This window comes from Nicotiana sylvestris, chromosome 1, assembly GCF_000393655.2.
Source record: "Nicotiana sylvestris chromosome 1, ASM39365v2, whole genome shotgun sequence".
NCBI lineage: Eukaryota > Viridiplantae > Streptophyta > Magnoliopsida > Solanales > Solanaceae > Nicotiana > Nicotiana sylvestris.
This window is the reverse complement of record NC_091057.1, coordinates 136,290,554-136,362,642: the sequence shown is the minus strand read 5'-3', so window position 1 is coordinate 136,362,642 and position 72,089 is coordinate 136,290,554. Positions and strand designations below refer to the sequence as shown.

The 72,089-nt window shown below is 38.2% G+C and overlaps 3 protein-coding genes across 3 annotated transcripts; 2 read left to right on the top strand and 1 right to left on the bottom strand.

Moving 5' to 3' along the window:
* Positions 1-16,163: 16,163 nt before the first annotated feature.
* On the bottom strand, positions 16,164-20,722 carry LOC138874886 (uncharacterized). The gene is made up of 10 exons (XM_070153677.1): positions 20,363-20,722; positions 19,256-19,761; positions 18,962-19,112; positions 18,175-18,465; positions 17,902-18,025; positions 17,705-17,822; positions 17,260-17,378; positions 16,751-17,186; positions 16,539-16,554; positions 16,164-16,451 (listed from the first exon to the last, which is right to left on the bottom strand). Exons 1-10 carry the CDS (start codon positions 20,720-20,722, stop codon positions 16,164-16,166), a joined length of 2,409 nt encoding a protein of 802 aa, XP_070009778.1.
* A 21,152-nt stretch (positions 20,723-41,874) lies between these two features.
* On the top strand, positions 41,875-43,040 carry LOC138874882 (uncharacterized). The gene is made up of 2 exons (XM_070153671.1): positions 41,875-42,174; positions 42,774-43,040. Exons 1-2 carry the CDS (start codon positions 41,875-41,877, stop codon positions 43,038-43,040), a joined length of 567 nt encoding a protein of 188 aa, XP_070009772.1.
* A 15,105-nt stretch (positions 43,041-58,145) lies between these two features.
* LOC138874872 (14 kDa proline-rich protein DC2.15-like) lies at positions 58,146-58,505 on the top strand. Its single transcript, XM_070153663.1, has one exon. It carries the CDS (start codon positions 58,146-58,148, stop codon positions 58,503-58,505), a length of 360 nt encoding a protein of 119 aa, XP_070009764.1.
* Positions 58,506-72,089: the final 13,584 nt, after the last annotated feature.

Sequence of the window (72,089 nt, the reverse complement as noted above, 5' to 3'; positions counted from 1 at the left end):
GAAATAAAATGCATTTCTTGCACTAGACATATATTTGGTATGATGATTCTTTGCCAAATTACTTTTTGGAAATAATTTTATATGGCTACTTGTGTTTTCAATAAGAACCTGTTTATTTTCTATTTTAGTATATAAAGTGGGATGCATTTACATCTAGTTGCTGCAGGAAAAAAGATGCTAAAATATAAATGTGATACCCAAGTGGTATATTTGTATACCTTATTAGTATATATGTATATCATATTGGTATCAAAATATATGCAGAAATAGAAGTGGTGCCGCAAATGCAACATTTGTACATACATCGTTAACAAAATGGGTATGCTTTGCAGCTCATGTCTGTATTGAAGTATAACAAATTGGAAGTCATTTACATGCAGTTATTGTACATCATCAGGTACATAAATATAAGGTGATACCCAAATGGTATATTTGTATACCTCACTAGTATATAGTGGTATTGCACTAATATGGCTAAAACAAAATATGCGCAAAAATACAAATGGTGCACCAAATACAACGTGATACCCAAATGATGTATCAGTATACCTGATTAGTATATAGTTCTACTGCACTAATATACCTGAACCAAAATCTTTGCAGAATACAACTGATGCAGCAATGCTGTCAAGACCCAAAATCCACTAAGGGGCGTGATGGTGCCGGACACCGCTGTCAGGCAAGCCAACCATAAATACTCAATTAAGTTCCAATATTTGGCATTTGTTGAAATCATTTTCTTTATACATTAAATAATAATAATAAAATTTACCGAAATAACCATTAAGTCTGTAACAAACTTAATACTGAATAATCCAAAAACCATCCTAGAACCCGGTGTCACAAATGCATGAGCTATCTCTAGGAAACAATATAATGAAACAGCTGTCCAAAATACAAATTGGACAGAAAGTAAGTACAGTAATCTGAAAGAGACTCTGCTGGCTGCGGGTCGGCTCGAGAAGTGCAGCTCACCTAAGTCTCCATATTAACCATGCTGTTACGCCCACTAGGCCACTAGAGATGCATGTGTCTGTGCAATAAAAATGCACAACAAGTGTAGTATGAGTACGAAAATAACGTGTACCCAATGAGTATCCCATCTAATCTCGAAGAAGTAGAGACGAGAGGTCGACTTCGACACTTACTAGTGGTCCAATGATAATATATTATTGATGCGAGTAATCATGGATTTATCAAGAATGACAGAAATTTCAAATAAGTCACGAACAAGTAAAAGTTTCCTTTTTATACTAAAAATCTCTGGATTCATAATCTATTAATTTTCAATTATCTCAAGCCAGGGCAAATATCAATATCACCAAATCTCAAGGCACGCAATACAAGCATGCGCAAATCCTATCGAGGTCGTACGACCCGATCCAACAATATTTAAACTGTGCACTGCCGAGGGTCGAACGGCACGAACCATAGATGCATCTATTTAATCTGCCAAGGTGTTCGGCCCGTTCCACAATTTAAACATGCATAGACAATCAATCAAGAAGACATCAGGGAACAATTACCCAAAGGAAACCAATTCTCTTTTAATAATTTAGAAAAAAATGAAGTTTAATTCTTTTTAGAAATCCATTTGCCAATTCGATGGTATTTAAGCAATCAACTGTCAATAAGGTTATAGATATTCCAAGTATAGCATGCTTTTGGGTCCCAGACCCGAACAATAGCATAATAGTAGCTATGCACGGATTCTCGTCACCTCGTGCATATGTATCCTGACACAAATAGGAGCACATAACTAATTATTTCACCTATGGGAACAATTCCCTCTTACAAGGTTAGAAAGGAGACTCACCTCGCTTCGAAGCTCCAAACCGGCTTCCAAGCCCTTCCGCGACTCAAACTGATGCTCCAATGCTCCAAAACTAGCAAACAATTATGTAAACCCATTAATATATGCTAAGGTACTCATTATAATCCAATTTATAACAATTCCTAACCCCGACCGAAAAGTTAACAAAAATGCCCTCGGGCCCACGTTCCCGGATTCCGAAATTTCTCGAAGATAAAGTTTACCCATGAACTCACGAACTCAAATATATGATTTTCTCTTAATTCCATAACCAAAATCGTGGTCAAATTCCAAGAATATCAATTTTCTAGGTTTTCCCTCAAACCCCAAGTTTTCTACAAATTTACATGCCCAAAATCCGTAATTAATCATGTATTTAACTCAAGATAGGTAGGGAATAGCTTACCTTATCATTGATGATGAAAATCCTCTCTTGAAACCCTCTAAGAATCGCCCAAGACAAGAAAATATGAGAGGAAATGGCCAAAACCCGACTTTAAAACAACCCACTGCCTCTAACACTTTTCGCACCTGCGGTCTTTTGACCGCTTCTACGGTTCCACAGGTGCAGTTCGAATATCGCTTCTGCGGTCCCTCCCCAGGCTGCGTTTTTCCGCTTCTGCGTCTTCTTCACCGCAGGTGCGGTCCCGCATATGCGACAAAATGACCGCATCTGCGGTCCCAGCTCTCCTCCGCCAATACCGCATCTATGGCCCATTTCTCGCAAGTGCGGTTATGACAGCAACCAGCGACTTCAGCCTTCCAAAAATTTCATTTTTGATCCGTTAACCACCCGGAATCCACCCGAGGCCCCCGGGACCCCAACCAATCATACCAACCAGTCTCAAAACATATTATGGACTCGCATGAGGCCTAGAATCATATCAAACAATGCTAAAACCACGAATCAACCTCCAATCCAAGCTTTATGAACATTAGAACTTCAAACTTCTACTTTCGATGTTTCAACCTATCAAATCACGTCTGATTGACCCCAAATTTTGTACACAAGTCACATTTGGCATTACGGACCTACTCCAACTTACGGAATCGGATTCCGACCTCGATATCAAAAAGTCCACTTCCGATCAAACTTCTCAAAAAACCTTCAAATTCTATCTTTAGCCAAATGACTTCAAAATGACCTACGGACCTCCAAATTCACTTCCGATCGCGCTCCCAACTCCAGAATCACCATATGAAGCTACTCCCAGTCTCAAAATCCCAAACGGACATCGATAATGCTGAAATGCACTTCAAGCCAAACTTATGAAATTTCTTCCAAATTGCTAACTTCCACAATATGCGCCAAAACGCTCCCGGGTCATCCAAAACCCGATCCGGGCATACACCTAAGTCTGAAATCATCATACAAACCTGCTGGAACCTTCAGATCCCGATTCCAAGGTCGTTTACTCTGAAATCCAATCTTAGTTAATTCTTCCAACTTAAAGCTTCCGAAATGAGAATTCTCTTTCCAAATCAACTTCGGACTTCCCGAAATTTGATTCCGACCACGTGTACAAGTCATAATACCTGAAGTGAAGCTGCTTATGGCCTCAAACTGCTGAACGGCGCGCTAGAACTCAAAATAACCGGTCGGGTCGTTATATTCTCTCTCACTTAAACATATGTTTGTCCTCGAACGTGCTAAGAACTGTGCTGAGAACTACACTGAAGTAGTCTGAAATCACTGTTTAACATCTCATGCACCTTCGCGTGCTACCACAACTCAGTTGGGTACATTAGCTCGATCAGCTCTGAAGATATTCCCTTTTATTCAGGCAAATAAGCCTTAGAGCCCAATCCAACATCCGGAATTCTATGCCAGACATGTTCCAACATACGCTCACCAAATCGATAACCACATGCAGCACCAAGACATGGTTGCATACCTTAGCTGAATTCACACCTTACACCATTTTACTCATAAGACCACAATAGCATTCTCTGATCAATTTAGTCGAAATCCCATGACTCTGAAGCTCCCCTTGCACCTCATGACATACATAGGTCTAGCTCTAACTCTTACAATACCGACACGACGGATGAGATGTGAAGAAATTCATAACCACTGCCGAAACAATAATTCATTGGCCTATACTCCTGGCAAGAACTATCACCTCATTTTGAACCAAACAATGGCCTTAGCTCCTTAATATACTTCATATAATCAGATTGCACTGATCCCGAATTCAAGGATCCCGTCTCACCCAGTACGAACTGCTTAGGCAATAAGCCACCCCGACATGACCAAAAGTCTCATATGATGCTACAATGTGCCAATAGGCTACCATTCAGAACGCGATACAAAGGAAAGCAAACTTTGAAAAGGAAATTCAATTACCCCGCTCGCGAATCATACATGCGACACAGTTAACATAATTAAACAAACAGTCTGCTCGCGAATCATACATGCGACGTGGGCACACAACTAATATGAGTTTTCCTCAGAAAGATAGGAAACAAAACACATAAAAACAGATATAGGAACCTGTACTCGACATCACACTGTTGCGGCGCGCAACCCGATCCAAACAACATACCCATGGCGGCGTGCCACCCGATCCACACATAAAATTCACAAGGGAGTTACATACCAAGCCAGATTGCTCATTACAACAAAATACTGAATATCGGTTGTAAGCACGTGATTTTTGCTTCACGGACAATCGCTCCAAAAAGAAAACAAAAAATAGTGACAAATGACTCCACTCTACAATTTTTCGATTTTTCGTGGCATGTGCTGTTAGTCATTTGTGGTTCGGTCTATGTTGCAATCAAAAGAGAACTTATGTCTGTCATGGTAATCAAACCGTAATTCGGTCGTTGAAAGAAAATTCAAAAAATATATATGCATCGTTCGTTCTAGGTTGTGATTTAACTTACTTAAACATTTTAATTTGGTGTGATAATTGTGTTGAAGTGTTACATTGTTGTTTGTTAATTTCATTTGTTTTATTATTTATTTTGTTATTTCATTTTTGTTTTAAAATAAGAGAACAAAGAAAAGAGTGATTTGGGACCAAGAAATGAAACAAAAAATAGGCCCAAAACCGGCACACAAGGACCCAGTCCAAGTCAGGCCTGCCCAAACACTGATACAAACGACGCCGTATCATCGTCCTTATCAGAACCGTTGATCTGACTCAAACAAACGGTCCTGATCAGGTTGATCACTTCACTTCAACGACGTCGTTTCAGACAGATTAATCTAAGCCGTCCAACCCCTTGATACAACGGACCCAGGCCATTCCCCTAAACCCGTCAAACTTTGACCCGATCCAGCCTTACCCGGTCTCACCCACTATCAAACCCAAAACGACACCATCTTCCCTAAGTGAATAGATCCTGGCCATAGATCTCATTTGATCCAACGGCCAGGATCTAAACCCCTAGATCGTATATAAGCTTTCTATCGTACCCCACGCCCCTTATTCGAACCCCCCTCCACTCATCGTCTTCACCAAACACTAAAATCCCCCAAACCCTAGCAGCCGCCCTAGTTTCCCTTTCACCAGAACCCGGCGGCATGAACGCCGATGACCACCTCCTGAACACCCTAGGACCACCTCTCTCTCCTATGGATCTATTACCCCCTAGCCTCGAATCACCTCCCTTCATCTCGAATCTTCATTTGAAGATTCGAGTCGAACCCGGACCTATACCAAACCTCACCATCTTCGTACCAGACACTCCCCTGACCTCCCTCGTGACCAAACCAGGCTTGGTTTGGTCCGAATCTACCCACAACTCTTAGAATCTCAAATCTGAGAATCCAAAACCTAGAACATGAATAACCTTGGAAACCGGCCAGTCTTAACAGGGTTTGAGGTCTAATAGACCTTAATCAAGGTGTTCTCGTGTGAGAACACCCTGATTAAAGTTTGTTCGGCCTCAAGGGGTCAAAGTTGAGTCAGATTTGGGTCAATTTTGTTTGGACATTTTTCGGTAAGTTTTTCTTTTCCTTTTTGTTTTATTCAACTGCTAATTAAGTTGTCAGCATGTTTCGTTGTGTTTGTTTATTATTTTTATTATTTTTCATTCGGATTTCTTCCATCTCTGTCAAAGACCTTTTATTTGGCCGGTTGATTTTCTATGTGTATTCTGAATGTACTCTGTGATATACATGTTCGATTAGGATAGTCGTCGCATAAATAATTCGTATAGGTTCCCAGTGATTGATCAAAAGTTGTCCGAAGCCCTTTAGGTCCCTGTATGTATTTGTTTATATGAACGACTGATTGTTACCTGTTATAATTAGTATAGTCTACTTGATAAACGTCGTCGATTAACTTCCTACGACTGAATGTTCAAATATTCTAATTCGTACAACTTCACGTAAGTGAACGAACCTGTGGATTGTTAATTGGATGCTTGACATTATCTGTGAATACTAGCTTATAACTGCATTGTAAACAATTAAAAGAATCAGGCTAGGGCAGTCTCGAATTTGAACTTCCAGAAGTTCAAAAGGCCCTGATACTGCAATGATGCAGGACAGTAATAATCAAGGGCTAACAGGGGTAATTTGGGTTCGAAAAGAACAGGAAAAGCTTAGTTTAAGTGAGCTGACAAGTAGGGTACTAAATTAGGATTAAACTAATGCCAATGGGGAACAAGACACAAGAGTATGGGGTTTAAAATGAATACTTAAATGAACCCATAACTCTTGAACAAAAGGAATAAGCCAGGCGTGGGGAACAAATGGATGGCATCAAAAAGATGCTTAGGCATGGGATTTAATAGGTATGGGCAGTCTGCAATTGGCAGAATCCAGGCAGCTTGACTGCACTAGTTGTTTGGCTTATAAATAGGCTATTTCAGAACTTAAAAGGGGCTGGAAATTTTAGTCTTGAGAGGGGTCTGGTGAGTTAAAGAAAACTGAAAAAAACAGAAAGAAATTTCCAGAAATACTGTAACGGAACACTGTCCAAAACTGCACAAAGAAACCAAGTTGGTTATCCTAACTGGGGCTGTTATTGTTCCATTAAGAGAAGTCTGTGTATCTTCAGCTGTGATTGCTACTACATTGAGTTTCTGTGTGCTGTACACTGAGTTTTAGTCTCCCTGATTGTTTGAAACTGTGCTGGTTGTTTGCTGAGCGTTGGTGGTTATTGAATTTCTGTTGGCCATAACACAAAATATTCTGGTTCCTTTCTCGATTGGTCTTGTTTCCCATCCTGTTTCCTGGGATTATTTGTCTGTTGCTCGACCAACGTGTGAACTCCATCTTTGTGGCTGTTTGGTTGTTGCTGTGTTGGGCTGTATTATCTGCTGTTGTTGTGCTTGTTGCGTATCACTCAGCTGATCATTTTCTTCCTCCTTTTGTTCTCTATACCAGGTACACAAATATACTACCAGTGTAACTTGAAAACTTTGAGCATGAATGTAAAAGGGAAGATCTGCAGATGTTTATATATACATAGACTGTTACATTAAATATTATGTATTGTATAATAATTTTCATTCCTGCTTGGACAATAGAAGTAGCATGCATGCTTAGTATATGTCAATGTAGATTAGTTGAATGTTAGTTTATATATGTATGCTGTTAGGAGAAAATATGCCCACTGCAATAAGTTGTACCTTAGACTTAGTTTAATTGTGTAGTATATTCTTTAATGTAGGCCAAGCATGAAAACTATCCACTACTAGTTAAGTTCTTTCCCTTCTGATAAATGGTCTCATATAACTGATAAACCATACTTTAGAACAAAGAACACAAAGCTTGCAATCTCAACCTCATGAAGGTCGAGCCCGGGTCAAAACAGACCAAGCAGGCCCGCATCGAACAAACAATGGCCCAGGTCTGGCCCATCCCGCATGAGCTGGATTTGGGCCGTAATGTTCAATCAGTTGTCCGTGTGCGTAATCACGTTTACTTATTCTGTAAAAGCATTTTGAATCCTGCTATAAATAAGCCTACAAGCATGTAATCAACTAGGACTATCTCTGTCTTCAATTAGTAGAGACAAACGCGACAAGAAACATAGTTGCTATAGGAAATCCTTTTAAAATAAGGACGGGATGAGCCTCGACAAGATAAAGAACAAGCTGCGGGGCCCTCGTTAAATGTATATATCGAAGCATTTAGTTTCCAAGGTGGGTCATTTAGCAAATCTCACGAACCTCCCGGAATAATAACGTGATAGCCTCTTTAAGCGCGTATTTAATAATTTTACTTTCTTAAATTCGGGTGCACATTTATGTGACCCAAATCCAAATCTCGACGGATTCGACATGTGTTTCTAATCACGGGTACATTGATTATGACGTGGTTCGAGATGCATGTCCATGACGTCGCAAATTCCTTTTAAAAATAAGAACGATACGAGCCTCGACAAACAAAAATGTACAAAGCTGCAGGGTCCTCTGAATATATGTATATATTAAAGTATTTAGAATTCGGGATGTGCCGTTTAACGAATTTTTACGACCTTCCCCAAATAACAAGACGCTAGTTGCTTTAGGCGCGCCTTTAACAATTTATTTTCCTTAATTCGGGTGCACATTTATGTGACCCAAATCCAAATCTCAACCGAGTCGAGATATATCGATAACCACGGGTACATTGATGTAACGTGGTTCGAGATATGTTTTCACGACGTTGCAATTCTCGTAAAAATAATAATAATGACAAAAGCGGTTAAAAGATAAAATTTGCACATGGTTCATAATTGTATTTAAAATCAGATAAATAAGCCGAATATAACAGTTGAGCGACCGTGCTAGAACCACGGAACTCGGGAATGCCTAACACCTTCTCCCGGGTTAACAGAATTCCTTATCCGGATTTCTGGTACGCAGACTGTAATATAGAGTCATTCTTTTCCTCGATTCGGGATTAAAATTGGTGACTTGGGACACCCTAAATCTCCCAGGTGGCGACTCTGAAATAATTAAACCAATCCCGTTTCGATTGTCCTTTAATTGGAAAAACTCCCTTGTCCACTCTCGGGGGCGGAAAAAGGAGGTGTGACATCGGTCACAAGCACACTAAGTGCATAATACCATCCCTGGGGAGACATATGGCGCCATAGGCTACAAAACTCAAGCACAACTGAGGTGCGACATACGATCTGAATCTCGAGAGCCATCTTGCTCATATAACACCATCTCTACGCAGAACCTCAACACATAAGAAATTTACCAAGCTATCTTATGACTCACACGGCACAATACACCATTACATTAAATAGTTGATGATGAAATAGTACTCCGACTACTCTTCCATAAGGAGCGCATTGCTGAAATGAACACATATGGCCTGATATAGAGCCCATATTCACATTTAGATTCATCCACAGACCTCAAGCTGATTCTAATCACACTGAACTAGTCTATTAACCTTTCAAAGGTCCATGATAACTCCCATTTTTCTCATAAAACATAAGAACAACCATCATAACCGAAGTAATCCTCCACAGTACGCAACCCGATAGACCGCGTGCCCTCCAGGCATCAATTCTCAATTCAACGATATCACTACAATCTTCATACTTGGTTTAACTCTTCAATCAATCAAGTGACTACATGTCACACTTATACTACCTTCTCGTAGGGTATGCTCCCACAACTTTCTGTAACGGATAATAGGTCTGTTCACCGAAACCATAGGCCGCACTAACGTTGCAAAGCGATCAAGAATCCTTAACCAGGATGCAAAGCCTTTTTCACAAAACACCGATCTCAAGTGACGCTGAAGACAATACCAACTTACCTTAAACATCAAAACTCCTTTCCTGCTCATCCGAGCTCGTGACATCCTTGCCAACACCGAACTGCAACCTTGATCTTCACTTCGAATTCCATACTACTCACTGTACCTAACATGCCAATATACGATAGAACATGTTTTTCTTCATAACTCTGGGACCACTAATATATTAACACTTCGTCATGTAAAAACTTTTCAATCAACTCACTTCAGGAGAACCATCAACACACAGGTGAATTCCCATAACTGTAAAATATACAAATCTCTAAGTAGTGGACTAAGCCACCATAGCCCTTCCAGGATCCGCCTACACACAGCAGGCCATAATAGTAGAATACTTCTGAATAACATCAATTACGGCAGCCGACAAGCCTCACACATATCGCCACAAATCACTTGCATAACTTGATCACGCTGAAGGAACTGATCACTGCCAGCAATAGGCCAATTCAACTATGGCTAACCAATCTATCCTCTTTCAATTTACCCTGATTGCCTTAGAAATGATAATAACTTCATTCCACACATAACACACTCCATCTGCACTCTCTCCCCGAGTGACCTTGAATCACGAGATCATGTTGTCTCAAATCCCACGAACCATTTCATACCTCCCACATGCTACGTCGCAAGTCAAAACATCATAGAATATTCTAGGCCTCTTTTCATAGGCTGCTACATAAGCTTGATTCTTAACCGTACTTACATGCTCAAAATTATTAGGCACCACACTTTACCCTTTGAATCCTCTAGGACCGTTGTTGAGAGCCACCCGCTCTTACTTGGCCCCGAATATAATCAATCTCTATAAATCTCTAGCAAATGAATATCCTCTCGACGAAGCACCCGGCAGAATCACCTCCCTTGAAACCCGCATCTATACAAGGCATAAATCTTGAATCCTTCCCTAAGTCTGAACATGACCCAATAAGGCCAACTATAACACACCTTTAACAATTCCTTTTCTCAAATTACCATTTATGTCCTTTTCCCGTAGCTGAAATAACCCATCAATATGCTAATGACCAGAAACCTCGCAAGTAGTTAACGATGCAACCCAATCATAGGATGTGGGACTCTCCCACTTAGCTTGAAGCTACTATTACACAACTCCGGAATTCACCAGGATTCTTTATCTCTTATTGGCATAGCCTTGCGCAATCAACCGCAAAAATTCTCGGAATCTTCCTGTAAAACCCTTTTTTATACTCTGAATCACCAACCACATTCGCACGACCGATTTCTTTGTTGTACAACTAATAGGACTTTTCACAGAAGTGTCGCCAACCACGCGACCGCTCACCTGCTCACAGGGAACAAACCACCTATGGAAATCACTTCCCGACATCTTCCAACACTACTGCATGGGGTACAATCACTACGTCATTCATAACCCATCCTGCGTCCAAGCCCACTCTCCAGCTGCACAAGTTCATTCACCCCTCGTGGACATCAATTAAATGTGTGGCAATATTCTTCCAATTCAAAGTTATGATGTATCCTTCTTTATTTCAAGCAGCTCCTTCCTGCTATATCAAATCTACTGCCGCATAATGGCCCATACCTCAAATTAAATCCGTAGACCCCAATCACCAATCACTAAAATTCCCAAGTCATCCCAAGCTCTCCTTAGGGTGCATAGCCATCCTACCACAATACCCATATGCAACTCCACCACTCTCCCACTTTGGCGGAACTCATCCCTTTAATCGACTACTTGACCTTTGCTCCTTGTACCTGGCCTTCTAGAAATTTTAACCACCGCCTGACACTGCCCACATGTCCTTCCTCATCCTTTGCTGCTCAGTTGTTGCCTTAAATAAATCCATCTTGTAGCACTTGAACCCAAGAATCACTACTAACCTTAAACCTTTGCGAAGATCATCTTTCCCGAGCCGTCAACATTAGGAGCACCGATCCAGTCCTGCATCACCACACCCCGCGATATCTAAGAGTCGTTTCTTCAATACCGACCCGCAATATCCTTCTCTAGAGGCGAATTGTAGAAGATCATAATACCGGCGAACTTAGTACATTCAATAAGGACAACAACACCTCATCATAGAAGAAAACTCCACCACGCCCGCAATTACCAAGTCTTGTTACCCCATCAACCCAAATCTGAACATTCTTAGCCCGATCGTCTTTCCCCTGCTGGGAATAAAATACCGAATCTCTAGATCATGCACTGAGTAAACCTCCTTTCGAGTCATTCACTGCCCCGACAAGTAGGCAAACATCCTACCATCATATCAATACTGCGAAACAATCGTTCATAAGCATCATGGAAACTTGTGCCTAGCCTTAGAGCCCTCAGAAGTACCACTACTGGGCTGAAACAATAGAATATCCCTCCACAAGGCGATGATAATAATCCAATCAACTATACCGGGAGAAACATCCCGCACCACATCTGTAATACCGTTACGATTCTTCATTCTCGATTTATAACAAGCGCTTTGCGCCGTATAAGATTGAATAGGAAAGAAACAAAGCCATAAGCCTCAAAGGAATCAAATCGCACGATGAGGAATCAAGAAGGGAAGTACTCCTAACAGGCCCGTAGCCTCCCAAAGATAAGTACAGACGTCTCTGTACATATCCGCGAGACTCTACTAGACTCGCTCATGACTCGTGAGACCTAAGAGAACCTAGTGCTCTGATACCATGTTGTCAGGACCCAAAATTCACTAAGGGTCGTGATGGCGCCGGACACCGCTGTCAGGCAAGCCAACCATAAATACTCAATTAAGTTCCAATTTTTGGCATTTGTTGAAATCATTTTCTTAATACATTAAATAATAAATAATAAAATTTACCGAAATAACCATGAAGTCTTTAACAAACTTAATACTGAATAATCAAAAAACCATCACAGAACCCGGTGTTACAAGTGCATGAGCTATCTCTCGGAAATAATATAATACAACAGCTGTCCGAAATACAAATTGGACAGAAAGTAAGAACAATAATCTAAAAGAGACTCTGCTGGCTGCGGGTCGGCTCGAGAAGTGCAGCTCACCTAAGTCTCCGTATCACTCATGCTGCTACGCCCACTAGGCCACTAGAGATGCATGTGGCTATGCAATAAAAATGCACAGCAAGTGTAGTATGAGTACGAAAACAATGTGTACCCAATGAGTATCCCGTCTAATCTCGAAGAAGTAGAGACGAGAGGTCGACTTCGACACTTACTAGTGGTCCAATGATAATATATTATTGATGCGAGTAATCATGGATTTATCAAGAATGACAGAAATTTCAAATAAGTCACGAACAAGTAAAAGTTTCCTTTTTATACTAAAAATATCCGGATTCATAATCTATTAATTTTCAATTATCTCAAGCCAGGGAGGGCAAATATCAATATCACCAAATCTCAAGGCAAGCAATACAAGCATGCGAAAATCTTGCCGAGGTCGTACGACCCGATCCAATAATATTTAAAATGTGCACTGCTGCGGGTCGAACGACACGAACCATAGATGCATCTATTTAATCTACTGAGGCGTTTGGCCCGTTCCAGAATTTAAACACACACAGACAATCAATCAAAGTCATCAGGAAAAAATTACCCAAAGGAAACCAATTCTCTTTTAACAATTTAGAAAAAAATGAAGTTTAATTCTTTTTTAGAAATCCATTTACCAATTCGATGGGATTTAAGCAATCAACTGTCAATAAGGTTACAGATATTCCAAGTATAGCATGCTTTTGGGTCCTAGACTACCCGGACAATAGCATAATATTAGCTACGCACGAACTCTCTTCACCTCGTGCGTACGTAGCCCCCGACAAATAGGAGCACATAATCAATTGTTTCACCTATGGGGACAATTCCCTCTTACAAGGTTAGAAAGGAGACTCACCTCGCTCCGAAGCTCCAAACCGACTTCCAAGCCCTTCTGATGACTCAAACCGATGCTCCAATGCTCCAAAAGTAGCAAACAATTATATAAACCCATTAATATATGCTAAGGTATTCATTATAATCCAATTTATAACAATTCCTAACCCCGACCGAAAAGTTTACAAAAACACCCTCAGGCCCACGTGCCCGAATTCCAAAATTTCTCGAAGATAAAGTTTACCCATGAACTCACGAACTCAAATATATGATTTTCTCTTAATTTCATACCCAAAATCGTGATCAAATTCCAAGAATATCAATTTTTTAGGTTTTCCCTCAAACCCCAAGTTTTCTACAAATTTCCATGCCCAAATCCGTATATAATCATGTATTTAACTCAAAATAGATGGGGAATAGCTTACCTTATCATTGATGATGAAAATCCTCTCTTGAAACCTCCATGAATCGCCCAAGCCAATAAAATATTAGAGAAAATGGCCAAAACCCGACTTTAAAACAACCCACTGCCTCCAACATTTTCCGCACCTGCGGTCTCTTGACCGTTTCTGCGGTTCCGTAGGTGCAGTTCGAATACCGCTTCTGCGGTCCCTCCCCAGGCTGCCCTTTTCCGCTTCTGCGTCTTTTTCACTGCAGGTACGGTCCCACATCTGCGGAAAAATGACCGCATCTCGGTCCCAGCTCTCCTCCGCCAATACCGCATATGTGGCTCTTCTGGCCGCATCTACGGCTCCGCACCTGCAGCCCATTTCTCGCAGGTGCGGTTATGACAGCAACCAACAACTTCAGCCTTCCAATAATTCCATTTTTGATCCGTTAACCACCCGGAATCCACCCGAGGCCCCCGGGACCCCAACCAATCATACCAACCAGTCCCAAAATACATTACGGACTCGCTTGAGGCCTCAAATCATATCAAACAACGCTAAAACCACGAATCAACCTCCAATCCAAGCTTTATGAACTTTAGAACTTCAAACTTCTACTCTCGATGTTTAAACCTATCAAATCACGTCCGATTGACCCCAAATTTTGCACACAAGTTACATTTGGAATTACGGACATACTCCAACTTCCGAAATTGGATTTTGACCCTGATATCAAAAAGTCCACTTCCAATTAAACTTCTCAAAAACCTTCAAATTTCTATCTTTAGCCAAATGGCTTCAAAATGACCTACGGACCTCAAAATTCACTTCCGATTGCGCTCCCAACTCCAGAATCACCATATGGAGCCACTCCCAAACTCGGAATCCCAAATGGACATCGATAATGCTGAAATGCACTTCAAGCCAAACTTATGAAATTTCTTCCAAATTGCTAACTTCCACAATATGCGCCAAAATGCTTCCGGGTCATCCAAAATACGATCCGGGCATACGCCCAAGTCCGAAATCATCATACGAACTTGCTGGAACCTTCAGATCCCGATTCCAAGGTTGTTTACTCTGAAATCCAATCTTAGTTAATTCTTCCAACTTAAAGCTTCCGAAATGAGAATTCTCTTTCCAAATCAACTCCAAACTTCCCGAAATTCGATTCCGACCACGTGTACAAGTCATAATACCTAAAGTAAAGCTGCTCATGGACTCAAACTATTAAATGGGCGACCAATTGGGTCGTTACAAATGCAAATTATGCACAGATTTTCTTAGATTCAACTACAACTAATAACTACTCTCAATATAATTTCAAAACCAGTTCACTTTCTAAAAATATTTCTTCTCATTCAAATCAATGCTCGCCCTGTTTTTCAATAAAATAACAACATAGTTCCTCTTTTTGAACATCGTAACTCCCTTAAAAATACACCTCGAAAAACAACTTATGCTGGTGTTTACAGCGAACTAACAATGCTTCTTCTACTACAAATGAAAGTAGTAGTAGGAACTAACAGTGCTGCTGTAACAGCCATGTTCTACATTAATGGCTTGACTTCAAGTGCTGACAAAATTCTGTCTCCGAAAGGCACTCCTAATAAACCAATAACTTTATGGAAGAAGCCTAAGAAAAATTTAATAAAACAAACTGAAGATACATTCCAACATTAAAACAATTATAGCAACATATTGTACTATTACAATTGTATTCCTAGAAAACACTTTAAAAGCTAGCATTTTTACAATATAATAATGCAAAATACTATACTTCATCAAAAACTATTAAAATCCTGCAAAGTTTTCATGCTGTGATTAACTAAAACCAAAAGAGACCTATACTACTTCTTGCGTTTCTTTCCACGAGTCTTTTTAGGTGCTACTGGAGCCTCAGATTCACTTGATTCGCCATGCAACTGCTTGTTCCTCCCATAGTGCCACAACAGTACACCAAACCTAGCTCGAAGACCATCCACATCAAAATTGGCAACAGGGATTGGAAGATCTTCAATAATATACTCAGCAAAGCATGCAACATATACTCCACAATCTCTGAAATAAAATAAATGAATAGAATATAAAAATCAATTAGAAGTGAAAACGTTAATATGAATGAGGAAAACAAAGTAAAATAAAAAGTAACTATTCTTACGAATTTTGCTGTGTTGGCAGAATTGTAATCAGTTCAATTTCAAAAGGATCAGTCAACTCCTTTCCCATGTGCATACCATTTTGTACTACAATGTCACTTCTTTGGTTATAAAATTCAATGCTAACTAGAAATAGGGGGATCAACACAGCATATCTCTCTGCCATCTTTTGAATAGCTTTTTTGTGCTTTCGACTATGTAGCGAGTCATATATGTAAAAACATCTCTTGTGGAATTATACACACCCCAATATCCAATGCCACTTTTCTGCCAAATTAATTGGAAAAAGGACATGATCAACCTGGTGCCATGGAGTGTTGCAATACATCCTAAATCCTTTCATGTACTCCATGATATCATCTGATCTATCAATCAAATGATTTTGTTTCCCACCTTTTACAAATTCTGTGAAAACCCTTTGAATGAAATTATTAAATAGAGTATTTGTAGTTGTGACTTTGATTGGCATATTAATTCCATATTTTGCCTTCTTCCTAAGATAGTAGAATATAATATTCAAGTGCTGCAAAAAAGAGAGGAAGAAAACATGACTAACACTAAAAATATGATTGAACTACTACAACAACAAAAATAAAAACAGTACACATACCGAACTAGACAGCGGCCTGCCAGAATAGTTTAAGGTATGGAAAAACATCTTATCATCAATCTATTCAACTTCAAAGTCAAAACAAGGGTCTAGCTTTTGATCACCAGGTAAATACACTTCCCTATTTCATATAAAAGAAGATATGGATAAGAAATATAACAACAAAAATTAAGAAAACATGAAAATAAAAGTACATGAAAACGAATACGCACTCTCCCAATTGCATGTTTGCTTTGACAAAGTTTGAGAATGCAGTCGTAAGTTTATAATCAACAACCACTGAAATGTCATTTACAAATGGAAATCTTCCTTTGATAACCTTCGAGGATCCCCCAACTGCACTAACACCAGATTGCCAGTCATTCCTATGCGGCGACTGTTTTACAGCTACAGGGCGCCTTCTCCGTATAAAAACTGCAGGAGTAGTTTCAAAATTTGTTTGTATCTGGACAATACTTCTTGATACCGACTGATCAGGTTTAGACTTATTTACAGCACGAGTTGTCAGTTCATTTCCAGATTGATTTACATTACGTCTCCCTCCTTGTGTAATGGCAGCAACTAGATCAAGTTGAGAATCAGTATATTCAAAATCAGAATCCAAGTGAAGATCACCCGGTGTCGACATGAAGCTTAAATTAGAAAATTCTAGTGAATAAACAAATATACAAAGTTAAGAAATTTAAAAAAAGAATGAAAAGTTATATATATAAGACATTACCAGAATGCAAATTCACATTACTGCCACCAACATCCACTTGACCAACACCATCAACCCGAGATGATGAACACATAAAAGCATTATCAGCATCACTACTTAAATCAAAAACTATCAAGAACCTATCATTTACATACTAACTACAGAATTAGAAACATTAACATCGTACCATGTGGAGCAGTATTAGACTCAATAACAACATCTACTCGTGTCTGTGCAGGGATTCCTGATGGCAGCGGAGCAGGACCAACTTTTTAACATCAAGAGATGACTGCTTATATGTTTCTTATTGTGTAATGGAGGTGATTTGATCAATTGCAGATGCAGACAGTTCAAAGTTAGAATCCAAGCCAAAATCATGCTCATTTATGAAGGGGAGTGAAAAAAGTTTAAAAAAAAAGGTTAATAAACGCACAAATACATAGAGTTAAATAAATAAAAAAATTACATATACAACATTTTACCAGAACGCAAATCATCATTAACTACGCCATGACTTGCTGTGATGTTCTTCACATTGACACCAGTAGCACCTCCATCTCGACCAACCCCGCCAAAACCAGACACTAAACATATAAAAGTATAAGCAACAGTACTATTTTCAAAAAACAACAGCAAAAAAAATCAAATATGTGATTTACATACTAGAAGGCACTTTGAGCGTGCTATCTCCAATAGCTACAGGATCATTCCCAACGTGGCCCCTTTCAAACTGGTCATAATTATTATGCATCTCACTAAAGTCAGGATCATTATCCTGTTGCTTATGCTGAAAATGAGAAACTAACAATTTTATTATTATGCATATTACAAGAATACTATGTGTACTAAAAGTAAAGAATGGAATAGTATCCTATAAGCATATATTGCATCTTTGAACAATATACTATAGCATTATATTATATAAAAGATCAATACAGCTGAATTTTCCTCTAGTTTCATTGATTGCCTACCAATAGCTGCAAGCACCTCCTCAAACTTGGTCTCTACAAAAAGCTTTAAACCTTGTACCTCCTTCATTACCTCAGTATTGGTAGGTTGGGAATCACCTCTAGTACTTTCATGCATACTTTGTGTCTTTGGTAATTGTGTGCCAAAAACCTGAAAGCTATCGAGCTGACTATCAGTGTACTCAACTTCAATTTCAAAGTTTAGACCACGCACATCAAATAGTTGTTTCTCATCATCAGTTGGGGTGATGTTCTTTAGCTGCAATTATTAAGCACACTAGTTAGAAATAGAAATGATAATAAAGTAGAAAGATAAAAGATCTCTATTACCATATGATACCAATATAGTATACATGTATACCAACAGAGTATATATCACTGATCTGGGATATTGCTACAACTAACTGTGACTAAACTACTGTACCAAAAATATTAAAAGATGCACCGATACCAATATGTTATACATGTATACCAACAGAGAATATCATTAATTTAGGATATTGTTACAACTATCCATGACTAAAATACTGTACAAAAAACATTAAAAGATGCAATAAAAGAATGATAAAATTAAAAGTATAAGTAGCAATAAAGTTATAAGTTGCAGAAATGATCCCTATTACCATATGATACCAATATGGTATACATGTATATCAACAGAGAATATCATTGATCTAGGATATTGCTACAACTACTCGTGACTAAACTCCTGTACCAAAACATTAAGAGAGGCAATAAAACTATGAAACAATTACCTGCTCGTGTTGCAAGCTAGACATTCGCAAAGCAACTCGCTCATTCAGTATTTGACCCATGACTACCCAATTCAAAATTCGTGGAAGTTTATTTCCAATATGATCAGCAAAGTGACCATCCAAACTTGGGCAGCATTCATACAACCAAAATCTGCAAAGCCAACGGGAAGCCACCGAGTCTATAAAAAGAAGGCTTATCTTGAAACTTGTTGGAACATGAGTCGATTGTAACATTATAAACATCTATACCCTAGAGATAATTATTAAAATCACCGCACTCAACCAAGTCAAGACCGTGAAATAACCTTTGTTTTGAATTGAGAAAGTAAGAAGTTATTCACAAAATAAAGAACTGCTATCTTCAACGCATCATCATTTGTTTCCCATTTCTTCTTCTTAAAACAGTCTGCTAGTTGGGCCAATGTCACGGATGCAGTCCCAAAATATTTTGAAATCAACCTATTCTCTGCTATGCTCTCTATACTTGTATTACCCTTACATTTCAACCCAATAACAAGTGCAAATTCACTCAAACCAAAGCGCAACCTAGAATCATTCACTACAAACCGCATCTCATTTTTCACCTTACGATGTACTTCTCTAATAAGCAAATGGTGCATAACCCGACTCTGCACAATAACTGGTGGAAGATTAAAAAAATAGCCAAAGCATATTTTCTTAAACAGTCGAAGTTGCCTCTTTGATAAATTCTCTTTCAATTGAAAAATAATATGGTTGTTGGTATCCCAATCAACCTTTGGTTTATAATCTAAGTCCATAGGCATAAGAAAATCCCAACACTGCAAAACATGTTCATATAAAATAATTTCAGAAATAGAATTTACTTAAAAATGCAACAAAACCAACCAAAAATATTACAACTATCATACGATACCAACACGGCATATAACTATACCAGCAGGGTATACAATTCTACTGGCTAATTTCCAGCACCTGTAAATGACTATACTACTATTACATAACAGATAGGAATAAATAGAAAAAGCAAAAAGGCATGCAGCTATAAAGTATTTTCAAGATATTGTATGATACTACTATTATTAAAGGAAAAACAAATAGCGAAGACATCCAAAAAAGGATCCAAAAGCATATGATAGTATATAGCTATACTAACAGGGTAAATAGTTGTACGGGGTTGTTCCAACAACTGTCTATAACTATAAAAACTATCACATAACACACATACACTATGTCTATAGGCACAAGGGAATCACAACAATGCAAAACATAATTATATAAATTATTTAAGAAATAGAATTCACTTAAAATTAACACAACTGACTATAACTATAATATAATACAAAAGCATAACAGGAAATCAAAAAATAACAATGTACTATACATTCAAAATCTCATAGATCATAATTTTAAGAAAATTACCTTCTTGGGTGCGACACCAATTTTTTTCTTCTTTAACTGAGAATCATCGCTACAATCAACATCTTCTGGTTGAGTCTCTGTTTTAGGCATGAATTCACGTCGGTTTCCCCCTAACTCAGAATCCTCAACAACTTTACATTTTCCCTTATCAATCACAGGAACACCTCCTATGACTGGTTCGGAATTTGTGTCGGGTAATGACTGGTAGGGAGTTTCATCGACTGACGAAGCATTAATATTGTTGCCTTTTCCACCCTCTAATTCTACATTTTCAGTTGTGTTTTCAACATGACTACTGCTAGGGTTACGACTAAACAGAGAGTGAGAATCAGAAAATAAGGAAAAACTAGGACCAGACATGGCTGAGACAACGGATTCAGCAGCTATTTGTGTTGAAGAATGATGTTATCCACGGCGCCACCATCTATACGCACAATGCTTCCAACCCATAGAGAAAATAACAATCCATAGATATTGATTCACAAAAGTACAAAGAAAAACACAAAAATCCTATGATTTTGAAAACCCACTTTCACTAAAATGTACTTTCAGAAGCAAAACTTTCACTCAAAAATAGGTATTAGACGAAGAGATAGAACGGAATTTGAAGATAGAACGGAATTGGAAGAAGAAATTAAAAACTCGAATGTGGGTGAAATATGCGTTCTCATGGGTTGGCTATGGAGATTTGGAAAATGTTCTCTAGTATAGTGTTAACTGTTGAAGACAAGCGTGGGTAGCTTGGGCCGGGTGAAATAGGTGGGCTGGATTCTTTAGTCTAGTGTAAAGAATGAAGATAAGGCTTTAAAGACAAATGGGTAGCTTGGGCCGCGTGAAATATAGGGCCGGGTAAAAAAATTGGGCCGACTGGGTAGGAATAGTAAATAGTTTGGGCATGGGTATTAAAAAGTAAATAGTTTGGGGTTAATAGGTATAAAATGAGATTTTCTCAATATTAATGGCTATAAAACTTATTGGAACATTCAAAAGTTCTAAGTCCAATCTTGAAATAATACCTTAAAAGATAAAATTAGGAAAAAGTTTAAGAAATATTTATAAATTACATTACAATAAGTGTGTATGTGTGTGTGTGTGTGTATATATATATATATAAAATCTAAAATTTCTATATATGTAATGTCGGGTTGGTTTGGTTTCAGTTTGACTTTCTTTAGTTAAAACCAAACTAAACCACTTATGGTCGGGGTTTTTTTCCAACACCAAACCAAATCAAATAAAATCATAGTCGAGTTTTTTTTCCGGTTTGACTTGGATTATCAGGTTGGTGCAGTTTGTCGGTTTTCTTTGTACATCCCTAATTCTAGGAGGCATAATTCATGTTGATGGATGTGAATATGAGATTTTGAAATTAATTTGAAACTTTCGAGATCTTTTAAGACTATATGGTATTCAATATTTACTATTCAGCTATATAATTTATATTCACATCAAAATAGGTATATTAAGAAAGTAAAGTACACTTATAGCTTGTTTGGCTAAGCTTTTCAAGGTCGAAAATATTTTTTTTTTTAATAAAAAATGTATTTTTTTTAAATTGATGTGTTTGGCCAAACTTCTTGAAAGAAAGAAGTAAAAGTAGTTTTGAGAAGCAGAAAAAAGTAATTTCTCCTCAAAAGCACTTTTTGAAAAGATTTTTAAGATAAATACACTTAGAAGCGGTTCCTAAAAGTTTGGTCAAACACTAATTGCTACTCAAAAGTATTCTTCATATTGATTAGCCAACCACAAACTATCTTTCATCAAAATTACTTTTTTGAAAAATACTTTTCAAAATAAGTTGAATTTAGAAGTTTGGCTAAACATGTTTTTAATCAAAATATTCTTTATTAACCAAAAATCAGATTCGATTTTGCGATTAAAAGTAGAATAATTTCAACCGTTCCTGATTCCACAATGCTCAATCGTGATCTTAATTTGTGTAACGAATTGGATAACCTTTAGAGCTATAATTCAATTAAATGATGAATTCCTGTTCTTAGAACGTAGACGTGCAACTACTGTAATCGATTTTGTGACGTTTGATGACCTTTTTTGAAGGTGCTTCTGAATTCCTTAGTTGACTTGGTAACTAAATTGGCAGACAGAAAGTAACCTAAGATCAGAAAAGATGATATATTTTCGAACCTTCTCTAAAGTGAACTATATTCTTTCTGTCTATATCGTTTGAACATGATATTGCTACTTTGCATTGAGATTTATTTGCTACATCATCCAATTACGCCCATCCAACCCAAAAAATTGGACAGATGAATCATGTCTTGTACTAGCTTTTTATTTTCTAAAAGTATAATTATTTTTTTTTGTTTCAAACATGTCATATATTGTTGGGAGTGTACAGTTAAATATATTGCAGAGGACACGATGGCGAAATTGTCAAGAGGGGTAGAGAAATTTCAAAAGACATTTGGAGCTTCAATCTTTCAAAAAATTGTCAAGGAGCTAGATACTTATCGCTATGTTCACCCAACAGTAAAAATGAAGAGAACTGGCATGTATTCCACACTCCATACTCTTTATCCTTATTGCTTCTACTTAATTATAAGTAAAAACGAAGTTTGATTAGATAAGGAGTGCGAGCGAGGACACTTGGCGCACTGCTACTGGTCATTATACGTATGTATTTTAAAGAAGCAAATGACCAGGGTGATTATTAATAACTATTATACATAAATCTACTATCCTTAAAAATGGTGGCAAAACGGTTAAAAGAAAACAGTTAACTACTCATTATTCACTAAAAAATGAGTTGGATAATGAACTTTTTAAAAACGGGTTAAATTAAATATGGATAATAACCATATTATCTATTTAGCAAATGGATATGTTTACCTCGAAAATCCGAGTAACAATTAAACTTGATTAGTGGTTTTAAAGATATGTGATTTACTTCAATACCAATTAATAATCAAGAAATGTAAAGTAGAAATGAAAGATAGAAGTGAATCAAACCAATAATACTTGACAGTGGTGACCTCGAGATGGCTTAGGGTAGTAAGAACAGTTAAGTAATTAAAATAAAGTAAGAACAATGGAGCTAAAGGACAATGTTGATGACCAATAAAAAGGTAGAGAGTATATTCTTTACTCAGTGATGATCATAATGCTCATACAAATGATTGAGGTCCCCTTTATATAATAGAGGAGCCCAAAATAAGGAATATTTCCAATTACAGTAAGGAATATTCTTGGTACAACTGTCTAACCGCCTAGTACGGAATAGTACAATCATATTCCGGTATTTGTGTCATGACTTTAGGGACGTGGCAGGAATCTAACTCGTCCTGGAACAAATCCCCAACGGTACTATTTCGGGGTCGAACACACTCGACCTCGGTATGCATCGTGCTTCGCCTTCGAACTCAGGCCTGGTCCCACGAACTCGAACTTGATCTCGACCGGACTTCGGACTCAGGACGGTGCCCCGAGCCTATAAATCAGAGGGTCATGATCTCGACCGTATACAGATAGTCCCCACATTTATTAGAATAAGATGATAAGAAACGATTTGAACCTCGATTTTCTTGAACCTCTCACGATGATGTCATGCTTGTGACGTAGGCGCTTGAAGTGATCGGAAATGTCATGTCAGCACGCTTCCCCAAAACATTGAATGCATTCCGACATTGGTCAGCCACTTGCGCCGCCGATTCCGTCATCAGCGTTCCATAAATAGGAGGCTGCAAAAGACTGTACTTATCTCATCTTTATCTACTTTTGATCTTTTCCCTACTTTACTTCCTTCTCTAATCATCTATTTCCATGGTTCGAATCTGTGATCACAAGGTCACATGGAAGCAATTTTACCAGTTACACCGAGGCTCCCTTTTTCAAAGCTTCGACTCGAGACAACGAGAGAAGGGTGCTGAATCCTTCCCGTATCAGAAGATATGCGAACTTTACGTTGCTGCTCATCTCTCTTAACATCAACCTGGTGTGGCACTTCATTCCTTTTGCTTTCCATAGGATGAGGTGGCACTATCATCTATTAACTTTTGCATCCCACACCGAAATAATGTTCCAAGGATGAACATTCATGGATCGTTGCTGGTGCATCTTGCAACCCTTTTGGTTTTTCTTGTGATAGAAGGTGAAGCTACATCTTCTGGTCTTTTTCTTTTGCTGTTCTTTTTTGACGGATTATGGCCCAAAATTTCAATGGAATACTCAACCCCTGCCGCTGGAGACATAGTTGCATTTATCGAGGGCCTTCTGCCCTAAATCTCCTTGGGCACACAAGCGTTTCTAAAGATCAAAATGGGATCCCCGGGAAGGAGGTTCCCGAAAATGACGCTCTCGAGGACGTGGTCTTAAAAGTATATTAAGTTCTTGGCTTTTGTTTTTTGCTTCTTTGTTCCCGTGTAAGTAACCTTCGCCGATGTGGTAGTGATATTTTGTAACCATCTCTTGTAAATATAAAAGGACCCATTTGTCTCCCTGTTGGCTCGTGTTGAATTTCATTCCGCCTCTACTTGTGGGAAATCTGATTGTATAACTTTTAGCGACTAGTCTAAATACCGGACTCGGGACATAAATAACCCTTAGGTCTTCAATCTATAAATAAAATACCTCTTAAGTTCTTGCTAATCCTCGAGGTAAGCTTGAATCGATTTGTTGCGAGCTCGGGACATCGAAACTCCTGAGTCCGAGTTGAGTGAGAGCAAGGTCTCGTCTTTGAAATAAAGATTGCCTTTAGGCTTCATAGATAATCGCCGAGTGAGAATTTTCCCAAACTCGAGTAGCTCTTGGGCTTAGTAATCGAGTGAGCACTTACTCGAACTCGAAATAGAGTTAGCCTTTGGGCTTTTTTATAATCCCCGAGTGAGAATTTTCTCGAACTCGGGTAGCCCTAGGGCTTAGTAGCTGAGTGAACACTTTGCTTGAACTCGAAATAGATTTATGAAAAATGAATTAATCATCGACGCCTCGATCCTGATGCCAATCTCATGATGTCAGCGGCTGAAGTGGCTGAAAGGTTGCTTTTTGTGCGGTTCCCAAAGTTATTAATTGGAGGCGACTGACGATCGACTTTTCAGCTTCCTTAGCACACTTAAATGACCTCAATAAATAGATAAACTTCACACTCTTGCAAACTTTATTCTCATATAATCCCCAAAGTCTTATTAGATCTTTTGACTTCTCTGAATCCCACCTTCTCTTCACTATCAGCATTCTCCATTTTCTTGAATTTCCATATTATAATGGCCAAAACCTCTAAATCGGTTCCCCAAAAGGAAAATGCTTCTTCATCTTCTCAATCGACAAAGGGTAAACCATAGTACCCCCTCGTGTTGAGGAGTGAATTCCCCCACCATGTGAAATAATGTCTGATTTCAAAATCAAGAAACCTGTATCGACGCCAGGCCGATGCAAACCCATGTCTCGATATGTCTGTCTGATAACCAAGGACGATCTCGTGCAAGTAAAGAAGGATTGCAACTGGGGTGACAAAGGTGTAGTGATTCCTTCCTCGGAAGAGGACATCACTACATATAAAGCGGGGTACTTAAGCATGTATACCTACCCATTCACGCTGGGCCTGGCAAATCCAGCTCTGGGTCCCATAGACCCAGTTATTCTCGACTTCTGCCAACGATACCAAGTGATGCTTGGCCAGATCTATCTTTCATTCTGGCGGATTGTACATTTGATCAGATTTTTCTCGATCAAGGTCGAGAGGATGCCTTTCACCCTCGACCCCCTAATCAAGCTGTACAGACGTCGACTGTACCGATGTGGTTTGATAAAACTGCAATGGTGATCCTTGAAATCTCTTTTCATGGGCATTGATGAGGACAAACACCGAGGGTAGATGAGCCATTTTGTCCAAGTCAAGACCTTTGACCTGATCCCTGTTGAGAGGATGCCATTCCCCGAGGAATGGAATCTGAAACGTAAATAGCTTTATATCTTGCTTCCCTTTTTCCTTTCTTGATTTTGTCCTTTTACCGATATAATTCCTTTCCGATGATGCATCTGTTACTTGGTTTCCTGGAGCGGTCCAGGATCTCGAGGGTTGGTCTGCCAACTGGCCTCTACTTCTTCATATGCAGAGCGTTGCTAGCACGATTTAGCCAAGGGCCGATGGGAGGCGAAAAACCATGGTGAGCTTTCTTGTTTACTTACTCGCGTTTCTTGCAGCAATACTTACTTTATCTTTTATGCAAGTCTTGGGGAAGCTGTCAAAATGCAGCCACCCCCACCTAGTGAAGAAGATATCTCAAAGCCTCCTAAATAAAATAAGAGAAAGAGGGGGTCGTTTGTAAATACCCCGAGGCGAAAGAATAGCATAGCTCGAAAGCCCAAGGTCGACACTGTGGCTTTATCTCCGGAAACGGCTCAATGCCTTCGGGATCAGGAGGAAGAGGAAGAGGATGATGACTGCCTCCTGGTAGCTCGGGAAAGAGGGAACCCTAACGCTTCGAAGACTGATGAACCGATGGTGACGGAGGCGGTTCAATCCCGAACCGAAGAAATTTTATAGGGGAGCTCGAGCAAAGTCCTTGAGCCATCAGGCAGAAAAGGTGCTCCTTGTCCCGGGGGACGTTTGGTGAGTGTGCTCGAAGAACCTAACTCCAAGGCTTTTCAAATATAGGATAACACCCAAGTGAGTCACTTGGGGTAATCAACATAGATGACTCACCTCAAGGCCTGGTGTTTTCTGAAGGGAAACTTCGAGATGCCCAGGATATGGAGACTCCTGATGTGGCAGCGACTTATGAAGAAAACGATATTTTTCAGGAGTGTCTCGTGGGAATCGAAGAGGTTCCCGATCCTGATTCTTCATTTATTCTCGAGGAAGCTGAGAAGCTCCTGAAACAAGTAAGTTTTTCCTTTCATCATTTCGAGTTTAATCTTCATCTTTCTGATTCTGCCCTCCTTTCCTTGTAAAAAGGTCGCGTCGCTTCACCGATGAGCATTCGCCAAATATTGGATTGAGCTTGCCCGATGTGAAGCCGAGCTTAATAAAGTCTCGGAAGAGAGAGACATCCTTAAAATCCTCTATGCCAAGAAAGAGGGGGAGATCAGTGATCTACGAGTGGAATTGATGAAAGCTTGCCAAGAAGAGGCAAAGTTTATTGATGAGGCAATGTAGTCTTTGAGGGTTTGTTAGGTACTTGTTTGTTTTGACGACTAATACTTTAAATTTTGCAATTCCATAATAAGAGCGAATTGGTGTTGCAGCTTCAGGAGGAGCTTAAAATGAAGGAGGCCAAGACCTTGGGGTGGAGGCAAGGTATGGACAATCTTGCCTCTGAGAAGGAAACTCTTCGAGAGTAGCTGGCTTCACTTGAATGCCAGCTTTAAAGTGCAAAGGAGGAGAGCCTGGCTCGAGGTCACGAAATCGAGGGGCTTAAATCTAGATCCGCTGCTCAGCTGGCCAAGGCCAAATTTGACGCTGAGGCCATTGCGTCCTCGTACCGAGCTGATACTGAAGCAGCTAATGCTCGGGCAAAAGAAATCTTTGCTGCGACAGAAGTCAAGCTATCAAGTGCACTTGACCATTCTAGGCGAAAATCCCGGAGGGCAACTCTCGAGGAGGTACATGCTCGGGGCTTCGATCTCTCAGCCGATATTGAAAGGGCGAAGATTTTGGAAGAAGAGGCTACCGCTCTGTTTTTGGATGAGGATGATTCAGCCAGTGTCTCCGAGAGTAGAGGAGACGAAGATGAAATCCCCGAGAGTGAGGCCCAAAAGATGTGGCTCCCACAGCTGCCGAAGATATGACCCCGAAATAGTTTTAATTTTCCTTATTTTGCTTTTGTGCAAGTATCCCTTGTGTAAAGTACCTTTGTAATCATCTTTGGAAATACAAGTGGTACTTTTTCTCTTATCTTTGACTTGCGTTGGATTTCATATTGTCTTTATTTATGGAATATTTCGTTTCTGTAACTTGAATGATTGGTCCGAGAATCAGTTAGGGCTCGTTTGATGTAATAAACCCTTAGATTTTTATCGATAGATATAATAATCTTTGGGCTAAGTTTAAATCGATCCGATGAAGCTCGAGCTATTGTGAACCTTGAGTCCTGATTGAAATGAGAACGGAATCTCAAACTATAGGTTTTTAGCCATTAAACCTTTCGAGGTTGGCCCTTGGGCTCTTATATATCGGCCCTTAGCTTTTTTAATTGGCCCTTAGGCTCTTTTAAAATTGGCCCTTAGGCTCTTTAAGTTGGGCTGTTTAGGCCTCTAAAATGGCTATATAATTTTTCCCTCATTTTGGTGAAAAGACTTAGTGAAAATTTAGTTATGCTATAGCATGTGTTTTTTGTACCCGTTGAGTTTTTCCAAAGGTTTGACGTATCGGAACTTTATTAATAATTTGTTTGTGCAAACATAATTGAATACCTCTTGAGGTATTTCCGAAGGCCGATGTTATCGAAGTCTTTGGATTATTTAAGGGCTGGATTTATCAAGGCCCTCATATTTTTCGGGGGGCTGAATTTATCGAAGCCCTTTATATTTTGCTTTTGCCGAGGTTAGCCTAATTTAACAAGTTTTTCAATATTTGAAGGCCTTTGATTTAAAGCGGAAGTCGGACGTCTCCGATTCGCATTATTCTAACCGTAGCCTCTATATGACCGTAGTCTTTAATGTGGTCGTAGCCTTCAGGTATGTCACTTGGACTTATTTTCCGATAACTTTCCGATTTTGTTCAGAAGGTTAATCCCCGAGTATATTAGCTTTGGCCTTTGTTTCGAGGGGATGCCTCTATGAGGTCTTAAAAGTTCGAGTTCTCGATGGCTCGGATGTAGGATTGTCGGTGACAGCCCTCGAGTATTCAGAGTTGCTTTTATGCTTTGGCTCTTGAGTCGTTTCCTGTAGGATTATAGGTGTAGAGCTCGTGTAATAGTAGACTTCTTTGAGACACAAAGTGTTTTTGATATTAAGAGAATGTTTCTTCAAGTAATTGATACATGGGTACATGCTTTGCCATTGGGGCGTCAAGGGACTCACCTGTGCCAACTCCGAAGGCATACTTCTCTAGGCTAAGCTTCATGTTGTATTTCCTCAATATCGCAAATGTTTCGCTACAACAAAATGGGCTTTAGCGGCAATAAAAAAGACCATTGGCGGCAATAACAATTGTCGCTATAACATTTATCGGCCATTGATGTTTAGCCGCTGATATTGGAGTCGGCAAAGCCTTTAGCGGCGTTTCTCACAAAAGCTGGTAAAGATGTGACTTATTGTCGCTAAATATGATTTGCTTTAACGGCAATTGTTTGCGGCAATTATGATGGCTGCTAAATCCAATTTAAAAACGGCTGCTAATGCTCTTTTTATGTCCATTTTTATAGCCGCTAAATTCAAAATACTTGTCACTATAGGTCTATAGCTTTAGCAATAATTGTTTTGTGGCAATTAGAATAGCTATAATATTCCTTCTGAAAACGAATTAGTATGCCCTTTTAGCATCCATTTTAATGACTAGTAAATTCAATTAAATTACCGCTAAAAGTTATTTTTAACATCAATTATAATGGCTATAATATCCCCTGTGGAAACATCATAATTTGCCCTTTTAGCATCTATTTTTGCAGCCAGTATATTCTGTTAAATTGTCACTAAGTCACAAGCTATAACGACAATAGCTTAGCCACCATTAATAATAGCTACTAATTCATTCAAAAAATGATCCAAAAAATAAAACATAATAATATTGATTCATAAAAACATAATGTATCTCATTAAATTTTAACAAACAAAAGGAAGTACTAATCCAAAATAGTAATATTACAGTAACTTAAAAAATAAACTTATATTATTTGAAGCAAATAGCTATTGTCATTATATAACTAATCCTAACAAATAATAGTTTTCAAATAATTCCTACAATGCTTCATCATTTAGAAATCTTCCACCTGCTAAATTATCGATCAACAGACTGTATGACCTGAAATTACAAAATAACTATGTCAATAGATGAAATATAATAGTCTTCAACTGGGATGTTTATCGAGCAAACATTGCCCCAAGCTAAAGTTGTTTTACTGTAGAATGACAGTTCTATTTTTTCTATAGAATAAAACATAAAAAATCCGACCAAAACAAATCAAACTGCAATAGTGTAGATAAAAAGTAAATCAGAGAAATTTGCAAGATATCAAGCAAATCAGAAAAAGATTTAAGCTTTCAAAAGTGTGCACGATCTCCAAGGCAATAAGGGTGAAAACCACTCCAACTAGTTTTTCATGTATTATCCAGAAAGTTACGTCACAATAAAATGACTATGATTTTTGTGATAATTAGTCTTGTCCTAAATCAATTACTTATACCTGCACTACTAACAAGCATTACAAGGAAACTCTTGCTTTATCATGGACAAGGGAAGTACATATTATATTGCTCTAATACTATGTTTAAACAACAGAGAAACTGATTTTCATTCCTAGATTCTACTTCGTTTTGCTTTGGTATTTGATCAGTTCATAGGATGAACAGCAAATTATGGTCATATGGCAACCCAGACAGGACCACTATCACTACTTTCAGCCCATTCTAAACAACAAAAATTAATTTTGATAATCCACATGTTGTAACTAAAGAATCAAATGTTTGTAAGCTATTCCCATAATAGCTAGTTCTAATGCTTCTACAGGCCCTGTTGAAGCTATTGTAGTTAGGGGTTCTCAGGTTTTGAAGAATGCAACAGTACTTGTGGTTGATCGAAATTTAACTAGGACTTTTGTTGCTTAGCATAGGCAGTTGATCATGGACAAGGGAAGTGCATATTATATTGCACTAAGGGGAGTACCCTAACTCTTGCTACTGTAGTTAGGGGTTCTTAGCTAGACAGTTGATCACTAAGGAACATGAACAATATTAGATACAACTATCAACATATGGGAAAGATAAAAGATGGTACTATCAACATATGCAGTTGGACAGCAGGTACTTGATGCTCCGACTCCTAATGGGAATCGAGCTCAATCATCTACTTAACAAGCTGCTGATTTGAAGGATCCTAAGGCAACAAATGGTACATTTAGTGCATGTACATCATCAACCAGTTGTTGTACCTGCTGAATTGTTTGAAAAAATAGCAGGGTCTAAAACTACAGTTTTGAATAGGGTTTCTCAGGTTTGCAATGGAGAAAAGCAGGTCTCTAAAGACCCCACTGTTGATCATATTCCAGATCAAGGATGTACTCAAGTTTGTCGAGGTAATGAAGTTGTGCAACAACTTAAATATTGACAGGGGCAGATTAACATTGTGACTGATGCAACTGTTGCACGTGTTGAACTAGTTGAAAAACTAGCAGGCTTTAAATCTATTTTTGTGCATGATGAGAGGCAAGAACTTGAATGTGTTGATGTTTTGGATAGTGTAGCTACTACATGTGATAAGACAATGCTTGAACAAGCTGAGAACTGTCCAAATAGTCCATCTGATCAGGCTAATGCTGAGCTTAATCTAAGGTGTGATGTCTCTAGTGAAGTGCAAAATACACTATTTTTTAATAAAGCAGGTACACAAGAAAGTCATACCAAAAATTTGAGGAAGCGTGTTAAAATGTCAGAGTTAGTGTTTTATGTATTGAATTAGTACTTCATTGGTTAATATAATACGTGGACCTATAAATAGGTATGTGTTGTATTCCATTATAACTTTCCATTTAATTAGCTTTTCTTCTTTTATTATGAAGCTTCTGGTTACGTTTATCATAATTCTCTTTAGGAAGCAAAAGCATGTTATCTTACCTGCAAACACTGAATTAGAGTTGCATTAATTCTTGCAAGCATTTGGCTCCCAAACTCCTTGTCATCCTTCCATGCAAGTTCATTCCATGTGCATGAATAATCCAGACATGAAACAAAACTTGTCTTAGAGGCATTGGAAACTTCGCTGTGTAATCTTTGATTCCACGTTCAGTCTCCTTGAAAATCTCTTTTGGTAGATGAGTTTCCAGTTTCCTTATCATCCATTCTTGCACCACTTAGATTTTCTTTGCCGAAAATAGCTCTTTGATCTCATTGAATGACTTGAACTGGTTGGTTTCTTCTCTTAGCACCGATTCTCCCTGAGAAACGACATAGTGCAAGGTGGCCTGGATAACTTTCGTCGTAAACTCTAACAGTTTTGCGGGGCTAAATCTTTCATCTGGAGGGATACAATTGTCTATCTTGAACATACCCTTCTCATTTTTTGTTCGAAGAGTAACAGTTCAGGAAGAAGAATATTATTGTTTGTGCTATTTCTGTGATTAGAAAGTTACACTAGAAGGGAGAGAGATTTCTAGACTGAATGAATATGTGGTTCACCAGTTTTGCCTCTCCTTGGATATGGATAAGAAACTGAACCTCCTAAAATAAGCCTTTCCCCTTGCTAAGGATCACCGAGATCATTATAGAAATCATAGTCATAAACTCGTTGCCATTCTCTAATTCTCCCTGCAGTTCCATCTCCTCTCAAGGTATCAAGTTCTTGTTTCCTTAGTTGTAGCAGACTATTTGGTGTTTGGCTTGGAAGATAACACTAAGCATCATAAGATGATCAAAGGCACTGCAAATATTTTTGTTGAAAGATACTAATACATGTTAGAAGAAATGTTTTACACTCACAGTGTTTGAGAAAAAAATCCTTATTTTTTGAGTTAAATGATTGGGATAAATCCAATAATTGCATTCAAAATGAACCATTTGTCTGAATGTAACTTGGGGAGACATAGATTGAGAAAAAAACTTGTCTTTGTGCTGGTTCCGGATGACAAAAGCTCCTGGAAATCCAAAATCTCGGTCAACCTCGAATGTCAATTCATACTGAAAACCTCTCTTACAATTAGGCTTCTTGTGGATATGTTCCCATGATTCGGGTGCACTTCTTGACTCAGCTTCCCTTTCTTCGTACCTATCCAAATGGAAGAAGGAAAAGAAGCAAATCTATTGTAAATTATGAAAGAAAAACTAGTAATCATAATGTCTATATATCAAGTTGGCTCACTTGGATCAATTTTAGAGAGACTGTATAGTTGAATACGGATAGCTTTTCCAAGGCCTAATTTTGCAGGGCAATGTTGAATGATAATTTCTCCTTTAATGGTCTATGTATGTTTCTTTCTTTAAGCTAGTTGAACATATGATTGTAAGGATGGATGGCAATCGCTTGGTATGGTTGCACTGATGGAGAGAGAAGAAGATATCTGCAACACAGAATCAACAGAACTAATGAACGTGCAAGGGTTTGAGGAAGTGGCTAGATCAATATGTCCTGAAAGAGAAACTACTCCATTTTCTTCTCCTATTTCTATTACAAACAAACTGCAAGATGTAGTAGTACATGAGGAACCCACACCACTGATGTTAATTCAATGAGTTAACTTGGCCAAATATTGTTATGATAGATTTTGCTGCAAACATAGGAACAGAACAGCAAGAGGAAAATAGGAAGCATCTTCGGACATCAAAATTTACTAACTAGTCCCAACTTAAGTAATTGCAATTGATATATAGTTATAGTTAATGTCAGATTGTCAAGTGTACAGAAATTAAACTCGGACAACAATATGATGCGTGTGTATATCATCAAGGGGATGCACAATTGTTATAGTAATAGCACTCGACTTTCCATTATCTCATTGCCTATTAGCCCTTAATTTTACATTTTCTACAGCTGTTGCTTTTTATTCTTCTTCTTTCTGTGTTACCTTAAGGGCCAAGCACTACAATATGGCCAAACGATAATTAGCTTTAGTTGAAATGGTGGTGTTCCTTTTGATTTTGTATCAATAGTATGTACTGTGAACGCCACCAATTACAAGGGAGAAGAAGAAGCTGACACACTAATATCTTTGCCAGGTCAACCGAAGGTAGAAAAGCTTGCAGTTAGCTTTTCTGATATAAAGAGACGTAAGTGCTCAAAATATCTTGGATTTATATAAAAAGGAGATTGAAGCATCTATATGATGCAATCATATCACGCACAAATTCACTACCTAGCTAAAACATCAATATGCGTCAACTGACACTTAGAAAATTTTTGAAAAATCACAAAAATAACAGTAGCCTTAAAAACAGAGGAACCAATTAAAAAACAAGAGAGTAACAGATGAGGAATCAATTCAATCAATCGACTATTAATCTACCAACAACCAGATATCACAAACGACTTAGTAAACACAGAAAAAGCTATACTTTCACTAATCCCAAAAGGCTGTAGTTGGATATCAAAAATCAAAAATCAAAAATCAAAATTGGAACCTGGTAAGCAAAATCTTTTGTGTATTAAGAGCATAAATTGAAGGAGACGAAGGCTTTCTGCAATAATTCTTGAAACCTACACGTAACAGAAATTGAAGACGAATGAGAGGGAGAAGATTGATAGAGAAGACTGATAATAATCGAGCAACATCAATCCAAAATTATATATAACTCGATCGAGAACAACCTGGGATGGTCGGAGACCGTGGCAGGGCGGAGGCTTTTGCAGCGATGCTGTTAACGCGCAGGTTTTCTGTCGTTATTCTGTATCATTCTAATTATAGGCGTCGTTCTTCTGTATCATTCTAATTATATGCGTCGTTCTTCTGTATCATTCTAATTACAGGGTTTGGTTTTTTCTATTGTTCTTTTAATTGTAGGGTTTTCTAATTGGAGGGAATGTAATTTGTTGTCCCTAAAAATTGGAGGGAAATATTATACGGAGGGAAAGTTAAAATAATAAAAAATATAATTCAATTAGGGATTTTTAGTGGCAATTATTTTTTATTGTCATTAAAAATATATCTTTTACTGGTTAATGGTCATGTGCCGCTAATATTTTAGCTTAAATAATTCATTAGTGGAAATTACCTAATTGCCGCTAAATAATTGCCGCCAAAGACCTTTTTGTAGTAGTGAATTCCTGTAAATGAACTAAATTGTCCTCTGCGCACAGGGACTTAATCAACATATCATCAATACAAACTTCTATTATTTTGCCTATTCATTTTTCGAACATTTTGTTAACTAGGCGTTGGTATGTAGCTCCTATATTTTTCCAACCCGGAGTACATTTTGTTGTAACAATAGGCTCCAAATGTAATAAGTGCTCGGAGTAGGAATCGAGAAAAGGTAGGGTCTCGAGGCCGACTGCGGCATCGATCATGTGATCGACGCTTGACAAGGGGAAAGAATATTTTGGACATGTTCTGTTTAAGTCCTTATAATCTACGCATATTCTAAGTTTGTTTCCCCTTTTAAGAACCAGGTTTGCTAACCCCTTGGGGTGTTTTACCTACCAAATAGATCTTATTTTAAGAAGTTTGGTTACCTATTGCGATGGCTATTTAGCCACCTGCTTACTTTTGCTGCTCGATTTCTCCGAGGTTATGGGCTCAGGCACCGGTACCACTTCCTCGATAGCAAATATTTTTTTCGCTGCATGTTGTTCTCCGTAGACTGTTTTCACTCCTTACTCCGCCGAGAACTTCATCATTTGGTGAAGAGTTGAAGGCACTGCCCTCATGTTGTGTATCCACGGTCTTCCGAGGAGTGCATTATACCTCATGTCACCTTCGATCACATAGAACTTCGTATCTTGTATGGTCCCGGCTACATTTACTGGCAAGATGATCTCTCCCTTTGTTGTTTTGCTTGCAATATTGAAGCCATTCAGGACCCCGGACGCAGGTACTATCTGATCTCGCAGGCCGAGTTGTTCCATGACCCTCGATCTGATTATGTTTTCTGAGCTACCTGGATCCACTAAACCACGCTTAATTCGAAATTTATTTAAAAGGACAGAGATTACTAGGGTGTCGTTATGAGGCTAAGATATGCCTTCTGCTTCCCTGTCATAAAATGATAAGACGTCCTCGGGCACATAGCTCCGAGTCTGTTTTTCTCTTATAATTGACACCTTGGTGCGTTTGAATACAAGTTGCTGGGGGACATCGACTCTGCCAATGATCATGTAGATTACGTGATGTGATTCTTCTTGCTCAATTTTTCTTGCATCTCTTTCTCGGAGGTGATTCTTAGCCCGATCACTTAGGAATTCTCGAAGGTGGCCCTTGTTGAACAAACGAGCCACTTCTTCCCTCAGTTGCCTGCGATCTTCTGTTCGATGACCATGTGTGCCATGGTATATACACATCAAATTCAGGTTCCTTTGAGAAGGATCGGTCTGTATTGGCTTGGCCACTTGGTGTCTTTGATTCTCCGAATAGCTGAGACAATCCCCAACGTATCTATGCTGAAATTGTATTCTAATAATCGAGGAGCCTCTGTGGGGTCGGTATGTTTATTGAACCCGCTCTTACTCATGAGTCCCTGAGAAATTTGACCTCGATCATTTCTTCGATCGTTCCGAGAGGGGTCACGGCTAGGGACGTTGTTTCTTCGTTTGGCATATGGCTGGTACCGTTCTTTGTAGAATCTCAATTCCTGGTCTCTGTACCTCGGGGGCTTGGCTGTGAATTTGCTAGGATGAACTAAACCTGAGGGAGCTCCCAGCTGGTCGTCCTCGACCCTGATCTTGTACTGAAGACGATTGTGCACATCCGACCATGTCACAGCTAGATATTCGATCAAGTTCCATTTCAATTGTCGAGAGGCAATCGAGCTCCTTTTGTTTAGACCCTTCATAAAGGCATGTACTTCCCAGTCATCAGATACCGATGGTAGTTCCATTCTTTCCATCTGAAATTGGGACACGAACTCCCTTAGCATCTCGTCATTCCTTTGCTTTATTTTGAAGACGTCCGATTTTCTCGTGGCCCGGTGTGCGCTTTCACAAAGACATCTACTAGCATAGCAAATGAGTCAATAGAGTTAGGAGCTAATTTATGATACCAAATCATGGCTCCCTTTGATAGTGTTTCCCCGAATTTCTTTAACAACACCGACTCGATTTCCTCGTCATTCAAGTCATTTCCATTAATCCCACAAGTGTATGAAGTTATGTGCTTGTTAGGGTCGATTTCCCCATTATATTTTGGTATATCGGGCATGCAAAACTTCTTGGGAAAGGGCATTGGAGACGTGCTTGGGGGGGGAATAGTTTTTGTATGAACTTTTTGGCGTCTAAACCTTTCAAAACTGGAGATGCCCCTGGTATCTGGTCTACCCGGGAGTTATACGTTTCCACCTTCTTATTATTTTCTTCAAATTTTTTTTCTCCGGACTTGATCCTTCTGGCTAGTTCCTCGAGCATTTTCATAATCGTGGGGTCAGTCCCCGAGCCGCTTTCATCGGGACTTTCAGGCGCTGGTTCAGCACGCCGAGTGTTCGCTGGTTCGGCTGTGTTTGGAGCTCTATTTTGACTCTGAAGTTGAGTGATGGCGACTTGCTGGGCTTGCAGCATCTTGAATATCACTTGGAGTCTGACTCTTCCTTCTTCCATGCCTTGTGTTTTTTGGCCTCCGGCTTGGGCTTCCCTGCGTACATCTCCTTCGGGGTCCATGCCTAGATCTGAATTCAAAGCAATGTGTGAACTAACATCAACAGGTTTCGCATTTGGCACTTTCCCTGAGTTTATCGATGGTACACCGACTCCTATGTAGATGTTTTCTCCAAGACCTTCGTTGTCATGAATAGGTGCGTTCTGTGTGCTAGACATGTTTAAGCCTGAGAATCAAAAAATCTTGACAAGAAAAAGTGAAAAGATAACGTGTGTAACGAAAATCAGTAAAGAAATAATCACTATTATCTTTAGCCTCACGGTGGGTGCCAAACTGTTTACCTCGAAAATCCGAGTAACAGTTAAACTTGATTAATGGTTTTAAAGATATGCGATTTAGTTCAATACCAATTAATAATCAAGAAATGTGAAGTAGAAATGAAAGATAGAAGTGAATCAAACCAATAATACTTGACAGTGGTGACCTCGAGGCGGTGACCTCCAGGTAGCTTAGGGTAGTAAGAACAGTTAAGTAATCAAAATAAAGTAAGAACAATGGAGCTAAAAGATAATGCTAATGAACAGTAAAAAAGTAGAGAGTATATTCTTTGCTCAGTGATGATCATAATGCTCTTACAAATGATTGGGATTCCCTTTATATAATAGGGGAGCCCAAAATAAGGAATATTTCCATTTACAGTAAGGAATATTCTTGGTACAACTGTCTAACCGCCTAGTACGGAATAGTACAATCATATTCCGGGATTTGCGCCATGACTTTGGGGACGTGGCAGGAATCTAACTTGTCCTAGTACAAATCCCCAATGGTACTATTTCGGGGTCGAACACACTTGACATCGGTAAGCATCGTGCTTCGCCTTCAAACTCGGGCCTGGTCCTTTGAACTTGAACTTGATCTCGACCGGACTTCGGGCTCAGGACGGTGCCCCAAGCCTATAAATCGGAGGGTTATGATCTCGACTGTATACAGGATAACCAATGTATAACTAACGGGTTTAATTTTTACGTTTGTAAAATCTCAAATTGGGGGCTCTTTAAGTTTGCGAGACTAGGAATTCTCCAAAAAGTTATCATATTCAAGAAGTCATGAATAATACGGTTACCTATATTATTCGCTGGTTAACCCGCTTTTTATCTCTATTAAATATGGATCGGATCAAATAATTTATCTATTTTTTCGTTACTCATTTTTGACTCGTCTTATATCCGACTCGACCCGCCCATTTGCTACACCTAAAGAGGATGTTTATACCCATTCCGAGCTAGACTGGTGTATCAGTCGAACTTGTCTACTAAAAGATGGTGAGGATGGAGGTGATCATAGATATTTAGGTTCAAAGGTTTTAGAGCCCGTTTGGATTAGCGGGAAAAAAAGCATTTTTTAAGTGTTTGAAGTTTGTTTTATAAATAAATAATTACTTGTTTGGATAAAAGTACAAAGCTTAAAAAAAACCTTTGAAGTATTTAAACAAGTGTTAGGTAAGCACTTTTTTCAATTCTGTTAAAAAGAAAGTATTACTATCTTAATTTATATAAAGTTATTATGTACTATTTTGAGAAATCAAAAAAAAAGAAAAAAGAAAAGAAAAGGGGAAGTAGTTAGATGGAGAACATGAACGTCGGCAAGACACCGAAATCGCTAATGATGAATAAAAGGTGCAAATACATGAACAATATACTCATAACTAGGAAATGGACATGTTTGCCTAAATTGTTATAGCCTTGTCGATAATCCAAATTGATTGTCTGATGGGGTTGCGACCCACACCCACTATCAACTTTCACTTTCACGTACCAGATTAATTTTTCGACCTACTCCTTCGAATCTTCCAGTTTTATCACCGGGCTAATAGGGTCTACAAGTACTGGTAAATTTGGATTCCTCTTGATATATTATGGGAATGACAAGTCGTGAATGAAAAGGTAGCAGCTTAAATACATAGTTGCACGCGCTCTCTAAGACAACTAAATAGTAAAAAAAGGTGTATGCCAAGAAAATGTGTTTTCCCTTAAAATTGGATAACAATTAAACTTATAAGTGGTTTTAAAGATACATAATTTTACTTAACACCAGTTGATAAATACGATGATTAATAGTAGAAGTAAACAACAAAGTAAGGCAAACCGGCATTGAAATGCAATTCATCCCTCGAGCTAGGTCGCCCTCGAACTGAATGGGTGAGAGTATAATTATGAAATAAACTGATGAACAAAAGAGTATGAGGGAAAAAGAGTATTGTATTGCTTTAATATGCGTCAATGTCAAATCATTACAAATGGTTAAGACCCTCTTTATATAGTAGAGAAAATCCTATTTACGATATAATTCTAATTATAGAAGAAAATCCCACGATTAGCTAAATAACCGTCCTTGATTTGATCTGTTCCGAGATTTCCGCCGCGATTCTTGACCAGTCACGGATATATCGCCTTTCCATTATTAAGCTATCTTCGGTATCGCTCGATGTCTATCCCATTTGACCTCGATCATTACTGATCTCGATCTCGATAAGTATCTCGAGTCCCGAGCTCGATATCTTATCCTCATGCATCGTTCTGATATGCTATGGGGTTGATCCTTGATCCATCCCCCGGTCTCGATTAATCAAGAAAATTGGGTGGGCCCGATTTTAACCGTATACAGATAGTCCCCTCGTTTTTTGGAATGTAATGATAAGAAACAAATTGAATTTACGAACCAGGACTTGGTTTATCATTACGTAAGCATTGTGGCATAAGCGGTAGAGGCGACCGAAACATCCCATCAGTTCAATTTACCAGGCATTTAAGGCGCGTCAGTTACCGGTCGGCCACTAGCAACTTTGAACCGTCGCTGTGAAACCCATAAATAGGCCTCTTTTCCATTCTTTCAAACCTTACTTTAATCTTTCTGCTATAATCTTCTAAGCTCTTTGCATTCTTCATGTTCTTCTTCTGCAAACCTTCAAGTTTCATTGCTAGCCTCTTCTTAAAACGTCATATATCCTAACCCATGTTCTTCCTCGTTATCAAAAATGGCTAATACCTCTAAAATTGTCCCCTATAAAGAAACCACCGTTTCATTTCAGTCCACCGGGACCGCCACCACGGCTGAACATCCCCTTGCGGACTTCATTCCAACAAAGTGTGCCACTACTGTCGATTTCAAGGTGGAGAATATACCCCCGACACTGGGTTGATATGAATCAATGTCGAGGTATATGTGTACGATCACTGAACGTTTTCTCGAGAAGGTGAAATATGAGTGCAACTGGATAGACAAGGATGTAGTAGTGCTTATCCCCGAAGAATCCATCACAACTTACAAGGAGGGGGTATCTAAGTGTCTATACCTACCCCTTCACAATAAGTCCTTTAGACCCTATCATCATTGCCTTTGCAAGAGGTAAGATATCACTCTGGGCCAAATCCACCCGTCATTTTGGAGGATCATGATCCTCCTTCGATTCTTTGTAAGCAAAATCGAGGGGCACCCTTTTACCCTCGATCACCTCATGCGCCTCTACGCCCCCCGACTTTATCGTGTAGGCATGATCAAGCTCCACCGTCGAGCCACCATACGCCCATTCTCGAGTATAGACGAAACTCGAGACTGGGGTTGGATGGGCAGATTTGTCCGAATAAAGACTTCAGATTTAATTCCTACCGAAGACATGTCGTTCCCTGAAAAGTGGAACATGAAACGTAAGTACCATTCTGCCTTTGAATATTCATTTTTGCCGTTTTACTTCTTGTCTTCCCCTCATCTAAGTTTTTGTGTTGCAGTCATGGCCGTTGTGCCATAAGTGATCCCCAACCTGAGGCAATGGGTCGAGGGATAGGTGTCACATAAAACTTATTCCGTGTGAGCTTGGATGGAGTTGTCAAAGGGCCGATGGGAGGCCCGTAACCATGGTAAATTTCTTCCTTGGAAAGGTTTTCAGTCGGGCTTTGTTATTGTACTTACTCATCTCTTTCATGTTGTATGACTTGGGAAGGACGTGCCAATGATCCCCCCTCTCCTGAAGAAGAGGCACTCCTTTACCTGTCTGCCCCGAAGCAGGGCAAAGAGAAGAAAAGAAAGGAGGCTCCGAGTTCCTCAAGCCCAGAAAAGTAAAGGCCGACCAGAAGGCCCCGTAAGCCTAATGGGAATGTTATCCACGTAATTATGGAATCCCCTCACAGACTATTGGATGATACCGAAGATGAAGACGAAGAAGAAGAAGAAGAAGAAGACTCCAGGTTGGTGCCTCAGGTGAAAGATGGCATCGAGGTTCAAAGAACCATTGAACAGGAAGGAGCCATAGCTGCTTTACACCGATCTGATGAGCCCGAGCCGGAAAGAGTTGAAGATGCCTCATCTCAAGATGGGGAGGCCACCGAGGAGGTAGTCGAGGCTGGTGTAGAAACCGAGCTCGAGACTTCCCGGAATGAAGATGATGCCTCTAAAGACCCATCTGGGGCAATAGTGATCGGGGACTCCTCCTCGTTCTCTCCAGTTCCGGATTTGATAACACGTGACGCTTAGGCTGCAGAGTCTTGTCACAAAGAGGGGGACCACAGAGGGGAATATTTTTTCTGTGGCTATTTCGCTGATGTGGAACATATCACCGGTTTGGGTGATTTGGACATACCAAGGAAGAGCTTGAATGAAGCTTCCTCGAGATATACACTGACCAACCAATACCCGGCCCCCAGTGTTGACCCCGATCGTAAGTGGCCTCTTATCATCTCGATCCCGGAAGATACTCACATTTTCTTCTTCTCCCGTAGGGATGGAGATCTATCTTCGATGCTTGGTACCGAAGAGGATCAAGCAAAAATAGACGTCGTGGACGTTGCGTGTTTGTTCAACGAGGCCCAGTATGCTCTGAATCGATTAAGTTCAAGGGCTGCTATCTTTTTATGACTTTGAATTATATATATTTCTAACACTTTCTTCCTTTCTCGTAGGCTTCGATACTGTAGTATGAAGTCTTTCTCCGAATCCGAGAGGAACGCAAGGTCGAAGTCTAGGGTCTCACTGAGAAATGCAATACTTATACACTTCTTAGTGAGAGGCTTCAGGTAGACCTGGTGGAGGCTCGAAATGTGCATGAAGAAATAGCTGAGCAAGTATTCCGAGTTCTTCATGATAGTGAGGACGAGTCAGAGATAACAACTAACAATCCCATTCTACAGGTTCGACAGAGGCTCGAACAGATCAAAGGCCTTCAAGAGAAAATAGATAAAGTGCGATCCAAAGTCGAACAGTTCAAGGGGTGTATGTATATTTTGGCTGCACAAAAGGAGATCGTTCAAGTAGAGCTGGATTCTGCCAAGTCACAGCTTTGATATGCAAGGGACAATACCTCGATCCAGGCAAAGACGGTCGAGGAGCTCGAGTCCAATTTGGCTAACTTGGCCAAGGAGCTCGAGGTTGCCAGATCTGAAGTGGCCACGGCCAATACTAAGGCCTAAGCTATTGCGGCTCAATACAAAGTCGATGCTGAAGCCACCCTCGATCAGGCCAAGGGCAGATCATTCGAAGTGGCAGGCCCGAAGGGAGGCTCTCGAGGGAGTTCTTTCTTAGAGTTTCGACATATCTACTGAACTCGAGATCGCCAACGCTGAGGAAGCAAAGGCTCGAAAGTTAGCATTTCCCCATGAGGATTCCGAGGATGTGAGCGGATCTGGTGGAGAAGACTTTAAGGGCGAAGAAGCTGCTCCAGAAGAAGACTAGGCCTTTAGGATTAGTATTGTTTCTTTTAAGGCTGTTTCAGCCTTTGTAAAGAGTTCGGATCGGGCCATGTCGCCCCTGTAAATTATTTTTGATATATAAAAGATCTTTTTTTCCCTTTCTGTCTTGTCTTTACTTTATTTTATTTATGCCTTATGAAATTGCATAGGTTCGAGGTTTAGGTAATTTGGACCGAAACTGAACTAGTGTTGAGTGAGTACTTGCTCAAACTCGAAGTAAGGTAACCCTTAGATTTTTATTGAGTGAAGATGATTCCTCGAACTCAACACAAAAGATTTCCCTTAGGCTTTTGTATTAGGCCGATGTGGCCTTTGTAAAAAAAGACTAGCTTTTTCCCCTTTTCGGCTTAAAAAGTTTATTGTTAGTTATACAAAATTTGTTATGCCTTAGCATGAAATAAGTAATTGTTCAAGAATTCGAACAATTTTCACCCTTTAGGGTTCTCGAGGCTTGATATTATCGAAGCGCTTTGTGATTTTTCCAAGGCTAGCCTTTTTAACCGGTTTTTGATAATATTTGAAGGCATGTTTTATTACGAAATTGGGACGTCTCCGAACCGTATTAATTTGGTCGTAGCCTTTTTATTTGGGACTTGTCCTTGGCTTATTTTCCCATTTCACTTCGAGCTTTCCTAAAGTGTCAGTCCCCGAGTTGGGTGGTTGTGGCCTGTTAAAATCGAGGGTCGCCTTTTAAGGTCTTATGGTCTCGAAGTTTTTATTATTCGATCTCATTTGTTTTTCAGACGGCAGTCCTCAAGCGTGGGGTTTTGATATGATCGGCCCTTAAACCTGTTTACACAATAGATCAAGAGTATGAAAGTAGAAAAAAATTTCTAAGGCATGAGATATCGTCAAGGGAAAATACTTCTTTCAATAGATGATTATACATGCGTACATGTTTGATGTTAGGGCTCGAGTAACCTATATGGGCATAGTTCATTTGACTGTTTGGCCCTTACAAAATTTACCTATCGAGACCCCGCTGTTACGAAGTTATTTCCTTGCAACAAAGTTGACATTCGAGGGCAATGACCCCCAGTATTTAAGGTTGATTATAAAGAAGCCTCGGATACTGTTGAATTGTTCTAAGTTAGCACGATCAATGGTTACCTCGTTAAAACCTCACAGAAAAACCCAATTGGGACAAAATCAGTCCTAGGGAAAAAGTGCAATGCGTGCTTTCAGACCTAAAGAATTCGTATTGTAGGATCCATCATCGTTCCTAATCGAACACCTGCAATTGGTTAGCTTAAAATGCAAATAAAAATGGAGAAGGTCGTACCTTAGTAGTAGTATCGCTTTAGGAGTGATATGTTCCAATTGTTTGGTAGTTGCTCATCATTCATCGTGTGGAGCTTGTATGATCCCTTTCCGATAATATCAAGGACATGATATGGTCCCTCCCAGTTTGGATCCCGTTTTCCTTCATTCAGGTTTCGAGTGTTGAGGGTGACTTTTCTTAGCACCAAGTCCCCTATTTTAAAGTGTCGAAGATTGGTTCTTCAGTTGTAGTACCTTTAGATCCGTTGTTTTGTGTGGCCAATCGAATGAGGGCGGCCTCGCGTCTTTCATCCAACAATTCTAGGCTCGTGCTTATAGCCTCGTTATTTGATTCTTCTGTCACATATCGAAACCTGAGGCTAGGTTTCCCGACCTCGACCGAGATAAGAGCTTCAGCACCATAGACCAAAGAGAATGGTGTTGCCCCCATACTGTATTTCGATGTCATGTGGTACGCCCAAAGAACCTTGGGCAATATTTCTCTCCATTTTCCCTTAGCGTCGCTTAATCTTTTCTTAAGATTTTGAATTATGGTTTTGTTGATTGATTCGGCTTGTCCGTTCCTGCCGGGATGGTATGGCATCGACAGAATCCTTTTTGATCTTGTGATCCTCGAGAAATTTAGTTACTTTGCTGCCGATGAATTGCTTTCTGTTGTCACACACGATCTTGGAAGGCATCCCGAAGCCGCATATAATATGGTCCCAAATGAAATGTATGACTTCTTTTTCTCTGACTTTCTCGAAAACCTGTGCTTCAGCCCACTTAGAAAAATAGTCAGTCATAAATAAAAAAAATTAAGCTTTACATGGGGCCGATGGTAAAGGGTCGACGATGTCCATTTCCCATTTCATGAATGGTCATGGGGATAAGACCGAATAGAGCTGCTCCTCGGGCCGGTGAATCATCAGTGCATAACTTTGACATTTATCACATTTTCGAACGAACTCTTTCGTATCTTTTTCCATATCAGCCCAGTAGTACCTTGCTCTGATGATTTTGTGAACCGGTGATTCAGCACCGGTGTGGTTCCCACAAGTGCCTTCGTGAATTTCCTGTAGGACGTAGTCGGTGTCTCCTGGTCCCAAACAGATCGCCAGTGGCCCATCGAACGTCCTCCTAAATAAAGTTCCACCCTTGGCCAAAGTGAACCATGCTGCCTTGGTGTGTAGAGTCCTCGACTCTTTTAGATCTGTTGGGAGTTTCTCATTCTTTAGGTATTCAATATACTTGTTCCTCCAATCCCAGGTCAAACTCATAGAGTTTATTTTGGCATGACCTTCTTCGATTACCGATCTCGAGAGTTGTACGACAGTCCCTGAGTTGAGTTTGTCATCCTCAATGATGATCCCATGTTTGCAAGGGCATCGACCTCACTGTTCTGTTCCCGAGGTATGTGTTGTAAGGTCCATTCTTAAAATCGATGTAAAGTTACCTGTAGTTTGTCCAAGTATCTCTATATTTGGTCTTCTCGGATTTCAAAAGTTTTGTTGACTTGGTTTACCAAAAGTAGGGAATCACATTTGGCCTCGATGACCTCTGCTTCAAACTTTTAGCTAGCTTGAGATCTGCAATCATGGCCTCATACTTAGCCTCATTGTTAGTTAACTTTGAAGTTTGATAGATTGTCTAATTATGTTACCCATGGGTGGCTTCAAAATGATGCCCAGTTCGGACCCTTTCACGTTCGAAGCACCATCTGTGAAGAGGGTCCATACCCCCAATAATGTACCCAATTTTGATAATAATTACTTTTCGACCTCGGGTACGAGGCTAGTGTGAAGTCAGCCATGAAGTCTGCCAAGATTTGAGACTTGATGGCTATTCGGGGTTGATACTCAATATCGTACCCACTTAGTTCTACGGCCCATTTGGCCAATCGACCCGAAAGTTCGGGTTTATGCAAAACATTTCGAAGGGGATAGGTAGTTACAACACATATTGGGTGACATTGGAAATACAGTTTTAATTTCCTAGAGGTGCTTATTAAAGCAAGCGCTAATTTTTCTAAGTGAGGATACCTAGTTTCGACCTCGCCTAAGGTCCGACTAACATAGTAAACAGGGAATTGTGTACTTTGTTCTTCTCGGACTAGGACCCCACTTACCGCTATCTCTGAGACCGCCAAGTATAAGTAGAGTTGCTCGTCTGCTTTCGGGTTGTGAAGCAGTGGAGGGCTTGGCAGGTATCATTTTAGTTCTTCTAAGGCTTGTTGGAATTCCGGGGTCCATGCAAAATTGCTCTTCTTCTTAAGTAGTGAGAAGAACCGGTGACTTCTATCTGAGGACCTTGAGATGAATCGCCCAGGGCGGCTATGCGCCATGTCAGCCTCTACATAGCCTTCACATTATCTACGACTTTGATATCCTCGATAGCTTTGATTTTGTCGGGGTTGATCTCGATCCCCCGATTGGACACCATGAAGATGAGAAACTTGCTCGAGACGACCCCAAATGCACACTTTTCTGGGTTGAGTTCATGTTGTACCTCCTTAGTATATCGAAAGTCTCCTACAAATGTTTCAAATGGTCCTCTACTCGTGGGGACTTAACTAGCATGTCATTAATATAAACTTCTATAGATTTCCCTATTTGTTCTTCGAACATTCGATTTACTAGGTGTTGATAAGTTGCACCAGCAATTTTTAGTCCGAACGACATTACGTTATAGCAATAGGTGCCGTATTTAGTGATAAACGAAGTCTTTTCCTGTCACGACCCAATTTCCAAACCTGGTCGTGATGGCGCCTCTCATGAAGACAAGGCCAGCTATTCAACCCAATTCATCCTTTTAAGACAATTAATTAACACAATTATAGTATAAACATGGTTTAATAATATCCAATAGCGGAAAGTATAGATAAAATACGGAAATCCAACCCAACTCAGCCCTAACCGGGGTGTCACAAGTCATGAGCTACTACAGAGTTTACTAAAATTCTACAAAGTATGGAATTAGGAACAAAGTCTGAAGATATCATAAATAACAGAAGATAAGGGAGAAAACGGGTCTGTGAACGCCATGCAGCTACCTCGATAACTCCGATGAAAACTGAACAGCAGAAAACTCGCTCTATGCCTCGGGAATACCTGTACCTACACACATGGTGCAAGGAGTAATGTGAGTACTCCGACCCAGTGAGTAATAAATATAAATAATAACTGAAGGTAAGAAAACACGTTAAGGCACACAACACTCTATACAGAAGCAGTGAAATCATTTAAAATAACAATTCAGTGAAACATCATGTGAAATTTCTTTTAAACCAGTAAAAAAAAGATAATTTGGCAGTAAAATGACGAGTAGAAATCTGCCTCTCGGGCTCAATATCAAAACAACAAGTAGAAATCTGCCCCTCGGGCTCAGTATCAAAATAATAAGTAGAAATCTGCCCCTCAGGCTCAGTATCTCAGAACAGTATCAGCCCTCCGGGTTCAGTATCTCAGAACAGTATCAGCCCCTCGAAATTTATTTATCGTCAACGGCGCTCACTGGGGGTGTGTACAGACTCTGTAGGAGCTCCTACAGCCCAAGCGCAATAACAAGTCATCTCGTGGCATCAATCAAGTCATGGTCAGTCATTGTTACCTGACCAATTTATATCACACAGTGCCATTGTTACCACTGCTTCAAGTCACATCATAAAGTGTCATTGTTACCACTGTTTCAAATCACTGCTGCGGCACGCATCCTGATCCATGCTCAGTCTAAAAATCATAATAAGCCCCTTGGGCATTTGTAAAACAGTAGTTCTCAGCCCGAAATATCATTTAGAAATATCATTTAAGTTTTCAAATCTTAGAAAGATGGCTGAGTTTGCAAAACAGTATTTAAAACCTTGGACTGAGATCAAATGATATGCATGTATGCGAAAATAGTGATGTCAATCCTTGAAGGATTCAAATAATTGGCAAGAAGCTCAAATGTAACAATTAATCCAAGTAGAAAACACGGTAAAAACATCTCTCGGGACGGACTAAGTCACAATCCCCAATGGTGCTCTACCCCACGCCCGTTATCCGGCGTGCAAGTCACCTCAATATAGCATTACGATGTGAAATTCCGGGGTTTCAAACCCTCAGGACATCATTTACATCAATTACTCACCTCAAACCCGCTACTTCTTTAGCTCGCGACGCCTTTGCCCCTCGAATTGGCCTCCACGTGCGTCGATCTGCCCAAAATCACAACGAATATGTCACATTATGCTAAAGGGACAATACTCAATCGAAAGCAATCGAAAAATATCAAAATTCACGAATTTGACAAAACCCGAGTCTCGGGCCCACGTCTCAAAACTCAAAAAAATTTATACCAAGATGTTCTTCGTCCTCTCACTAGTCCGTACATATAAAGAACACAAAAATCGGGGCTCGTTTGACCCTTCAAATCGACCCTAGAAAATCTCAAAAGCACAAGCCCTAAAACCCCACTTTTCTACTGATTTTTATGTTCTAATTCACATATAATCTTGTATTTAACTTGAAAAAAGTAGAAACAACTCACCTTTGATGCTTGATAAAATCCCCATTGAAATTCTCTCCAAAATCATCCAAGCCAAATGAAAGAAATGAAAGAAATAAGTCAAATCCGTGTTTAAAGAATCTGCTCGTGCTTCATCGAGTTGTACCTTGCACTTGTGCTATACAAGTTGTACATCCTATTAAAATTTTCCCTTGTCGGACACCTTCTGTTTAAACACCCATAACGTCTTGTATAAATATCCAAATTACAAACGGTTTGAAGATTTAGAAACTAGACTCGAAGATCTTTAATTTGATAGATTGTACACCATATAACACTTTATATATCCTGAGATATGAGCTTCTAGAGTCGGCTCCATGAAATGAGAAAATTCTGGAGAAACTGCTCCACCAGTCATCTTCAATCGATCATAACTTTCTCTACAGATGTCCAAATTACTATTTCCTTATCTTTTTGGAAACTAGACACGAAGGGCTACAACTTTCGTTTTTGAATCATCTCAAAATTCCTTGTAGATCAAAAGATATAGGTCTCCGAAGTACGCTCCACGACTACACATTTGCTGTCCAAAGACAGCTTAGCAGCAGAAATTGCAGCAGCTTTTTCTTTTCTTTTTGGGTCCGAATTCCATTCCGTTAACCTTCCGAAATCCACCCGAGTCCCTCGGGACCTTAACCAATTATATCAACATGTCCCACAATATCATTCAAACTTGTCCCAACCTTCGGAACACCCAAAATAACATCAAAACATCAAATCATCATCGGATTCAAGCCTATGAATCTCAAGAACTTCCAAATTTCATTTTTGATCAAAACCCCAACCAAACCACGTCCGAATGACCTCAAATTTTGCAGACAAGTCCAAAATGACATAATGAAGCTACAGAAACTCTCGGAATTCCATTCTGACCCTCGGATCAAAATCTCACCAATCAACCGGAATTCGCCAAAGTACTAACTTTGCCAATTCAAGCTTAATTCTACACTGGTCATCACAAAAATATTCCGGACACACTCCTAAGTCCCAAATCACCTAACGAAGCTATCCGAATCATAAAATTTGCATTTCGAGCCCTCTAACACATAAGTCAATATCCGGTTTACTTTTCCAACTTAAGCTTCCTCAAAAGAGACTAAGTGTCTCAAACCTTACCAAAACTAGTCCGAATGACTTCAAATTTTGCACACAAGTCACATTAGACATTATAGACTTGCACCAACTTTCAGAATCGCATTCCGACCCCGATATCAAAATTTCCACTTCCGGTCGAATTTTCTCAAAAACCTTCAAATTTCTATATTTAGCCAAATGACTTCAAAATGACCTCTGGACATCCAAATTCACTTCTGATCGCGCTCTCAACTCCAGAATCACCATACGGAGCTATTCCCAGACTCAGAATTCCAAACGGACATCTATAACTCTGAAATGCCTTCCAACCCAAATTTATGAAATTCTTCTAAAATACTAACTTCCACAATATACGCCGAAATGCTCACGGGTTATCCAAAACCAAATCCGGACATACGCCCAAGTCCGAAATCATCATACGAATATGCTGGAACTTTTAGATCCCAATTCCGAGGTTGTTTACTCAAAATTCCAATCTTAGCCTTTTTCTTCAACTTAAGGTTGCCGCAATGAAAAGTTTCTTTCCAATTTGACTCCGAATTTCCCGAAATTCAACTCTGACCATACGTACAAGTCAATATACCTGAAATGAAGTTGTTCATGACTTCCAACTACTGAACGACGCGTTAGAGCTCAAAACGACCGGTCGGGTCGTTACATTTCCTGGTCCTCCGAGTTCATTTGTATTTGATTGTACCCGGAGTAGACATCGACAAAACTGAGAATCTCGTGGCCAGCCATGGCATCGATCATGCGATCGATGTTCGTCAAAGGAAAAGAATCCTTAGGGCAGGCCTTGTTCAAGTCGTTATTGTCTATGCACATTCTAAGTTTATTTCCCTTCTTAGGGACTACCACTATGTTTGCTAGCCATTCGGGATATTTTACTTCCCGAATGGACCATATTTTGAGAAATTTGATTACCTCATCCTTGATGAATGTATGCTTAACCTTGGACTAGGGTCTTCTCTTTTGCTTTACTGGACGGAACTTCGGGTCCAAGCTTAGTCGATGGGTGATAATCTCTAGTGAGATCCCTGTCATATCGAGATGGGACCAAGCAAAACAATCTTTGTTATCTAAAAGGAATTGAATAAGTTTTTTCCTGAGCTCGGGAGTTAACCCCTTGCCCAAGTATACCTTTCGATCGGGCAAATGCTCGATCAGTATGATTTGTTCCAGCTCTTCAACCGTCGGCTTCATTGCGTTAGAATCATTGGGGATCATGAAGGTTCGAGGTATCATAATATTCATCATCCTCGAAAGTTTCCTGGTTCTCTAATCGGGCCGAGGTTGGTGATTGTGGTTGCTATTTGACTTCCTGCTTTCCTTTCAACTCCGATCCCTTTGATGATAAAAGCATCAATATTGGTATCACTTCGTCGATTGCAAATATTTCTTTGGCGGCTGGTTGTTCACCGTACACTATTTTGACTCCTTCCGATGTTGGGAACTTCAGAACTTGATAAAGTGTTGAGGGTACTGCCCTCATGTTATGGATCCAAGGCCTTCCAAGCAATGCGTTGTACCTCATGTCACCCTCGATCACATGGAACATTATTTCTTGGATGGTCCCGGCAACATTTACTGGTAAAATAATTTCCCCTTTGGTGGTTTCACTTACCATGTTGAAGTCGTTAAGTACTCAAGTTGCGGGCACAATTTGATCTTGTAGGCCGAGTTGCTCTACGACCCTTGATCATCTAATATTGGTCGAGCTACCTGGAACAATCAAGATGCGTTTAACTTGAATTTTATTCATAAGGATAGATATTACCAGTGCGTCATTGTGAGATTGTTCGACCCCTTCTGCATCCTCATCATTGAAAGACAAAGTCTCTTCCGGTAAGTTGTCCCGAGTCCATTTTTCTCTTGTGATCGTAACCTTGGTGCGTTTATATACCGGTCCTTAAGGAATATTGACCCCTCCAATGATCATCTGAATCACGTGCTGCGGCTCTTCTTGCTCGTTTTGCCTGTTTGAATCTATAATTTTGAAGTGGTTCTTGGCCCGATCACTTAAGAATTCTCGAAGGTGCCCCTTGTTGAACAACCGGGCTACTTCATCCCTTAGTTGTCTGCAATATTCTGTTTTATGTCCATGGGTATCATGGTACTTGCATATTTGATTTGGGTTTATCTGGGCCAGATCGGTCTGTAGAGGTCGAGGCCACATGGTATCTTTGATACGCTCAATGGCCGATACTATGGCGGAAGCATCTACGCTGAAGTTATATTCTGAAAGTCGAGGTGCTTCTTTGGACCCGTCATCCATATCGAAACCACTTTTGCTCATGAGCCCTCGGGAGCTTTGTCTCCGATCATTCCTTCTATCATTCCGAATGGGGTTGTGTCCCGACCTGCTATTTCTCCGATGTTTCCCATATAGTTGATATCGGTCTCTATTCGATCGTGGTTCCCAATCGATGTCCCTTTTAACTCTGTCCACGGGCCTATTGGGATAAATCAAACCAATTGGAGCCCCCAGTTGATCGTCTTTGACCCTAATTATCGACTGATATCGATTATGTACATCAGACCAAGTTATGGCTGGATATTCTATCTAATTCTTCTTTAATTGTTGAGAAATTGTAGAACTCCATTTGTTGAGACCTTGAATGAAGGCTTGAACTGCCCAATCGTCGGTGACCAGTGGCAAATCCATCTGTTCCATTTGAAATCGAGATACGAATTCTCTGAGCATCTCTTTGTCTTTTTGTCTTACCTTGAATAGGTCCGACTTTCTAGTTGCAACCTTAATGGATCCAGCGTACACCTTTATAAAGGAATCTTCAAGCATAGCAAATAAATCAATAGAGTTAGTTGGCAAATTATGATACCATATCATAGCACCCTTTGATAGAGTTTCTCCGAATTTCTTCAGCAACACGGATTTGATCTCATCATCTTCCAAGTCATTTCCCTTAATGGCGCATGTATAAGAGGTGACGTATTCGTTTGGATCTATCGTTCCGTTATACTTCAGAATCTCGGGCATACAGAACTTCTTCGAGATTGGCTTCGGAGCCGCACTTGGGGGGAAAGGCTTTTGGACAAACTTTTTGGAATCAAGTCCTTTCAATACCGGTGGTGCCCCCGGGATTTGGTCAACCCTGGAGTTATAATTCTTCACCTTCTTATCATTTTTCTCGATATTTTTTTCCCTTGTCTCGATCCGCTTTGCTAGTTCCTCGAGCATTTTTATGATAACGGGACTAGTTTCTGATTCTACTTCATTTGATCTCTTTGGCACCGATTCGGCTCTGTGAACAACTTCTAGTGATGGCTCGAGCTCGATATTGCTTAGTGCACGATTCTGATTTTGGAGTTGTGCTTATATTGCAGCTTGTTGAGTCTGCAACATCTCGAATATCATTCGAAGGCTAATTCCGCCTTCTTCACCGCTTTGTGCGTTCTGATTGGCTGCTCGAGCGTCTTTGCGGATGCTATTTTCAGGGTCGACACCCAAATTTCCATTAATGGCAATATGGGAGCTAATATCGACTGGGTCTATGGCTGGCGGCGTGCGTTATGACCCGTGGTCGCCTGCCTGGTGGGGGCGGCTCCTCCGTTGTGGGTAAATAGGAAACCCGACTCTACGAACCCGAGGAAAGGCTGCATAGCAGTAGTAGGGGCGTTAAGACCGGAGCTTTTTGTAGTGCTAACAGGAATGCAAGTACGGGCTTCATGTGATTCGAAGCCAACCACTATGTATTGCAAGAAAGTCCTATGTGTACCTATGTATACCTAATGAAAGCCAACAAGATCCTCTTAACACTTACCTGCCTAATCCAAACAAGATTCAAGAATCAATCCATTACCAGCAAGATACATTACGGCTTATCCACAAAAGGTGAGTGCCTAGCGCGAGCCCTAGTACCTGCCGCCAAAACATCATGAAGGATTCAGTGAACGTCTTGAAACTTAGTAACACAAGACAATTCACTGAATGGTTGTTGGCTCTATCGGAGGAGTCTGAAATCAACAACGTGTAACTACTTGGGCATTGAGTATTCCGTTGCTTGAGGAAGTATGTGATAGGATCGATGTTGAGCAGAAGTGGGGTTAAAGCAGTCAACAATGCATCCCCCTTTACTTAGTAGGGCTTGAAAGGCTGGACAGTTTGTTTTCCTTTCAAGTCTAGTATTTTCAATCCAAGCCGAATTAGGAAAAGCCACAAGCACCACTAGGCCCGGTCGTCGGTTGAACATCAGTAGGATCCGATATCGAGGTTGGCTGGAGGTACTCCATTTTCTGGGGCGGCTATGTTTTCGTTCTCGCATGAAGACCAAGGTTGTTGTCTGTGTGCGTGGGTGCTACTTGAAAGTTTGACATGTTGATCCTAAAAACAAAAGACACTTACGAGAAGCGTAAAGCAATGTGTGTTATGAGAATTAATACCAGGCAATCACTATTATCCTTAGCCCCACGGTGAGCGCCAAAATGTTTACCCATAAAATCGGATAACAAATAAACTTATAAGTGGTTTTAAGGATACGTAATTTCACCTAGCACCAATTGATAAATACGATGATTAATAGCAGAAGTAAACAACAAAGTAAAGCAAACCAGTATTGAAATGCAATTTAGTCCTCGAGCTAGGTCGCCCTCGAACTGAGTGGGTGAGAGCATAATTATGAAATAAACTGATGAACAAGAGAGTATGAGAGAAAAAGAGTATTGTATTGCTTTGATATGCGTCAATATCATATCATTACAAATGGTTAAGACCCTCTTTATATAGTAGAGGAAATCCTATTAACGTTATAATTCTAATTATAGAAGAAAATCCCACGATTAGCTAAATAATCGTCCTTGATTTGATCTGTTCCGAGATTTCCGCCGCAATTCTCGATCAGTCACGGATATCTCGCCTTTCCGTTATTATGCTATCTTCGGTCTCGCTCGATGTCTATCCTGTTCGACCTCGATCATTACTGATCTCGGTCTTGACAAGTACCTCGAGTCCAGAGCTCGGTACTTTATCTTCATGCCTCAGTCTGATATGCGATGGGGTTGATTCTTAATGCATCCCCCTGGTCTCGGTTTATAAGTAAAATTGGGTGGGCCCTGTTTTAACCATATACAAAATGTTTTTTGGATCTTGAAATAAAACAAAACAGAAGGTAAAGGGAAGATGATGTTTTAAATTTGGAGTCGCCAATTAATATAAAAAGTAAAATAAAAAATTCGGGTGAGTGTATAAGTCATCCGATCCGGCTATATCTAATTTATGTTCTTATATCTTTTCTTTTGCATTTTTTAAAACAGACCAACTTAGTGACTTTCTACTAATTATTAGTGAGCATTCAAGGTTAGGAGTTCAATTGACTTGGAGGAAGGGTTCCGGAATCATTTGAATCAAGTATTCTTACTTTATTAGTTTCAAATTAAATTTGCCAAGTCATTCCATTAAGGAATGCCAAAGAGAGAAAAAGAGAAAAGAAAAGAAGTAAAATGGCATCCAAAGTGAAAGAAGAAACCGATAAGGATATTAAAAATATCAGTACATTCTTGATATGAATAAATAAATAAATAGAAATAATCAGTTAATTTTCCTTCTTTATTTTTTTTTCCTTTCTTATTGTTTGGCTGGAGTTGTTAGCTCCAATTGGACCGTGGATTTGCATCTATACCCGTTTTTTGGGTCACGTTTTAAGCTATATCCGTTTTGCAAAAAAAATTACAAGTGTACCCACTTTTCGCGTAAACTTCAAGTATACGAGCCTGAAGTAGCAAAGGCAATCACACAAATTTCAGCATTCTAGTAGACGGGCCTGAAGTTGTTTGTAATTGTTGAACTTAAGCGTTCTACTAACTGAAGTTTTTTTCTGTATTTGCTGAACTTCAGTATATTTTAGTTAAAGTTTTGTCCTGGATTCATTAGTTTTGTCGTAAAGCTTTTTCAAAAACTTCAGCATTATTTAGTTCATTTGTAAAATCTTCAGCACTAAATAAGTTGAAGTTTTTTTTGTCCTGAATTCATTAGTTTTGTCATAAAGCTTTTTCAAAAACTTCAGCAGAAGATGCTGAAGTTATTTAATACATTTGTAAAAACTTCAGCAAGTTTTTTTGCCCTGGATTCATTAGTTTTGTCGTAAAGCTTTTTCAAAAACTTCAGCAGAAGATGCTGAAGTTATTTAGTTCATTTGTAAAAATTTCAGCACTAAATAAGCTGAAGTTTTTTTGTCCTGGATATATTAGTTTTGTCATAAAGCTTTTTCAAAAACTTTAGCAGAAGATGCTGAAGTTATTTAGTTCATTTGTAGAAACTCCAGCACTATATAAGCTGAAGTTTTTGAAAAAGTTTTCTAACATACTTGATAAATAATCACCTTATTCTTTCATAGTGTATTACTACTATAAAATAATCAGATTGCCAACAGTATCTAAATCATAAATTTTGGAAACAATAAACGTGAAAAGCATAGAGAAAAGCAGTTCACCCCAAGCATTGTGATGTAAGCATCTGCACAAATATAAATGATGAAGCGAAGTATCAAATTATTAAAAACAAGATGTTCTAAGAGACTAACAAAGAAAGGAGGAAGAAAAGGAACGCACAGGTAGTAGGAACAAGGAGGCGCCTGAAGTTGTAAAAATTAGGGTATAAGTTAAATAATTTTAAAAATATTGGTATAGGTTAAATGGGGGCGCCCCGTGCAATGTTTACAATTGGACCCCTGATGCTTCACTCGAATAGCCACCTGTGTTCATAATCGACCATTCACCAGGTAGTTACTTTTAAGCATATTGTTTAAAATATATCCATTGTTTATAATGTACATTTAAAGGTTAGCATACAATTTCAAATGAATGAATTGATTAATCTTCAAATACGTTATAAATTATAAATATATTTTCAACAGTAGACTTAAAAGTGGCTATTGCTGCATTTCACATTGGCCCATTAATGCCATTAGGCCTTGTAAAAGAAGCAAACCCCAAGAAAGCAGGCCCACTCACTATTCATTTCATTTCAATCTTTTGTTCGAAACTAGTCGGTTTCTTTCCTTAACTCAAACATGAACCCAATTTTGTCCAACAGTAAAGGATCAACGAATGAACATAAAATAATTATAAAAAAATAATGAACACTTATTAATTTGTTCCGAAGAAGGAATTAACCAAATGATGAAAAAAAGAAGGAATTAACCAAATATCTTAACGATTGGCATTAAACCGATCCCAACTAGTACATAATAGATTGTATTTGTTTCCTAATCCTTTTTTAAAGTTTTATTATCATTTTTTGTAATTGGGGATTAAGATTCGTGCACGACGGTTAAGGGCCTACATCATTACACTAATTCAAAGGATTATCTTAAGCTCAAAAAGACGAAAGAGCATAGTTGATGTAGTATTAATTTTCCTTTAACAATATACAAATTTGGCAAACCAAATCCTTTAGGCAACAATTAGAAGCCCAAACTCATAGACAAAAACGAGAGAGTATGAGATTAACAGGACTCTACAATCGATACTGTGGTTTCTGTTCTGAGAGAAATCAAACCCCCGAAAGTAACTTTGCCAAAAGGGTGTAAAACAGAAAAAGAATAAAGGTTATGATTGATATGCATGTTTCCCTCGTTCAGTAGAGCTTTGATCAAAATAAGTTTCCGGTAGTACAAAGATCTTGGCAATTCTTGATAGAAATGTTTTCCCTAACATTCAATTTTCAAACAAAGAATGGTCGTTAAGGTATTTCAGTTCTTAATAATTATTCTCCTTATATAAGCAAAGCAAAGTTCTCACTTGACCATATCAAAAGTATTGAGATCAGTGCTATTAAGTCTGGAAATGGATAAATTAGTTGTTGCATCCTCCTCCATTGCCCTTTTTCTCACTTTAAATATTCTGTTTTTCACAATGGTTAGTTCCATTACTTATTACCCAACAGTTACAGGTAAATGTCCTACAGATTCATCCAAATACGAAGTGTGTGCTGACTTCTTAAGTGATTTGGTGCACCTTAATTTGGGAAGTCAAGCTAAGACTCAATGTTGCTCTCTCATTCAAGGCATTGTTGGTGCTGATTTGGCTTATTGCCTTTGCGATGCCATTAAATCAAACAGCACCAGTATTCTCCCTCTTGACGCCCTAAGCTTGCTGTTCAACAACTGTGGAAAGAATCGTCCCTGGGATTTCCGATGCCCATAAGCTAAGAATTTTCATCTTTCGCTACAAGAAATGGGACTCTTTTGTGGCGACTTCTACTAAAGTACTATCTTCAATGCGCATATATATAATTAGTTGCTTATATTTTCATCTTTCTTTCCGTGTGTTTGGTATGTTGTGTGCTTAATTAAGGTTATTGCTTAATATTGTCTCCATTAATGTATTATCGTACGTGGTTAGAGGGAATTAGGCTCGTTGCCTTCATTCTCTGTGTTGTATCCCAGTTCTATTAGCAAGAAAATGATATCGTCGTGATGAATTATGAATTACGTATAATATTTAAAACTATAGTAATCATTCTCCCTTTTTAGCAATAACCTCTTATTCCTACCTATATAGCCTGTTCTGTTTGTCGGTTATAAACTAGGAAATTCTTTTTTTTTTTTCCTCTTCAGAAGCATAAATATTTTCGAGATTGTTTTAGTCACAGCTTGACAATTCTTGGGATTTCAGAATGAAAAGGGGAAAGATATATAAGAAAAATACTATAATGGACATTTGTTCCAATCAATTTCGAAACTAAATAGAGATCGATTAGCTGCAGACAGAAATTAGCCTAGATAAGAAAAATACAGCACTGTTTTGAACCTTGTTTTAGATATGGTGGTAATGAATGATATCGGGTTACAACTGGTATGGCACGGCAATACATCCTCCAGTGCAGGGGCAGAGCTAGGCAGGTGGAAGGTATAATGTATATATAAGATTAATTTTTTGCGTGTTTATTTAATTTATTTTTTGAATTCCTATAGTGAAAATTCTACTTCCACTACTGTCATGGGACCAAAAGATAACCAGAGTGATATCCAGATTGGTTCGATGAGAGAGTTCTCATTATTTGGTGAAAACTGGAACGCTTTGATAATGCTGGCTCCGATATGCTTTTGCTTTTCGATTCTTTTGTGCTATGTACTTCGATGCTAAATTCCTCGGCTGCCTTAACTGAGTGAATATCTGCACCATAATCAACCATTTCTACTGAGTTCACTGCTGAAGCTTTGTTCTTATCGAGAACGTAGATGATGAGCTGCGCTGACCCTGAGACTAGTCCAACCACATTTGGCACCTGATTTTTTGAAACAAGAGTTGTTAATAGTCTGATATATAAGTTTAAGTTATTATATGTACTCCATTTAATAAGCATTGATCGTAATCATTTAATGTGATGGTAGTAACTTGTTATAACAACTTATATAACTTACAAATTATCTGGAGTGATACAACTAAGGAAGCTATTGAGGGTGTAAAAAAATATTTATACAATTTCAAATAAATTTTCCTTTAATAAGCATTAATTATTTTTACAGCCACAATATATGTTGGTGAAAATACAATTACAGCTGAAAAATAAAATGAAGAAAATAAAATTAAATATCTTCAGGTTGAGGCGCGGATATCTTGCTCTCTTTAAGGAGATTCAAGTCCACTGCAGCAAAGTCTTCACTGGTCCAGCAGTAATCCTCTTGACTTGTCTCCCCCAAGATACAACAACTCAATCACGTCGTATGACTCGAACAAACTCTGGACAAGTTGTTGAGTCCATAACTCCACCAAGATGAATACCTTCCTTCAAAAAAAGTAAAAACCCTTTTCTTCTTTTTTCACAACTTTAACCTCACTTTATAATGACTCCTATTTATAGGTATAGGAATTCTTCCTTGAATTAAATTGGAAGAAAGTGGGGTAATAAGTTATGAAATCATGGAGAACATGGGATAATTAGTATGTAATTAGTGATAGAACATGGGAGAAGAATGACAAAAAGAGTTATGGCCATTTTCTACATCATGGACTAGTGGAAGTTATGGGAGTTATGACTATTTTCTACATCATGGAATAGTGGGAGTTATGACATATTTTATTTTAATATTAAAATGCTAAAATACTAACGATATACATAACTGGAATCTTATATAACTAATATGAGGTTCATAAGTACTTACAATGAGATAAGAATCTTGGAGGAACATAGCAAATGCAAACCAAGCCCCAGCATTCAGTAGCAGGAAAAATGAGAGGAGAAATGGCATGTATTCCACACTCTTCGTCCTTATTAATGTTTTCTGATAAACTGAAGAATATATACAAGGTAAAGGGAAGAACAATGACGAAATTGAATTAGAGGAAGATGGTCATAATTTAATTATGATTTACAGGAGCAAATAACTCAGAAATACTTTTATGAATAACAAACATTATAGAAATATGTACTTCTTAACATTACCATGACAGAAAGAGGGGATGCATACATGCCGATAGTAACAACTGCACATAAAATACCAATGTAAGTTGTTTATCCTAAAAACTGAATAACAATTAAACTTATAATGTGGTTTTAAGGACACGTAATTTCACCTAATATCAATTGATGAATGTAAAGAGCAGTAATAAAAATTGACAATAAGATAAAGCAAATCAGTGTCACAGCGTAATTCAGCCCTCGAGCTTGGATGCCCTCGAACTGATTGGTGCAAGAACAGTAAAGAATATGACAAGCTGATGAACAAGAGAATATAAGCTAAGGAGAAAGTGTTATATTGCTTTGATACTTGAGAACAATGTCAGATGCCTTCAAAATGATTAGAACCCTCTTTATATAGTAGAGGAATCTTATCTATGGTGCAATTCTAATTACGGAAGTAAATCCCATGATTAGCCTAAACAACCATCCTTGATTTGATTTGTTCCGAGATTTATGCCATGATCTTCGACCAGTTACGGATAACCCGCCTTTCTGTTATTGCACTTTGCTCGAAGTCTGCCCTATTTATTCTCGATCGCTATAGGCCTCGATCTCGATAGGCACCTCGTTTCTCGAACTCGGTACCTTGTCCTCGTGCTTTAGTCTGATCTACTACGAGGCCGACCTTCGATGCAAATCCCTGGTCTCGATCAAATAATAAAATCTGATAGACCCAATTTTAACCGTATACAAAAGTATTCCTGGCATTTCCACGGAACACAACAAAGGCTCAAAGCCATTGCTCCTCCTGGGAAAACTATGTTCATTATGCTCACCGATATGAATGCCTTCCCCTGAAAGTAATCATCATCAAATATGATTATTATTAGTGTGCGAACAAAGTCCTATATTGGTAATTGAAAAGTTTGAGGAAGCTACATATAAGATGTAGGAATATTATTAATGAGGTGAGGACTTTGGAGAAAACCGTGTGGAGTCCAAAGTGAATAATATTACATCATCTTAAGAGTATTAAGACTATATGTTGGCTAATTGATAGTCCGCAGTAAAGGTTTTTTTGTAAAAAAAAAAAGGTAAAATAAAACTCTCCTATTTCGCATTATTATTTTTTTAATTTCAGTGTGACACTGATAATATTTCTGTGGGAAATTGACGTAAGAAATTTGCATTTTTATAGTAGTACCCCTGATCTTCTTCTTTTCTTTTCTTTTTCTTTGTCATGCGTTCGGAGAAGAATTTAATTAACTTTAAAATTACATTGTACCAATAATGGACTATCGATATTAACATACTATGCAAATACAAACTAACATGGGAGTTCTTGAACAAGCTTCTTCACGTGTAAAGCTCTTCAAAAGTAACATTGTTTTCCCAAGTCTATCACTACATAATTTAGTTAAAATTGAACATGAACCTCTCAGATGTTGTAAATCAAGTGTCTAATGATAAGGGAAAATAGTACAAGGAGAACGACTACTTTTAAGAAATTTACAAAACAAATTAACGTACAAGGTTACGTTGATCCTCAATTTTGATAATTTTAAGCTTTATTGTGCTGGAAATTTATCATTTGGTCTTTTAATCCCATGTTAATATTTTTCCCTTGTACAGAATTTACAAACTTTAACTTGGAGACACACAGAAATTAATATTCTCCGTTCTATTAAGGAGAAAAGTGTATATAAAAGAGCTTGTTAACTTTACCTTTTTATCGAGAGGAGCATAAATGATATAAGTAAAGACGTAATGACTAGGGTGAACACACCGACAGAATTTACTGTTATAACTAGTGACATAGCCCTAAAAGACGTCTACAAAATTTAAAAAATGATGGAGTATTTTTAAAATTTTGTTGAAACATACTTTGATTTAAAGGGCAAGAAAATAATTAGGAGAAAAACGAACACGACATGCCCAATAAAAGAAAACATACTTTATCATTATATCTTCCACTCCCCTTGCTCAATCCTTTTGTTTTTACCTTACCCTCAGGGCATAGAGTTTTTGTTTCTTCCAAATCTTACTCTTAGATATACCCCACATGACAAAATTGATGACTCTTGATCTTCCAAAATAATAGGAACGGTTTACTTTGTGACTTTTTTGATAACGGGAACATTTTAGGTTGTGGCATGTGGAAATGGTTTATTATGTGTGTGGCTTTTGGTAACGGAAACCTTTTAGGTTGTGACTTTTGGAATTATTAAACATAAACTAAATAAATTATATATAAAGAATGAGGGGAAAATGGCAAAAAATATGAGAGAAAGGATAAATAGGTATCTTGGCTTATGAGATATGCCAAGTCAACTTCTCTATTCCATCAAATATATAGATATGGAGGAACATATAATAATTTGTCATAAACTTACATATTAAATATTTAGAGGTTATGAATATTAAAGGCATGGGAGCTATTCAAATTATTAAAAATATAGGTTATGAAGATAAAGAGGTGTGAGTTATGAAGATAGAATTTTTAATATAAACTAAATGGAAAAATGATGAAAACCCCAAAAAAGGAAAAAAGATATATATATATATATATATATATATATATATATATATATATAGATTAGCAAACTATCTTGAGAGAGAACTCCATAGAAAAACCATAAAGTTTTGCATAATAGTTGGCACATGTAGGGAAATGCATTGTAGTCCCCAGCTGACTTCTTCGCCATCGCCCAAAATGTACCCCTGCAAGTCGCAGAATATTTAAGTACGAAGATACTTATTGACTGGGCTCAAGCCTCAGAATATTTAAGTACGAAGATACTTATTGACTGGGCTCAAGCCTCAAAGAAAAGCTAGTAAAGCCTTTGTTTTAGTTCCCTAAATTTTGTAAAAATAGCACGGGCTAATTAGTTTTCGGACTGATCATTCAAAAATAGCCAACATTTGAAAAATCATTGAAAAATAGCCACTATTTTGCTGCAATATGGAAAGTTCCAACATAATATACTGGAGATCGGTGCACCTGTGTATGAACTTCCATCATATTATGCTGGAACTCCAACACGCGTAAAGTTCCAATATATTATGTTGGACCGGTATATTATACTGGAACTTCAGTATATTATACTGGAGTTGCAGTATAATATAGGAATTCAAGTATATTATACTTGAGTATTTTTTCAGATTTTGAACAGTATTTTCTTTCAGATTTATCTATACATGAAAAGTGGCTAAATTTAAACTATTTTTGAAATTGTGGCTATTTTTGGACGACCACTTGTAAATCTGGCTATTTTTTAATTTCTCCCCTAAATTTTGGGTAAAAATAAAACGAGCTAGTCAGCTTTCGGACTGGTCATTCAAAAATAACCAGCGTTTGCAAAGCCATTGAAAAATAGCCATTATTTTGCTGCAACATGAAAGTTCCAGCATAATATACTGGAGACCAATGCACCTGTGTATGAACTTCCAGCATATTATGCTAGAACTCCAACACACAGAAAGTTCTAGTATAATATACTGGAGATTGGAGTACCGGTGCTCCAATCTCGAGTATATTATGTTGGACCGGTATATTATACTAGTACTGGAGTTCCAGTATACTTATGTTGGAACTGCAGTATAATATACTGGAGTTCTAGTATATTATACTGGAATTATAGTATATTATACTGGAGTATTTTTCCGGATTTGGAACAGTGTTTTCATTCAGATTTATCTTTACATGAAAAGTGGCTAAATTTTAATTACTTTTGAAACTGTGGCTATTTTTGAATGACCACTTGTAAATCTGGCTATTTTTGAATTTTTCCCAAATTTTGGGGCCCCAAAAATATTTTTAGTTGTGCATTTTTTATTTTATTTTTTGCTTAGACAATATTAAAGTTTATAGAAAAAAATACAAAACCCTTATAAAAATAGAAAGAAAGACTAATTTTTTAATATATATATATATATATATATATATATATATATATATTAGAAATTTGAATTAAAATACTCAAATTTCATATTGGTAAATAATGTTTTTTAGAGTAAGATCCAAGGTACGGATTGTAAATATGTTGCTAACATCTTATTAACGTGAATGTTTTTACCAACGTGAATATAATGTTATATTATATAAGATAAGTACACTATAGACATAAAGAATGAAGAAAAGAAACCAAAGTAAATACTAATACTATATTTTGTAAGATAACTACATTATAGACAAAAAGAAGAAAACAATATCATGACTTGCAGATCTCATAGAGTCGTATATGTAAATGCACCCATCATGCAAAGACAGAACGCCCAATATCCAATGTCATGCATCTTTCACATTAATTGGCATAAGAACATAACCAACGAAAAGTCAGGGGGTATTATAAAGAATATAATACCCAAGCACATATTTTTTTAATTTTTTTGTCAAGTCAAATATCTCTTCTTTTTTTACATTTTCGCTAATTGTGGTTAATTTATTGTACACATCTTGAATGATACAACTGAAATAATTGTCAGTAGTTGTCATCCTCACTTTTCCATATTTAACTTTCTTCCGGAGGTAATATAATATAACATCAATATGCTACAAAAAGAAAAAAAAAACACCAATCGAACATACACACACCCCTGTCAAACTAAAACAAACAAAAAAATAATGTCTGTTGGCATACTGTCTCATTGATACCTATACCAGCATAGTGAAATTCAAAAAATCATATCCTCTCAGCTATAAATCCAATTCCAAGATAAATGGCTGCTCCAGTATATCATCATTTTTTTATACACCTTCTTGCTAAAAAAGATTTAATAAATATATAAATAGGATAGTTCAAACTATCATTAAAAAGGAAATATAATCAAAACATAAGTAAATCGGTAACATTACCTGCGAGTTCCAATTAACTTTATTTCAACAAACTTAGTAAACTCGTCACTAATTAATAGAGAAACTTCTTTTGTAATTGACGTTTTAAAAGAGTGATCCCCTTTCACAATAATACGAGGTACAACAGGTTTTCTTATTATTGTTTCATCTTCTTGAGTAGAGTCATATAAAACCCCATAAGCTTGAACACCTTCACAAGTTGACTAAAGAGGCAAAGAAAAAGTTGCAACATCTTCAGGTGTAGAGCATTTTGGAATAAAATACATTACAAGAGAAACACCTATGGACTGATTAGCAATCTCAGAAGTTAGTTTATGAATATGAGACTCAATCTGAGAGTCAATCATCTCAACCTCATAATCTGGAAATATCTCCGTAGTTGATTTTTTATAAACCTCAACAGCCGGAACATCTTCATCGCGTGACTGTTTAGGCATCTGATAAAATGGAATATCTTCAGTTGTTGTTTGTTTACCAAGCTCAATTGTTAATTTATGAGCCTCTAAATCACACATTTCTAACCACTTATAATCATCCAGAATTCCAACATCAACTAACCCAGGTGCTAAATAAAAATACATCAAGATGTTAGAAAAGATAAATATTAAAAAAAAAATTAAATTTACAACTAGCACATTATTCTGGATTTCATGTTATGAGAAATAATAAATATCCAGCAATAAATACTGGATTAGAATGGAAAAATATAATAAAAAATTATAGTATATTATACTTATACACTAAATTATACTTATTCAGTATACAAAACTGGACAACAAGCCTTCAGACGCCAGATTTCCCAGCATAATATACAGTTTAATTGTATACCTTCTAAGACTTTAAGTATAATATACTGGAACAAAATTTTGAATTATGAAGCCTACCACATTATTATAGAAACTCAACAAAAAATACTAGATTAGAATATAAAAAAATATGATCAAAATATAGTATATTATACTCATCCACTAAATTATACTCTTCTAGTGTATAAAATTGGACAACATCCCTTCGGATACCAGACTTCCAGCATAATGTACAGTATACTAGTATACCTTCTTTATTTTCATTGACTGCATCCTGGTTCCTATCACCATCACCATTTTTATCTTTTTTCACATCTTTGTTGTGTTGGTTTCAGAAATTTCAAATAAAATGTTATTAGCTTTAGAACTATCAAAAAATAGAAAAATAATACACACAATAAGTACTAGTATACCTCTAAATTACTCTTCTTAATTGAATCAATGGCATTAAACACCTCCACAAATTTCTCAGCAAGATAATTTTTTAAACCCACTAGTTCATCCTTGTATTTTCTTCAATAACGATACTTCTTTCTTTAATTCCACTTGGCCATCCAAAATCTTAAACTGAATATCCCAGTCACTACCTTTAGGTGGAGGGTCGACAGAGGCGTTCCCTATACTTTGATATTTGTCATGAACGTTCTCCACAACCTTCTTCTCCAAATCATTTGCAGCTTTACTTTTTATTTTTGATGTTTGAGGTGTAGGATCAACAAGGTCATTATTTGCTTCCTTAACTTTAGAATTTTGTTTTGTTTCTTCAGTTGGTGGGTTGACAGCGGCATATCCTATAGTATGACCTTTTTGATGAATATTCCCCATCATATGCTTCTCCAAATCATTAGCAACTTTACTTTGCATTTTTTAGGTTTGATGTATAGCATAGACAAGATCATTAGCAGCTTTCCCCTCCTTCTCCAAATCAATACCATCTTTCCCCTTCTTCTCCAAATTATTAGCAACTCTCCGCTGCCTTTTCGCCTGTATTTTAATCTGTATTTTGCACTGCCTTTTTGAACTCTTAAGTGGATGATCAACAAAATCATCAACTGAACTAAGGTGTTTCTGATCAACATTATCCACCATATCATTTTCCAAGTTCTCAAGAGACATATTCCTTAAATTCAACTACACAAACATACATTTAAAAAATTTATTTAAAAAATTATATATAGCAAAATTAACTGTTAATACATGGCAAAACAAAGAAAATTAATGTACCTTCTTTGAAGGCAAACCACACACTTTTTCATGTAACTCCTCAAACTTTAGCAGTCATGTAACCTTCCATCTAAGAAGAATTCGTAGAGATGTATTCGACACCGAACAACGATAGAATTATGCAAATATCCACAACATTCATAGAACCATATCTGAATAGCAAAAAGAAATCCCAAAATTCAGTAATATTGTCGCTGCTTATCCAAAATACCTGACATTGTTCTCACGGTTTTCTCATCTATTCCCCATAGATAATTGTTGTAATCATCTTCCTCAACCAAGTCAAAGTACTTCCTATCAACCAGCTTTACGTTCTTAATAGAAAAGAGGAACGAGTTTATCACAAATAGCACTACCATCTTAACAGCATCTTTGTCAAACTCAAATCTTTTTGTGAGAAAACAATCCAAAAGATGGTTCTTAGCAACACAAGGGCAATCCACAAAGTACTTTTCAATTAAACGATTATTCTTTCCCATAGGTTGATCGAGTTGTACAGCACCGGTACATTTTAATCTGCTCACACAAGTAAATTCAGACAAACTAAAACATAGCTTAACCCCATTTATGAGAAACACCATTTTAGCCCCATTCCCTTTTTCAACCTCCATCGTTAACAAAGAGTATATCAACTGCGATTGCAGTTTTATACTAGGCAAATCCAACAAATAGCCAAAACAAGTTGACTTAAAAAGTTCAAGTTGTCTTGTTGATAATTTTGTTCTCAAATTGTTAACAATCTCAGAATTGAAGTCAATGCCAAGTTTCGGACTATCACCTGCACTAAGCTATATTTAAATACACACACATATATATATAAGTATATCATATAGGTATACATTATACGAAGTAGTTATTAATAAATAAGGTGAACCTAAATTTACCTTTGAAGGGGATTCGACATAATATCTGTGATGAATACTGGATTCACAAACCTTCTTCTTTTTTGTAGGAATGAAATTATTTTGATAAACATCAAGTTTTGGTTCCTTGGCATTTGGAGAACCGCTAATTTCGCATTCCTTAGTACTTTGAAAATGTGTTCTTCTAAAACTAACTGATCCAGATGCATTCGAAGCTGATTTTCCATTTTTATGACCACTTAAGGGTCTTTTGGATCAGTTTGAGAAACATCAATTTGTTGTTGTTTAGAATTTGAAGAACCAGTAGTATCTCGTGCCTTAGCCCTTTGTGAACGCGTCTGTCTCAAACTAATTGCTTGCGTTCCACTTGCCGAAGATGATGCTTCAATTGCATGCGCACTTGGAGCATCTTTCATATAAGACTTCGTCATTGTAACAGACCGAATTTCAATATCCATATCAAAATTAGAAACTTGTGGTGATGGTGAGATTGGATGAATATGTCTTGCACGTTTGAGAGAGTGCTTTCTACCCATAAAACATTAACCCTTTTTACTTGAAATTAAACTTGACATTTAATAAATTAAAGTTTGAGAATTTGTGATTAAAACATAATGGTTGTGTATTTTGAAATTGGGAAAGAGAGACAATGTATGTGATATAAATAGATGGGCACACGTGTTATAAACTGAAACTCTGGGGCATGGCTTGTCATTTTGAAAAGAGATAAAGTGATAGAACCAAATTATACTAAAATCATCAAAACAAAGAGATCCAGACCAAATTAAGTGTCATGACCCAAAATCCAACTAGTCGTGATGGCACCTAATTCAACCCGCTAGGTAAACCAATTAACAACTATCCAATTCCAATGAAATTTAGTAAGACAATTAAGTAAAAGAAAATATCTAAATCTTATACATTCCCCAAAGACTGGTAGTACAAATCATGAGCTTCTAAGATTAGAATTTACAAAGCTGGTATGAAATAAATACATCATCTTTTCGAAATGTACATGAACAGATTTTTATAAATTTAAGGCTACCATGAACAAGAGGCAGCTACAACCGGAACGCAGGTACGTCTTCAATTTCAGCTCCCATCGATCACAGCAATATCAACATCCAACATCTGCACGCAAGGTGCAGAAGTGTAGTATGAGTATAACCGACCACATGTACTCAATAAGTAACAAACTCAACCTTAGGTTGAAAGTAGTGACGAGCTGGAACAAAGGCCGGGTCCAACACCAATAGCCAATAACAGTTCATAACAACGTAAAGCAAGTAATAAAAGAAGTAACTCAGAGGTAAAATGCTCAGCTCTTTCATAGTTTCTCGAAAAATAGTTTAGTTTTTCAAGTATATCAGAGAAAACCCAAATCCTTTAACGAAATCGTCGAAAATACGAGTAAGTTTAAAAACTGTAATTTTTTCCAAAAATTCTTTCAACAATAAATAAGATGTTTCATTTTCTTTCCAGATAACAAGTGTAAAATACCTCTTTATGCCCATATGTCAATATGTGTGAGAAATCATGAATGACGTGATACCGTACAGTGTGAGAAAAATGCATCTCTATGCCTTTATGTCATGTGTGCATATCAATGTAATGTATCTCAGAGATGAACTCATGTACTCACACTCTTAGAGTACTCAATCTCACTCTCTCACACTTTCCACTCATCATGTTGAATCACTTAGTACTGTATATGGCCAGTCCGACCCAGGAAAGATCCATCCCGAAATATATACATCAACTGACCATCAATTACTCAGTACTGAGTAGGACCAAATCCAATTCATCCCTAGGTATATAAATGCTTCCGTACAAGATCCATGTCCAAGGAAGATCCATCTCTCAATATAATCAATCGCGCTCACTAGGGGTATGTGCAGACTCCGGAGGGGCTCCTTCAGCCCAAGCACTATCACAAATTTGTATAACCACTGTGGTGTGCAGTCTGATCTCATAAATGTCACTCATAATCAGGCCCTCGACCTAACTCAATCATCAATCTCTCCAGTCTCTTGGGCTCACAATACCATGAAACTAGCCCAAAATGATGATATGATGTGTCAATAAATGGTAACAGAGACTGAGATATGATATGCGTATGAATGCGTATGACTGAGTATAAAAAGCAATGAAAGTAGATAACTTAACAGCAGAAATGACCTCAGTGGGTCCTAACAGGATAAGTATGTAGCCTAGACAATGTTTCTAACATGGGTCACGGCTCAATAGCTCAAGTACGTAGAAATTTTATGGTTAATGGTAAGATCGGGTAACTATACAGTACCATAGAAATAGCGGAGTCACAATTCATACAGTGCATGCCCACACGCCCATCACTTAGCATATGCGTCACCTCAACACAAAACACATAACACGTAATTCGGGGTTTCATACCCTCAACACCAAGTTTAGAAGTGTTACTTACCTCGAACAAGCCAAATCCAATACCCAGCAAGCCAAATGATGCTCAAAAAATTCCATCTCGTGCATACCAACCTCCGAACGGCTCGAAAATAGCCAAAAGAAACTCAAATACATCAAATAATGTATAAGAAAACAAACCCAATCGATAAAAGTCGAATTTTTAATCAAAATTCCAAAATCGACCAAAAGGTCAAACCCGGGCCCGCACCTCGGAACCCGATAAAACTCACAAAATCCGATAACTCATTCAATTACGAGTCCGAAAAAACTAGTTTCACTCAAATCCGATTCTGAATCGATGTTCAAAATTCAAAATTTCACTTTATGAAATTTTAGACAAAACCCTCAAATTTCACTTTGAAATCATCAATCAAATGCCAAAAACGAATATGGATTCATGAAATATAAACAAAATCGAGTATAGAACACTTACCCCAATTCATATGGTGAAAATCGCCTCCAAAAATTGTCCAAATCTGAGTTCCCCAACTCAAAATATGATACAAACCTTTGATATTAAGTATTTTTACCCAATTGTTCTGCCTCGTTTGCCATGCAAAATAATTCCGAGACTTGCTTTTGATGCCTCCAATGGATTCCTTGTGAAATTTCAGTCAATTTAGACTTTTGAATCACTCCATTTGACCTTATAATGAAGGAGATATGTTGGTTTAAATATTTGAAAATAGTGCAGATTTTTAAATACGAAGTCAGTGACAATTTCGTAATTAATCTGAAAAATCTGGCAACCCAATTCTTAGTACCGTAACATCTTCATACGATTTCCAAATTCGATGATTCTTTTTGCTATGGATCTAATGCTTCAATCAAAATAGAAATCGGAACTCATTAGTTCAATGTGGTACCATTTATGCTTGAAGAAACGACGTCGAAACATTAAAAAAACGAGCGCAACACAACTCAAACCTATCTGAAACTCTCCGAGCCCCTCGGGACCCCATATGAACATACCAATAAGTCCCATAATATAACACGGACTTACTCGAGGCCTCAAACCACGCATAACAACATCGAAACGAAAAAACGCACCTCCAATCAAACTTAATGAACTTTCGACTTCCAAACACTCGCGTTAAAACATATCAAATCAACTCGGAATGAACTCAAATTTTGCACACAAGTACTATAAAGTATACAGATCTACTTGTGCCCCCAAACTACTGAGCGAAGTGC

What these genes read in the sequence shown, in the direction of transcription:
- LOC138874872 (XM_070153663.1), top strand. Translation starts at nt 58,146, where the DNA reads ATGGATAAATTAGTTGTTGCATCCTCCTCCATTGCCCTTTTTCTCACT.
- LOC138874882 (XM_070153671.1), top strand. Translation starts at nt 41,875, where the DNA reads ATGGAATCCCCTCACAGACTATTGGATGATACCGAAGATGAAGACGAA. An exon ending in AAGACCCATCTGGGGCAATA is followed by an intron (nt 42,175 to 42,773) that starts GTGATCGGGGAC and finishes GAGAGGCTTCAG; the next exon opens with GTAGACCTGGTGGAGGCTCG.
- LOC138874886 (XM_070153677.1), bottom strand. Translation starts at nt 20,722, where the DNA reads ATGTCTGGTCCTAGTTTTTCCTTATTTTCTGATTCTCACTCTCTGTTT. An exon ending in CTAGCTTGCAACACGAGCAG is followed by an intron (nt 18,466 to 18,961) that starts GTAATTGTTTCA and finishes TAATAATTGCAG; the next exon opens with CTAAAGAACATCACCCCAAC. An exon ending in CACGCTCAAAGTGCCTTCTA is followed by an intron (nt 17,823 to 17,901) that starts GTATGTAAATCA and finishes TTATATGTTTAG; the next exon opens with TGTCTGGTTTTGGCGGGGTT.